Source organism: Gorilla gorilla, chromosome 13 (assembly GCF_029281585.2).
Source record: "Gorilla gorilla gorilla isolate KB3781 chromosome 13, NHGRI_mGorGor1-v2.1_pri, whole genome shotgun sequence".
Classification (NCBI taxonomy): Eukaryota; Metazoa; Chordata; class Mammalia; order Primates; family Hominidae; genus Gorilla; species Gorilla gorilla.
Window position 1 is genome coordinate 69,580,369 of NC_073237.2, and position 72,089 is coordinate 69,652,457.

The following is a 72,089-nucleotide window of genomic DNA, read 5'->3' on the forward strand; positions in this document are numbered from 1 at the left end:
TACATTAGTGTCTAGCACAGTTACCATCACATGATTGCTATTGTGATCATCATTATAATTGCTATCATTTAATAAATTCTTCCCATATCCTGGCCACTAAGCTAAACTCTACACATACCATTTCAAATGTTCTTAGCCACTTTGTGAATTGGGAACTATTGACTATATTTTATATAAAATGAACAATAAAACACAAGAACCAACTAATAGGTAGAAGGTCATATAGGTAATCTGAAACAGAATTAAAAATCAAGCTTCACTGACTCAGAGGTCTGTACTATCCAAGTTATCATAAGTAAAATCCTGTTTTAGACATCAAATAAATGCTTTCTACTGTATTTACTGTTAAATTTTTACTATTCCAAAGACCAGTAGACCAGTAGTTTGCCATCTAAACTTCAGGAAATTGTTAATAATATATAACTCTGTCATTTCTCTTAGTGATTGTGAAAACACTGTTTATGTTTTGTCTCCCAAACAGATCACAAACTCATCTGAAGCAGATGCCATGTGTTACACTGTTATGTATCTCTCAGAGACTCCAGCACTTTGAAAGTATTAGGCCTTGCTTATTGAGATGAATATTTTTTTCTAGGCGTGTCCCAAAGTTCTCAGCATAGCTACAACTCTGATTTTCACAGGATTTTCATTAAAATTAGGTTCTAGAGCATTACTTCCCTAATGTGCAATTCAACTTACTTTTAGTTTTCAAATCAAAATTAGTTTTGTTTTTCCACTGTCTTCATCTTTGAAAATATTGAACTTGGGATTTCCAAAACTATAATTAGCAATTATTTTTACATATCTTTTATATACATAACTTTTACAATGGCTGCCATTATCATGTAGGTTCTTAGGAAGTGTTTCTGATCCTTGTAAATAAAAATGAAAGAAGAAATCTTTACTGCTTGCTGACCCATGTGACTAACCTTGAAATCAGAGGCAGATTCATTTAAAACAAACTTGCAAACTGTTAAGCAAAGTACTGAATCTCTGTGACTTGACCAAAAGTAATTCAGACTTGACTATTCCAGGCTCCCTTCTATCTCTGTAGCAACCCATGCATCATAGACTCCAGTTGCAATGGATGGTCAAGGAATCTGCTGTGCCTTTAGAGTCTCTCCATTTTATATTGCCAAATTTATCTTCCTTTAATACTTCACTTCACATAAGACACTAAGATAAACAAGGATGCAACTCACTTATATTTCAAAATAGTACCTAGTGGTTAAAAGTACTTGTTCTGAAAGCAACTCTATTTTTCTAGTTCTAACATGTCTCCAACTAGTTATCTCACCTTGAGCTTGGCACATAATCACTCCGTCTTACTTTTGCATCTGTGACACAAGGAAAATACCACCCACCTCAACATAGATCTTATGAAGATTAAAATAAGATTATGAAAGTAAAATGCTCAGCACAATGTCTAACCGAAAATAAATGCTCAGCAAGTAGGAGCTACTATAATTATTATCCAGATCAAATATTTTCTCCTCTATGAAGCTTTCTTATTCTTCCCCAGCTGGAATTACTTATTTTCTTCCTTGCTTTCTACACCACACTTTAGTCACCACCATGCTGGCACTTGTCTCACCGCATTATAATTATTTATGTGCCTGTGTTCCATAACCAGAATATGGGACTTAAGCTTCTTTATACCTCCAGCATAATTGTTTCATGTGTGCTTTTAGGTAATGGAATAAAATGGATGAATGAGTGAATGCGACTATAGTACTAAATGCTCTTAGATAAAGATGTAATTATTCTTAAGTGATAAAATTGTTCGAACATGAGTAGTTCAGATAATGAGAGACTGTCATAGAATTACTTGATAAAATCTAGTCAATAAAATGGCTTGGCAATATAACCTTTATGATTTCTTTAAACAATCATTCATTTCTTTCTGAAGATGAGAAGAGGAGATTCCTTCTCCCATCTTTATATTTCAACAATGATTAGAAAACAAATTGATCTCTGGGATCAGTGCCCAATACCATTAAAGTGGTATACATCTTACAATTGTTAATTAATTTGTGGCATACATATACCAGTCTCCACAGCCAGCTTCATCTGCATACAGCAGCATAATCACTTTTTTCCTTATAGTAAAGACATATTATGAGTCATAAAAGTCTTCTCCAGGGGGTGTGGTTATCATCTGGTAATCACACCCTTGGGAGGTTAAAAACACTTATCTTTGGATCATGACTTGCAATGCCCCAGGGGTGTGATTATCTCAGGCAACTCACACTTTCTAACATGCCTAATTGCTTAATTATCATAGCTGCAAGTTCACACCACCATACAGGAACTCATGTTGTGTCAGCATTTCCACTATAAATTCCTTTTTCAAGAGTCTATAACTCAGCCATAAAAAAAAAAAAAAACCTGTGGTCCATTGAAGCACTGCAGTAAGAGTCTTATTCCAGGAAACATTTCTGTAATAGGTTAATTGTATCTTAAAAATTGGGTCCTGATTCTCATAGTTAGTTCACCAAAGAAATAAATGATAATTAAATGTCTCTAAATTATATATTTTTCTGTATGGCTGGGTAAATAATGTAAATCCTAAAGATGTAAATATTATTTTTTAAATATAACAAGAATGGCTCATACAATTTCCAGTTTTTTGGAAATACACTTACACATATTTATAAAATATTATATGAGTAGAATGAGCTAAACCATAGTTAGAGAACATTGTCATATGCAATCATGTACTACATAATATTTCAGTCAATGGACAGCATGTGGCAGTAGTCACATAAGATTATAACAGAGCTGAAAAATTCCTGTTGTCTAATGACATCATGGCTGTCATAACTGTCATGGCGGTCATGGCCATCTGAACATTGTAGTACAATGTACTCCTCATGTGTTTGTGGTGATGCTGATGTAAACAAGCATCTGCACTGCCAGTTGTATAAAAGTGTAGCACATACAATTATGTACATACAATTAAGCACACACAATTATGTACAACACATAATATTTTATAATGACAATAAACAATTTTGTTACCGGTTTATGTATTCACTGTACTATACTTTTCACCATTATTTTAGAGTGTACTCTTTCTACTTATATATAAAAAAAAGTTAATTGTAAAACAGCCTCTAGCAGGTCCTTCAGGACATATTCCAGAAGAAGGCATTGTTATCATAGGAGATGACGGTTCCATGTGTGTTATTGCCCCTGAAGACCTTCCAGTGGGTCAAGATATGGAGGTGAAAGACAGTGATATTGATGATCCTGACCCTGCGTAGGCCAAGGTAATGTGTGTGTTTGTGTCTTAGTTTTTAACAAAAACAGTTTAAAAAGTTTTAAAAAATTAAATTTTAAAATTAGAAAAAAGCTTATAAAATAAGTATATAAAGAAAAAATATTTTTGTACAGTTATACAATGTGTGTTTTAAGCAGAGTTACTATAAAAGAGTCAAAGAATTAAAAATTTTGAAAGTTTATAGCATAAAAAATTGTAGTAAGCTAAGATTAATTTATTATTGAAGAAAGGAAAATTTATAAATTTAGTGTAGCCTAAGTGTACAGTGCTTATAAAGTCTACAGTAGTGCACAGTAATGGCCTAGACCTTCATGTTCATTCACTACTCACTGATCTAACCTAGAGCAACTTCCATTCCTTCAAGCTTCACTTCATTTTCAGTGCCTTATATAGGTGTACCATTTTTATTTTTTATACAGTATTTTTTTACTATCCATTTTCTATGTTTAGATATGTTTAGATACACAAATATTTACCATTGTGTTACAATTGCCTGCAGTATTCAAAACAGTAACATGCTGTATAGGTTTATAGCCTAGGAGCAATAGACTATACCATATAGCCTACGTTTGTAGTAGGCTAGACCATCTAGGTTTTGTAAATACACTCTATGATATTGGCACAATGACAAAATTGCTTAATGATGCATTTCTCAGAACATAATCCCATTGTTAAATGATGCATGACTGTATATGTAAGTTCCAAACCTCAGCCAAGTATTTTCTTAGCTCATATACTGTTAATTATCTAGAGGATTGAGTAAAGAGCACAAAACTAGATAATGGGAAACAAAATGTAGCCCAAATACTGTATAGTTGTATATGACCAGGTGCCTCAGACTGATGAATGTCTCAAAGCCTGGAAGAGGCGGACTCAGGTAGGTCAATTCACAAGAGCCCCAAGATTATAAACTACTCAACTAATGCACTAATATAAGAGGTATGTTTACCCTCATAGCTGTAATTCATCCATAGTAACACCATCCCAACAACAGCATTTTTGAGATGCTAATAAAATGTTTTGCTGTAAGTATGGAATCAGATCAAATAAAATGAGAATGTTGAGTGGTATTTCATACAGATTGTACTGAGAGCTAAATCCTCTTGTTTTTTGCACTGGGGGATACCCCTCTTCTGTTACCGAGCAGTCACTAGAATTTCCAGAATTTGACCTTCAATTTTGTTATGCTACAGCCAATGTGACTCAATGTATGCATTTGAAAAACATATGACTTGGATTGAAATCTCCCAAGAAATTAAAAGAAAATAAGTTATTACTAATTCCTTAATTCCTCACTCATCCTTTCAGTTTATTTTTTTAAGTTTCTTAGTCATCTTTTTCTTTCAAGAGGTTCTGCAATTTCTTCATTAAATGCCACAGAGTTGATGAACACCTGACCCTCCAACAGAGACCATCTTTGCCAGACTATTACTTTTTATATCAGTCCTGTCTTAATCTACATTTTTTTCTTCAAAAAAAAACCCTGTGTAATGTTTTATAGAACTTAGAACAAAATACAAATATCACATTTTCTTATAAACAAAACTAAAATATCTCTGGATAGTAAAAGTATGTGTCCACTTTTCCTCACACAAAATGAAAATGGTTCTCCTCATATGTAATCAGATCATCTCACATTGTTGCATCCGAGATCAATAAATGCAAGTGAATTTCATGATTTTTCTTAAAAAGTTAAAATGTTGAATCCTGTCTTACTTTTCTTAACATGTAAGCATATGCTCCAAATGTTTTGTTTTGTATCGTTTTTGTGATAATAAAGCACTAAGTAATCCATCGGGGAAACAGAAGAAAAAGAAAATCAAAATAGAAACTCAAAACTTTTTTCTTTTTTATTATTTGAAATATAAATTTTGCTGTAACTCCTACTTGGAAAAGTGTCTAATCACTTTACAGGTATATATGTTGGCAGCACCCACTACACAGTTATTAGTGATAAGGTATCAGCAGATGAAAACACAAAATGAAAACATTTTGTGACTGTGGAGATCAAAGATGGTTTCTTACAAGACGAAAGAATAACAGTTGCTAAATGTTAATCAGTATAGAAGCCAATGTGTATATGTGTTTATGTTAATGTTTTATTTTATGTTGTGTTGTAAAACAAAAAGAAAAAAATAGATTCACCGGTATTTGAAGATGATTTGGAAATATACAAATGAAAAAAAATGAGGTATTGAGAGGAAAAATATGTGGCAAAATATTACACAACTATTCTGAAGCAAAAAAGTTATGACTTTATCTTGTTCAGTATTATTTATGCACAAAAATATATCAAGAGTGTTGATGGTAGACATTTTTTAGGTCAAGTAAGAAGGAAAAATAGGTTATTTACTACTACTCTGTGAGGCTTTTAATAGGGGGAGAGACTTCCTAATAATATGTGGTTAAACATAAAATATAAAGTAGCCAGGATTTTTTAAATACAAAGAATTCATTTTTTAACGTTTTGGGAGGTCTGGAGGTCTTGCAAAAATAAGTATCTATATATGGATACACACAAAATTTAGCGTGTAATTTCAGAGGGCTCATAGATTCTTTAGCACTCATCCAGAGGCATAAGTTAAAAACCTCAACTACACAGAGAAAGCGTACAATATATGGTTGTTACTGATGACTAATGTAGGCAAAATCTGTCCCCCCTGCTCCCCCACAAAGTGGTTCGGGAAGATAGTACTTACTTGAGTTTTGATAAATGTATACAGCTATTAAACTGCCACCACAAACATGATCTTGGACATCTTCATCACTCCAAAAAGTTTCTTCATTCCCCTTTGCAAGCAATTTCCACCCCACCACCAGCCCTAGATAACCCAAGACCTACCTTCTGTTCTTGTTAATTAGATTTGGCTTTGTCTAGAGTTTCATATAAATGAATTCATACAGTTTGTACTCTTCTCTGTCAGCTTCTTTTGCTCAACATAATGTTTTTGAGATTCATCCATGTTGTTGTATATAACAGCAGTTTGCTCTTTTTGTTGATAGTAGTCCAATGTATGGATATACTATTGATGGATAATTGTGTTACATTCAGTTTTGGGCTATAACGAACAAACCTGCTATGAACATTTGTGTGTAAGTTTTTGTGTAAACAGATGTCCTCATTTTCTTGGGTAAAGATCCAGGATTACAATTGTTAGGTCATATGATAAAAGTAGATTTAACTTTAGGAGAAACTGCCAAAATGTTTTCCATAGTGGCTGTGCCATTTTACATTCCCACCAGCAATGTATGATAATTCCAGTTACTCCACATCCATGCCAATACTTGCTATTGCCGGTCTGTAAAATTCTAATGGCCAAAATTAAAAACGAAAGGGGACATATACTGCATCTCATTGTAGTTTAACTTTGTATTTCCTTGATGGCTAATGATGTTGAATGTCTATTTATGTGCTTATTGGCCATTTGAATATTTATTTTTCATGAAGAGTCTGTTCAAATATTTTATTCATTTTAAAATTGGATTGTGTGTCTTATTTTTGAGATTTTAGAGTTCTTTATTCTGGGAAAGGATCCTTGGGAGATATCTATATCTATATCTATCTATATCTATCTGTATCTATCTATATAAAATTTTATTCCAATTTGAGACTTGCCTTTTCATATTGCCAATGATAAATTTTGAAGAGCAGTTTTTCATTTTATTTTATCAATTCATAAATTAGTCTAAATATTACTATTTTTCTTTATTTTACATGCATTTTGTGTGCTTCCAATAAATTTTAGCTAACTCAAGGTCAGACAGATTTCCCCCTTTGAGAGAGATAGAGAGAGAGAGAAGAAGAGAGAGAGGTAAGTTAAGGGTTGAAGTTCGTTCTTCGTCTTATAGATATCCAAATGTTCCAGATCAATTTGTTGAAAAGGCAGTCATTTCCCCATTGAGTTGACTTTACTCCTTTAGCAGAAGTCAATTGACAGAATATTCATGGATCTATACTGGCAGACCCTTGATTGTCTGCCATTAATCTGTTTGCTTAAACTTACGTAAATATTATACATTTTAGTATACTCTTATCTTGATAGTAACTTTTAAAGTCTGGTAGTACATTCCTGAACTATGTACTTTTTCAAAATTATTTGAATTTCTGTATGAACTTTAGAATTAACTCATTACTTTATAAAAAATGCTTTTTTAGAGTTTCCATTGGAATTTTATTGAATCCATAGATAAATGTGGAATTTTGTTGAATTCATGGAACTGAATGAAATTGTATTGAATCCATAGATAAATGTGAATAAAATTGACATCTGACCGACAATAGTCCTCCAATTCATGGAGAGCATATATTTCACCATGTACTCAGGTCTTGAAGTTTCTACCAGGATTGTTTTATAGCTTGCAGTGTATAGGTCTTTCAAATGTTTTATTAAATCTATTCCTCAGTATTGCCTATTTTTTAAATGCTATTGTAAATAGTATTAAAGGTCCATGTCCATTTTTAATTGTTTGATACTAGTGTATAGAAATAACATTTGATTTTTGTATACTGATTTATTATCCTGTAACTTTGCTTTGCTAAACTCAGGTACTAGGTCTAGTAACTTTTGGTTTATACTTTTTTGTGCTTTTTACATACAGAATCAAGTCATCTATGAATAAGTATATTTCATTTGTTTCTGTCTGCTTTTTATTTTTCTTGCTTTAGTGTAGTAGCTAGGAAGTTGCATAAAATATTTAAAGGAAGTAGTGAAAGGGGACATCTTTAATGTTTCCTTGACTTTTCAGGTAGGATATTTGTATTTTACCATTAAGTATGATATTAACTGTAGAACATATTTCATAGATGTCCTTTATTAGCTTGAGACTATTCCCTTTTTTCATAGTCTGTTCAGATTTTTCTGTCAAGAGTGCTGAATTTTTCAAATGCTTTTTCTGCATCTATTGAAAAAATACGTGTCTCTCCTTATTTCATTTACTATGATTAATTATGCTGATTATTTTTGAATATTAAACCAAATTTGTATTCTTAGAATAAACTTCATTTGTTCATGGCATGCTACTCTTTTCATACACTGATAGTATTGATGGATTCAATTTGCTAATATTTTGGTAAGATTCTTTTCTGTGTTCAGGAAGCATAGTCTGTAGCTTATAATTTGGCTTTGTTAATTTTTTGCTGTTTAGGTGTTTTTGGAATTTTTGGAATTTTTGCCTGGTTTTAGTATCAGGGTAATGTTGGTTTCATAAAACAGTTGGTATATGTGCTTCCCTCCTCTAATTTTTAAAAGTATTTTTGTAAGAGAGTTATTATCTTTTTTGAATTTATAGAATTTATTGTGAAGTCATTTTTCTTTGTGGGAAAGTGTTTCATTAGGAATATATTTAACTGAAGTAGAAATATGCACATTCTACTTCTTCATAAATCAGTTTTTGTAATTTTTGTCTTTCAATGAATTTTCTCATTTCCTCTAAATTGCTGTGTTTACTGGCAATATACAAATATATTATAATGTCCCCGTCTCTTTGTCCCTGCTCCCCCTGTGCCTTTTTCCATGAGTGAAAGCTTCTTGAGGCCTCACCGGAAGCCATTTATTTATATAAATTCTTATTATTTTACTATATGTAACAGGGCTCAGCAAACTTTTTCTATTAAAAGCCAATTAGTATATACCTTAGGCATTGGAGGACATATGGTCTCTTACAGCTTCTTAAATCTGCTACTGTAGCATGGAAGAAGTCTTAATGAAACTGTATGGTTGATAGGACAAGATTTTGCCCACGGGCCATAGTTTGTGATTCCTTCATCTGTAGGATCTGTCATGTGGTATATGCTCTATTCACTAATGTTGGTAATTTCTGTCTTCTCTCCCTCTTTTGTTTTTTTGATTACTCTAGTTAGAGGTTTATGAATTTTATTGAATTAAAGAAGCAGGCTCTAAATTTTATTGTTTAATTTTCATTAATTTATGTAAATTTGTTATGTATTTGTAAATATCCATTTTATTGCATTAATTTCTGCTGTTTCTTGTTTTCTACATTCTAATTATTTTTAGTTGAATTTTCTCTTCTTTATCTAGTTTCTCAAGATTGGTACTTAGACAAATTATCTTAAATATTTAATCTTTTCTAATACAACCATTTAAAACTGTAAATTTCATTCTAAGTACTGCCTTATGCAGTACTTATGCAGATTTGATGAGTTCATATTTCCCTGAATTTTCTTGATGTTTGTGGACATATGTTGATGGTTGGGCAATAAAAAATTATATATTTATTGCAATCTTTGTAACAGTCTTTATTCAGAGGGCCTTCCAGGAATTCAAAGGAGACTGACTGTTGGGCGCCTGTAGTAACTGCAGCCATTCCAGCACAAGAGGACATCCTAAGGCCGAGTTCATCGTGACTCTGGCAGACTCTGAAGTTCCTGACCTGAATGGGCCTGAGGGAGATGAGGGAGGGTTTTCTGGGTTCCAAGGCAAAGTCTCTCATTCACTTTCCTCCCCTTTCCCCAAGGGAAAGAAGTCTGTTATTACAGTGTGCTGCCTAGAGTTTGAGGAGGGGTGATGCAGTCAATGCAAGACTGTTTTTTCTGTCCTCTTTGATATGTCTTTTACCATTATGCTAAAACAAGGTCCTGTTTATTTAGTTCTTGTGAAGGTATTTTCTTCAGTGGTTGTTTCAAATTGATGTTTCTGTGGGGAGATGATCATTAGAGGTTTTTATTCTGCCATCTTCCAGTGGGAGAAGATCATTTGTTTAACAATTTGAGGAAATGCCAAACTGTTTTCCATAGCAGCTGCATCATTTTGCATAATTTCCAACAACATAGGATGTTTCTCATTGTTCCACATTCTTGCCGAAACTTATTTCTTTTATTGTTTTTTAATTATAGCCATCCTAGTGGATATAAAGTGGTATCTTCTTATGATTTATGTTTGCATTTTCCTGATAAAGATGCTGAGCATCTTTGTATTAGCTATGACCATTTGCATCTCCCTTGGAGATATGTCTATTGAAGTCTTTGACTATTTTTTAAGTGGGAAGTTTGTCTTTTAGTTGTCGAGTTGTAAGAATTCTTCATACATTCTAGATACTAAACTCTTATCAAATAGATGCCTTGCAAATATTTTCTCCCATTCTGTAGTTTGTCTTTTTCACTTTCTTGATAGTGTTCTTTTCTGCACAAAAGTTTTAAATTTTGATGAAGTTCAATTTAACTATTTATTTTGTTGCATGTGTTTTTTATGACATTTCAAATAATCCACTGCCAATGCCAAGGCCATAAAATTTTACCTCTATATTTTCTTCTAAATTTTATAGTTTTAACTCTTTGATTTAGGCCTTTGATCCATTTTGAGTTCATTTCTGTATATGGTATGAGGTACGGATCCAACTTCATTCTTTTGTATGTGGATATTCAGTTGTGACAGTACCAGTTTTATGGAGAAACGATTTTTCTCCATTAAATGATTTTGGCACCTGATATGGTTTGGATATTTGTCCCCTTCAAATCTTTTTTTTTTTTTTTTTTGAGACAGAGTCTCACACTGTCTCCCAGGCTGGAGTGCAGTAGCACAATCTTGGCTCACTGCCACCTCTGCCACCCAGATTCAAACGATTCTCCTGCCTCAGCCTCCTGAGTAGCTGGGATTACAGGCACCCACCACCACACCTGGCTAATTTTTTTGTATTTTTAGTAGAGACAGGGTTTCACTATGTTGGCCAGGCTGCTCTCAAACTCCTGACCTTGTGATCCGCCCGCCTCTGCCTCCCAAAGTGCTGGGATTACAGACGTAAGCCACTGTGTCTGGCCTTCAAATCTTATATTGAAACTTGATCCCCACTGTTGGAGGTATAGCCTGGTGGGAGGTTGGGTGTTGGGAATGGATCCCTCATGAATGGCTTAGTGTCCCTCCCATGGTAATGAGTGACTTCTCACTCCATAGTTCACATGAGAGTTTATTTTTTAAAAGATCCTGATACCTCCTCCTCTCTCTTTCTTGTTCCCGTCTCTCTGCAGAGCATGCCTGCTCCCCCTGTGCCTTCTGCTATGAGTAAAATCTTCTTGAGACCTCACCGGAAGCCAAGCAGATGTTTGTGCCATGGTTGGACAGCCTGCAGAACCATGAGCAAATAAGACTTCTTTCTTCATGTTACTATATTAGTCTATTTGCACATTGCTGTAAAGATACTACCTGAGATTGGGTAATTTATAAAGGAAAGAGGTTTAATTGACTCACAGTTCTACATGGCTCAGGAGGTCTCAGGAAACTTACAATCATGGCAGAAGTTGAAGGAAAACAAGGCACATTTTCTCATGGCGGCAGGAGATAGATAGAGAACCCAGAGGAAACTGCCACTTTAAAACCATCAGATCCTATGAGAACTCCTTCACTATCATGAGAACAGCATTAGGGAAACCATCCCCATAATCTGATTACCTCCCACCAGGTCCCTACCTCGATAGGTGGAGATTACAATTCCAGATGAGATTTGGGTGAAGACACAGAGCCAAACCATATCATTCTGTCTCTGGCCTCTCCCAGAGCTCATGTCCTTTTCACATTTCAAAACCAATCATGCCTTCCCAACAGTCCCCCAGACTTAACGCATTTCAGCATTAACTCAAAAGTCCAAGTCCAAAGACTCATGTAAGACAAGGGAAGTCCCTTCTGCCTATGAGCCTGAAAAATCAAAAGCAAGTTAGTTACTTCCTAGATACAATGGGGTTACAGGCATTGAGTAAATGTTCCAATTCCAAATTGAAGAAATTGGCCAAAACAAAGGGGCCACAGGCCTAACGCAAGTCTGAAACCTGGCCAGGTAGTGATTGAATCTTAAAGCTTCAAAATCTCCACTCCACGTCTCACATCCAGGGCACGTTCATGCAAGGAATGGGTTCCCACAGCCTTGGGCAGCTCCATTTTGGTGGCTCTGTGGGGTACAGCCCCTATGGCTTCTTTCACAGGCTGGCATTAAGTGCCTGTGGCTTTTCTAGTCACATGGTGCAAGCTGTTGGTAGACCTATCTTTGTGGGGTCTGGAGGATGGTGGCCCTCATCTCACAGCTCCATTAGGCAGTGCCCCAGTGGGGACTCTGTGTGGAGGCTCCAACCCCACATTTCCGTTCTGCACTGCCCTGGCAGATGTTCTCCATGAGGGCTCCCACCCATACATCCTGTGAAATCTAGGCAGAGGTTCTCAAAGCTCAACTCTTGTCTTCTGCACACCTCCAGGCCCAACACCATATGGAAGCTGCCAAGACTTGGGGATTTCACCCTCTGAAGCAATGGCCCCTAGCTGCACCTTGGCCCCTTTTAGCCACTGTTGGAGCTGGAACACCTGAAATGCAGGGAACCAAGTCCTAAGGCTGCACAGAGCAGCCGGGCCCTGGGCCCAGCCCACAGAATCATTTTTCCCTTCCGGGCCCCCGAGCCTGTGATGGGAGGGGCTGCCATCAAGATCTCTGACATGCCCTGAAGACATTTTCCCATTGTCTTGTCCATTAAAATTAGGCTACTTATTACTTCTGCAGATTTCTGCAGCCAGCTTGAATTCCTCCCCAGAAAATGGGTTTCTCTTTTCTACTGCATGGTCAGGCTGCAAAATTTCTAAGCCTTCATGCTCTGCTTCTCTTTCAAACATAAATTCCAATTTCAAAACATTTCTTTGTGAACACATATAACTGAATGCTTTCAGAATAAGCCAGGTGACATCTTGAATTTTTTGCTGCTTAAGAAATTTCCTCCGCCATTTCTCAAGTTCATCTCTCTCGAGTTCAAAGTTCCACAGATCTCTAGGGCAGGGGCAAAATGCCACAAGTCTCTTTGCTAAAGCACAGTTAAGAGTGACCTTTACTCCAGTTCCCAATAAGTTCCTCATCTCCATCTGAGACCACCTCAGCCTGTACTTCATTGTCCACATCACTATTAGCATTTTGGTCAAAACCATTCAACAAGTCTCTAGGAATTTCCAAACTTTCCCGCATCTTCCTGTCTTCTTCTGAGCCCTCAAAACTGTTACAACCACTGCCTGTTACCCAGTTCCAAAGTTGCTTTCACATTTTCAGGTTATTTTATAGCTGTACCCCACTCTGCTGGTACTAATTCTCTGTATTAGTCCATTTTCACACTGCTATAAAGATACTACTTGAGACTGGGTAATTTATAAAGGAAAAAAGTTTAATTGATTCATAGTTCCACATGGCTGAGGAGGCCTCAGGAAACTTACAATCATGGTGGAAGGCAAAGGGGAAGCAAGGCATATCTTATGGTAGGAGAAGAAACAGAGAAGATGGGGAAAATTGTCACTTTTAAACAATGAGCTCTCTGAAGAACTCCTTCACTATCCGAAGAGCCAGGGGGAATGCTTCCCCATGATCCAATTGCCTCCCACCCAGACCCTCCCTCAACACATGGGGATTATAGTTATCCAGTCTCAGGTATTTCTTTGTAGCAAGACCAAATAGACTAACCCAGTGTCCTTAATGATAATCAATTGGTCATAGATATCTAGATTCATTTCTGTAGTTTCGATTATATTCCATTCCTTTATGTAACTATACTTATTCTAGTACTATACTATTTTGATATCATACTGTAGCTTGGTAAAACCTTGAAATAGGAAAGTGAGTACTCTAAACTTTTCTTCAAGTTTGCTTTGACTATATGTGGCCCTTTAAAATTCCATGTGAAATCAAGGATAGGCTTTTCTATTTCTATAAAAAAAAAGATTGTTTCAATTTTGATAAATATTGTGTTGAATTGCTTTGAGTAATAGTCTATTAAATTATTTTTTTAACCTTTGTGGGTACACAGTGGTGTATACATTCATGGAGTACCTGAAATATTTTGGTATAGATATGCATATCATGGAAAATTGGGTATACATTTCCTCAAGCATTTATCCTTTGTGTTACAAACAATTCAGTTATATATTTTTAGTTATCTTTAAATATGCTATTAAATTATTATTGACTATAGTCACCCTGTTAGGCTATCAAATACTGGTTCTTATTCATTCTTTCCGTGTTTTGTTTTTGTCTTTTTCCCATTAACCACCCCTACTGCCATCCCATGTTTCCACTAACCTTCCCAGCCTCTGGTAACCATCTTTCTACTCTCTATCTCTCTATCTTCATGAGTTCAATTGTTTTGATTTTTGGACCCCATGAATAAGTGAGAATATGTGAAGTTCGTCTTTTTGTGCCTCGCTTATTTCACTTAACATAAGGACTTCCAGTTCCATCCAGGTTGTTGCAAATGACAGAATCTCATTTTTTTTTCTTTATGCCTGAAGAGTACAACACTGTTTATATGTACCACATTTTCTTTATCCATTCATCTGCTGATGGACACTTAGTTTCCTTCTAAACCTTGGCTATTGGGAATGGTGCTGCAGCAAACATGGCAATGCCAATGTCTCTTTGATGTACTGACTTTCTTTCTTTTGGGTATATACCCAGCAGTGGGATTGCTGGATCCTATGATAGCTCTAATTTTAGCTTTTTGAGGAACCTCCAAACTTTTCTCTATAGTGGTCCTACTAATTTACATTCCCACCAACAGTGTACAAGGGCTCCCTTTTCTCCACATCCTCATCAGCATTTGTTATTTTTATCTTTTTTATAATAAACATTTTAACTGGGGTGAGATGATATCTCATTGTAGTTTTGATTTGCATTTCTCTGATGATCAATGATGTTGAGCACCTTTTCATATTCCTGTTTGCCATTTGTATGTCTTGTTTTGAGAAATGTCTGTTCAAATCTTCTCCCTATTTTTAAATTGAATTATTAGATTTTTTTCCTCTAGAGTTGTTTGAGCTCCTTATATATTATAGTTATTAATCCATTGTCAGATGGGTAGTTTGCAAATATTTTTTTCTTATTCTATGGGTTGTCTCTTCACTTTGCTGATTGTTTTATTTGCTGTGCAGATGTTTTTTACTTGATGTTATCCCACTTGTCCATGTTTGCTTTGCTTGCCTGTGCTTACTGTGTATTACTCAAGAAATATTTCCCCAGATCAATGTCCTGGAGAGTTTCCCTAATGTTTTCTTGTAGTTGTTTCATAGTTTGAGGTCTTAGATTTAAGTCTTTAATCCACTTTGGTTTGATTTTTGCATGTGACAAGAGATAGTGGTCTAGTTTTGTATTTCTGCATATGGATATTCAGTTTTCTCATCACCATTTATTGAAGAGACTGTCTTTTCTCCAATGTGTGTTCTTGGCACCTTTGTCAAAAATGACTTCACTGTAGATGTGTGGATTTAATTCTTGGTTCTCTATTATGTTTCACTGGCTTATGAATCTGTTTTTATACCCGTACCATGCTCTTTTGGTTGCTATAGCTCTGTAGTATAATTTGAAGTCAGGTAATGTGATTCCTCCAGTTTTGTTCTGTTTGCTTAAGATAGCTATGGCTATTCTGGGTCTTTTGTGGCTCTATGTAAATTTTACAATTATTTTTTCTTTTTCTGTGAAAAATATCATTGGTATTTTGATAGGGATTGCATTGAATGTGCTCTGGGTAGTATGGGCATTTCAACAATATTGATTCTTCCAATCCATGAGTGTGGGATATCTTTCCCTCTTTTATTCCTCTTCCATTTCTTTCATCAGCATTTTATAGTTTTTATTGTAAAGATCTTTCACTTTTTTGGTTTATTTTTGTGTTTTAAATTTCATTTGTGGCTATGATAAATTTTTATGAAAGTTTTTACATTTCATTTTCAGATTGTTCACTTTTGGCATATAGAAATGCTACTAATTTTTGTATATTGATTTTGCATCCTGCAACTTTATTGAATTTTTTTTTAGTCCTAATAGCTTTTTTGGTGAATTCTTTAGGTTTTTCTAAATATGAGATCCTATCATTTACAAACAAGGATAAATTTGACTTTTTCCTTTCCAGTTTGGATATCATTTCTTTCTTTCTCTTGTCTGATTGCTCTAGCTAGGACTTCCAGTACTATGTTGAATAACAGTGCTGAAAGTGGGCTTCCTTGTTGTGTTCCAGATCTTAGAGAATGGTATTTTGTTTTTTTCCCATTCAGTATGATACTAGCTGTGGGCCTTTTATATATGGCTGTTATATGTTGAGGTATGTTTGTTCTGTACCCCATTTTTTTTAGGGCTTTAATCATGAAAGGATGTTGAATTTTAACAAATGTTTTTTCAGCATCAACTGAAATGATTATATGGTTTTTGTCCTTCATTCTGTTGATATGATGTAGCAAATTGATTGATTTATATATGGTGAACCATCCTTGCATACCCTGGATAAATTCCACTTGATCATGAGGAATGATCTTTTCAATGTATTGATTCAGTTTTCTAGTATTTTGTTGAAGATTTTTGCATCAATGTTCATTAGAGATATTGGCCTATAGTTTTCTTTTTATGATTTGTCTTTGGTTTTGGTTTCAGGGTAATACTGGCATCATAAAACCAGTTTGAGATTATTTCCTCCTCATCTTTTTTAGAACAGTTTGAGTAGGATTGGTGTTAGTTCTTTAAATATTTGATAGGATTCAGCAGTGAAGGCATTGAATCCTGAGCTTTTCTTTACTAGGAGACTTTTTATTAAAGCTTTGATCTCGTTGCTTGTTATTGGCCTGTTTAAGTTTTGGATTTCTTCATGGTTCAATATTGGTAGGTAGCATGTGTCTAGCAATTTATCTATTTCTTCTATATTTTCCAATTTATGGGCATATAGTTGCTCATCATAGCCACTAATGATCCTTTACATTTCTGCAGTGTCAGTTGTAATATCTTCTGTTTCATCTTTGATTTTATTTGAGTCTTCTCTCTTTTTTCCTTCATTATTCTGGCTGAAGGTTTGTCAATTTGATCTTTTCAAAAAATCAGCTTTTTGTTTCATTGACCTTTTTATTGTTCTCTTCATTTCAAAGTCATTTATTTATGCTCTCATATTTATTATTATTTTTTCTACTAACTTTGGGTTTGGTTTTTCTCTTACTTTTCTGGTCCTTTTGGATGCATCATTAGGTTATTATTTGAAGTTTTTCTTCGTTTTTGATGTGGGCACTTCTAGCTATAAGTTTCTCTCTTGGTATAGCTTTCATTATACCCCATAGGTTTTGGTATGTTGTATTTTCATTGTCATTTATTAATGACATTTATTAATGAATAAGTGTTTCAATTTATCTGTTTTTTTCGTTGACCCAGTAGTCATCCAGAAGCATATTGTTTAACTTCCATGTGTTTGTATACTTTCCCAAATTTCTCATATTATTGATTTCTAGTTTTATTCCATTATGGTAAGTGAAGATGCTTGATGTTATTTCAATATTTTTGAATATTTTAACACTTGTTTTGTGACTTAACATATGGTCTATCTTTGAGAAAGATCCATGTGCTAAGGAGAAGAATGTATATTCTGCAACTGTTGGATGAAATATTCTGTAAATATCTATTAGGCCCATTTGTTCCATACTACAGATTAGGCCCAGTGTTTCCTTGTTGATTTTCTGTCCGGGAGATCTGTCCAATGCTGAAAGTGGGGTAATGAAGTCTCTACCTGTTATTGCTATTATTGCATTGAGGTCTATCTCTCTCTTTAGCTCTAATAATGTTTGCTTTATATATCTGGGTGCTCCAGCATTGGGTGTATATACATATATAATTGTTATAGCCTCTTGCTGAATTGATAACCTTTATTATTATATAACAAACTTCTTTGTCTCTTCTAACAGTTTTTGTCTTGAAATCTATTTTTTCTGATATAAATACAGCTACTCCTACTCTTTTTTGGTTTCCATTGGTATGGCATATCTTTTCTCATCTCTTTATTTTCTGTCTATGTGTATCTTTATAGATGAAGTATATTTCCTGTAGGCTACAGACCATTGGGTCTTGTTTTTTCCATCCATTCAGCCACTCTGTGTCTTCTGATCAGAGAGTTTAGTCGATTTACATTAAATGTTATTATTGATAAGTAGGGACTTACTCCTGTAATTTTGATAGTTGTTTCCTGGTTGTTTTGTGGTCTTCTCGTCCCTCTTTTTTCCCTTCCTGTATTTCTTTTAGTGAAGGTGATTTTCTCTGATAGTATGCTTTAACTTCTTGCTTCTCATTTTTTGTGTATCCTTTGTTTTTTGATTTGAGGTTAGCATGACGTTTTCAAATAATATCTTTTACCCCATTATTTTAAACAGATGACAACTTAACACTGATTTCATAGACAAACACAACAAACATGCAAAAATACAACTAACAATAACTCTACAGTTTAACTTTGTCCGCCTGCTTGTTTAACCATTTTAAATTTCTCATCATGTCTAATTGTACTGTCAATACCCTGAAAAGTGGTGGTCGTTATTATTTTTGATAGGTTCATAGTTTAGTCTTTCTACATATCCTAAGAGTAGTTTACACACCACAATTACAATGTTATACTATTCTGTGTTTTTCTGTGTGCTTACTATTACCAGTGAGGTGATTTTTTTATTGATCATTGACATCCTTTTCTTCCAGACTGAAGAACTCTCTTTATCATTTCTTGTAGGACAAGCCTTGTGTTGATGAAATTCTTCAAGTTTTTGTTCGTCTGGGAAGGTCTTTATTTTTCTTTCATGCTTGAAGTATATTTTTGCCAGATATACTATTGTAAGGAGAAAGATATTTTTTCCCTTTAGCACTTTAAATAGGTCATGCCACTCTCTCCTGGCCTGTAAGGTTTTCACTGAAAAGTCTGCTGCCAGACATATTGGTGCTTCATTGTATGTTATTTGTTTATTTTCTCTTGCTGTTTTTAGGATCCTTTCTTTATCCTTGACCTTTGGGAGTTTGATTATTAAATGCTTTGAGGTAGTTTTCTTCCGGTTAAATTTGCTTGGTGTCCTATAACCTTCCTGTACTTGAATGTTAATATCTTTCTTTAGGTTTGAGAAGTTCTCTGATGTTATTTTTTTCTTTATTAAAATTTCCACCTCTCTCTCCTTCTCTACCTCCTCTTTAAGGTCAATATCTCTTAGATTTGACCTTTTGAGGCTATATGCTAGATCTTGTAAGCATGCTTTACTATTTTTATTCTTTTTTTCCTGTCTCCTCTGTTTACTTTCAAGCTCACTAATTCTTCAAACTCACTAATTCTTCAAGCTCACTAATTCTTTCTTCTGCTTGATCAATTCTGCTATTAAGAGAGTGATGCATTCTTCAGCATGTCAATTGCATTTTTCAACTCCAGAATTTCTGCTTGATTCTTTTTAATTATTTTCATCTCTGTTAAATTTACCTGATAGAGTTCTAAATTCCTTCTCTGTATTATCTTAAATATCTTTGAATTTCACCAACACAGCTATTTTGAATCCTCTGTCTGACAGATTATATATCTCTGTTTCTCCAGAATTGGTCACTGGTGACTTATTTAATTCATTTGGTGAGGTCATGTTTTCCTGGATGGTGTTGATACTTATAGATATTCATCAATGTCTTGGCATGGAAGAGTGGGGTATTTATTGTGGTCTTTACAGTTTGAACTTGTTTGTGCCTATCCTTCCTGGAAAGGCTTTCCAGGTATTCAAAGGGACTTGGGCCCTAAGCCCAATGAGGCTGTGGTTTTTGCAGACTCATAGAGGGACTACTTTAGTGGTCTTGGATAAGTTTAAGAAGAATTCTCTGGATTACCAGAGAGATACTCTTGGTCTTTTCTTTTACTTTTTCCTGAACATAAGGGCCTCTCTCTTTCTGTGCTGAGCCATCTGGAACTGGCGATGTGGTGATGTAAGCATCCTGGGGCCACCATCACTGGGACTGCACTGGGTCAGGCCTGAAGCCAGCATATCACTGGGTGTTGCCCAGTGCCATTCCCTTCAGGGTAACGAGTTTTCCCAGGTCCCAGTCATGTCCAGAAATTCTGTTTGGAAGTGAGGTATTGTGATCAAAATCCTTGGTAATTTACCTGATATTCTCTTATACTGAGGCTAAGCTGGTACTCAAACTACAATACAAAGTTCTTCCCACTCTTCCCCCCAGTTTCTACAGGTAGAGGAGACTTTCTATGTGGCCACCACCACCATCAGTCCCCAGAGGGGTTCTGTCAGGCCACTGCCAATGTTCACTTAAAACCTAAGGGCTCTTCCACTGGTGAATGCTGCCAGGCCTGGGACTCAACTTCAGAACAGTGGGCTCCCTTCTGTCCCAGGGCAGGTCCAGGAATGCTGCCCAAGAGTCTAGTCTTGGACTTGGGGATCCCAAGAGCCTGCTTATTGCTCTACCCCACTGTGGCCAAGTTGATACTTAAGGTGCAAGACAAAATCCCCTTTACTTTTCCCTCTGCTTTTCTCAAACAGAAGAAGTATTTCATCATAGCCACCACAGCTGTGAAGGTGCTGGGTCACACCTGAAGCCAGCATTTCTCAGAGCCCAAGGCATGTGGCATACTCTCTGGGGACCACTGCTGGGCATTCATGGCCCAAGGACTCACAGGTGATGAATCTTGCCAGGACTGGTTACTTCGCTTTAAGGCAGTGGGTTCCCTTTTGGCCCAAGATGTATCTAGAAATGTTTTCCAGAAGGTAGGACCTGGAAAGGGGCCCTCCCAGCTCTGCCTGCTGCCCTATCCTACTGGGACTGAGCTGGTATCCAAGATGCAACAAAAAGTCTTACTCTTCACTCTTCCCTCCCAATTTTTGGTTCTTGTGATGGTGCTTTCCTGTGTAAGGATAATTGTTAATATTTGGTGTTCAATTGAGGAGAGACAAACAGTGTAGGCTTCTATTCCACTATCTTGCTCTGTTTCTTTGGGTAACCTTAAAATCTTGATGATAACAAGTCTTCCAAGCCATGAACATATGATGTCGTTCTATTTATTTAGTCTTCTTCTACTTCTTTCAGCAATTTTTTTTATTTTGTTTTTCAGTAATCAAAATGCAAATCTTGCACATCCTTGTTTAAATGTATGCCTATGCATTTTACTCTTTGGGGTGTTATTGTGAATATAACTCTTTTTTGTAATTTTTGATTCAGATTTTTTATTACTGCTGTGTAGAAAAAAAGTAATTTTTTTATTGGTCTTGCACTCTGCAAATTTGCTGAATTCATTGATATGTTGTAGTAAGTGTGTGTGTGTATGTGTGTTGTGTGTGTGTGTTCTTTGGGTATATATATAATCATATTGTAAATTGATGTATTTTTACTTCTTAGTTTCCAATTTGAATGCTTTTTGTTTTTATACCTAATTTTTCTAGCTAGAATTTGTTATATAAGATTGCATAGAAGTGGTGAAAGCAGATATATTTGACTTGTTTACACCTAAGATCGGGAGATCTTAGGTGTAAAACTTTTGGTCTTTCACCATTAAATTTAATATTACTATGGGCATTTCATAAATACATTTTATCATGTTGAAAAGTTCCCTTCTACTTCTTGTTTTTCTGAGTGTTTGTTTTTTTAAGTGTCCAATTTTGTTATTTTTTATGCTTCTATTGATATGATCATATTTTTAAAACTATTAATAAACTATACATATTGATTGATTTTGTTATCATTTGGTAATGGTATGCTCTTGGATTTGGTTAACTAGCATTTTGTTGAAGGTTTTTATATTTGTATTAATAAGAATTGTTGGTATATAGTTTTTGTTTTTCTTGTGTGTCTTTGTCTGGCTTTGGTATCAAAATAGTGGTTACCTTATAGAAGGAGTTAGAAAGTTTTGCCTTCCCTTCTATGTTTTGTAAGAGTTTGAGAATAATACATGTTCTTTAAAAGTTTGCAGAATTTACCACTGAAGCTATCTGCTCCAGGTATTTTTTCTGTTGGGAGGTTTTTGATTGTTGATTAATCTTTTTAGTTGCTACAGATATTGTTAGAGAATCTACTTTTTTCTTCAGTCAGTTTAGGTAGTTTATGGAGATTTGTTCATATCATCTAAGTCATCTAATTTGTTGGTGTACAATTATCGATAGTATTACTTTACACTACTTTTATTTCTGTAAGATCTGTAGTAGTGTCACCACTTTCATTTCTGACTTTGATAATTTGAGCCTTTGGATCTTCTCCTTTTTTGGTCAGCCTAGATAAAAGTTTGTGAATTTTGTTGATCTTTTAAATAATAAATTTTGTTAATCATCTATTAATTTTATTTGATCTATTTCATTAATATCTACTAATTTTTATTATTTACTTGTTTCTACTAGCTTTAGGTTTAGTTTATTCTTTTCTATTTCTGAAAGCATAGATTTAGTTTATTTATTTTAAATATTTATTTTTTCCAATATAGGTATTTATAGCTGTACATTTTTCTTTGAAGAATACTTTTGTTACATCCTATAAATGTTGGTATAATGATGTGTTTTCTTTTTTATTGATCTCAAAGTATTTTATATATTTTTTGACTTACAGGTTTGTTAAGAGTGTGTTGTTTAATTTTCACATATTCATGAACTTTCCACTTTTTCTTCTTTTATTAGTTTCTAGCTTCTTTGTATTGTGGTTGAATAAATTTGAAAACTATGTTTTATGATTTCAACCTTTTAAGATTTATTGAGACTGGTAACATGACCTGATGTATAATCTATCCTGGAGAATATCCCATGTGTTTTTGAGTGCAGATCTCTTTTCATTTGTATTACTTGGAGACAACTGAATGTCTTGGACTTGTGGATTCATGAGTTTCATCAAATTTGGGAAATTTTCAGCCATTATTCTGAAGCCATTATTCTGTTTACCTCTTTCTTCTCCTTCTAAGACTCCCACAGTGTGTATGTTGGCTCACTTGATGGAGTCACAGAAGTCATTTAGGTTCTGTTCACATTCCTTTATTATTTTTTCTATCTGTTTTTCAGACTGGGTAATTTCAATTGTTGCATTTTTAAGTTTCCTGATTCTTTATTTTTCTGCTCAAATCTACTGTTGTGGCACATTGCATTCTAGATTCCACAGTATATGTAGTGAATCTTCCATGCTCTGTTTCCTCCAAAAAGTATTCCTCCTCACCCTCTACCTTTCCAGGCTTTGGGTCTGTATGCTGCTTGTCTTGCCCACCTTTTCTTTTCCTGCATGGATATAGATAGTGTACCTCTTTAAATGCTTTTAACAGATGTCACTGAGAAAGTTGCTTCTGATAGGAGTGAAAGCAAGGTCAACTTTTGTGCTTGTCCATTAGTGAATAATTCAAAAGGCCAAAACACACAACCACAATTTATTGGGAGCAAAGTTTATATTCTACCCCCCACCGCCTACCCCCAGCACCAGTAAGGCACACCCTGAGTGACGATCACCTTTCCAATGGCCACCATAGCACTGGAGATTGGGGGTTGGTAAGCAGCTAAGCAAAAATGCCACAATGTTTTCTTACCAAAAATTCGCAGCCTTTTTCTTCAGTAAGTACTCATTTGGTTGATATAAGTTTCTGACTAGATTTTAAAGTTTCAAAATAGTTGATTTTGTCAGTTTTTGCCATTTAATTGTTGTTTCCAAGGAGGAAATAATTATTGGAGCATCCTGCTCCAGCATTCTTATGATATCATCCCTCCTGAATTACGAATTTTGGCACTGTATTTTCTTTTCTATTCATTAAAAATATTTTTCTAATTTTTCTTATGATTACTTTTTTTGACTTGTGGCTTATTTAGAATTGTGCTGTTTACATTTAAAATACTTTATCCACATTCTTTATACTACTAATTACTGTTTAATTGTATTTTGGTAAAAAATACTCTATAGTAGTCATTGTTTTAAATTTATTGGGACTTGTTTTATGGCCTTGCTTATGGTTTATCTCAGTGAATATTTCCTATGCATTTGAAAAGAATGTGTATTCTGCTGTTTTGGGGCATTGTGTTCAATGATGCCAAATAGGTCAGGTGGGTTGAATGGGCTTTTATGTCTGTTTACTTCTAGATTTCTTTCTATTTGTTCCATCAATTACTGCAAGATAAGTGTTGAATTCTCCAGGTATAATTGTGGATTTATCTATTTCTCTTTCTCTTTTTGTAGGTAAAATTCTTTAATCAGATGCAGACACCTTTAGAATTATCATGTCTTTTTTATAAATTGATCTTTTTATCGTTATGAATTGTCCTTTCATTCTGGTAATCATTGTTATTCTGAGGTGTACTTTGTTTATTATTAATATAAATTTAATTTGGCTCCTTTATAATTAGTGTTTGCATGGTATGATCTTTTCTATACTTTTACTGTTAATGTAGTCTGTGCCTTTATATTTAAAGCTTGCTTTCACAGACAATATGCTCAAATCTTTTAAATAAGGTGTTCTACAGTTTAGAGTTAATGCACTTATTGAAATGTTTGAGGTTTAGTCTACTATCTTGCTAGTTATTTTCTATATGTTCTATCTCTTCTTTTCTTTTAAATCTTCTTCCTTTGGATTAACTGCATAACTTCTAGGATGCCATTTTATTTCTATTATTGACTATGGCATAAGCAGTGAGACAGTTACAGAGAATTTTCATTTTTTCTTTGTCACTTTTAAGCTTATTTATGACAGTTGTATAATAACCTTTCTTCTAGTGATATTTTAGTAGCATTTTTAAGTCATGGCACACTTCTTGGGTCTCTATTGAATACTCCAGCTCATCAAAGAGAACTCTTCATTCTGGCTGGTTGGAACTCAAATGCCTCCTAGCCCTGTGTAAGCTTTTGGAATCAATCATCTTGGATTTTTAGTAACTCTTTGTTAGGCCCTGTGGTGTTTTGTCTTACACACACACTGCTCAATATTCAGCAAAGAATCAGGGTACCCAATGTATATTTCTGGAGCTGATTTTCTAAATGGCGTCTTTCTTTCTAGAATCCACAACCTTCAGTCACTTCAGCCTCCCTAAATTCTGATCTCTATTTCCTCAAATCAGTGAGATCCTCATCCTCCCCTTTGGGAACTTCCCTCGTACTAGCTTTGTTCAGAATGTTCCTTTGAGTGAAAAGTCAAATCAATCCCAGGGCTTATCTTACTTGTTTGCTTATTTGTCTAATTTCAGGTTCTCAGACCTGTATTTCCTCAAGTATAAAAATGCTTAACATTCTATAGGGCAAAATACTTAGCCAACAACTGTTTGATTTTTAAGAATAACCACCTCATATGAGAAAGGAATAATACGAGTGGCTGCAGGAGAATAGAAAATTCCAGGCAGCAGTTTCACATGACTAGAATAAGGAAACTGCTGAAATAGCTACATAAACTTGGGACTGATAAGACCCTGAAAAACCAACGTGTGGGCTAACTTAGCTAAGACCAATTGGACCCAACATGGCACTGGATTTGACCTAGGTTTCACCCAGGACCTCTTATATGCTCATTAACATACTAAATCACAGCCCACCAGTGCTGTAACAGTTCTACAAGCACCCACATTTGGTGTAAAATGGGTAGCACAACAGTTCTAAGCAATTGCTACTATTTTCCAGGAATCTTCATGAATATTTCACTCCTTGGCTAAAGAAACCCATAAAGGTAGAAGTCCCACAGCTCCGTGTGTGTGACTTTCTCTTAAGTGTGCCCATGCTCCCCTTTCTTGAGTGTACTTTTCACTTTGCAATATATTTCCATACTTTTACTATTTTCCAACTCATCCTTGAATTCCTTCTTGCAACAGTGTCAAGAGCCTAGACACCAGATGTGGCAAGATCCCACTGGCATTTGGGGACATCCCCTAGCCCACTGGTATCATATAGACTGAGAAACAGTTTAATTCATTCTGTAAGATACACACACACATACACACACACTATTTTGGGGGTGTAATGACATTTATTCATTTAATCTTATAGATCCTTCCTTTTTAGTTTATGGTTCATTGCTGATTTCATTAATAGAATTTTGCTCTTCTCCAGACATTCTTGGGTTTCTTTAAAATAATAGGATCACAGCTGAAAATAAAGTACCATCTATGCACTGATCACTGATAAGTTTAGGGAATACCGATATACTTTTTAATATAATATGTAAAGAGGACTAAAATTTTTTTGGAATTATTTAATAGGAATTGTGAAGAGAATTGACATCTACTGAGTGCCTATTAATACTAACAACTTCTAAACTTTTTTTCAGAAATTACTATATATTAGGTACTATGCTAAGCAAGTTACATTTATTATCTCATTTGCTTTCCACAATAATTCAAAAACGAATTTCCTAGATTTAGAGTTGATGAGATCAAGGCTCATAAAATGAGGAGCTGAAGGGTTCAAAAAAGATTGCCTAATCCTTGAACTTATGAGAGTTAGACAGCAAATTATTCACACAGCTAGAAATGGTAAAATCTGGCAAAATATCATGTCTTTCAGTTTATTGCTTTTCTTCATAACTTATTTATCTTACATTGCTAATGTCAGAATATTGATATTGTGAATATATTCTCCCTTGTGTCATAATTTTGATAATTCTTCCAGAAAATGGAATCTACGATGGATTTTGTAACTTTGCTAAGACACTAGCTAAAGTAGAATTAGAATACATGATACATGATTCCTGATTCTCATGGGGCTTTCTCATCCCTTGACGACATAAGTTCATTTTCCAATTTTAGATACTTGGCCAATTCAAATGAAAATATTCCAAATTGCTAATCACCCTCTGAAACAACTGTCCAAGAGAAACAATAATATATCTGGTAACAAATTCAGCCTTGCTTCAAATGCATTTTCATGTAAACAAAACAATTTTTTGTGATGATTACAATAATTGTATTCATTATTTTCAGAACAGCTTTCCATTCACTAAGTATGTGAAAATTAATTGCTTACTTTATCAATACTTCATGTCACTGGTACAGAGTTAACCCTGCTTTATAAACTCACTTGTCAGATATTTTGCAGGTTAGGTCCGATCTATGCTGAATGTACATTGTGCAATCAAACTAATTTACATTTTAAAATGCATTTTCTGCTTATTTTAATTTTCTTCTTAATGCCATATTTCCTATGGCTAATGTACTACAGACAATGTAGAAGCTACTAGTGTCAGTGAATGTTTAACAGAATATCTCTTCTTGGAAAATGGAGCCTCTTTTTAATACAACAAGTAAGGAATTAAATTTGTAGGAAGTTTTCTTTTGACATGTAAAGTTTGAGAGAGATGTTTCTTATCAATTTTAAACATCTTAATTCCTTTTATAATAATTAATTTTTATTTTTATTTCAATATTTTTTGGGGCACTGGTGGTTTTTGGTTACATGGATAAGTTCTTTAGTGGTGATTTCTAAGATTTTGGTGCACCCATCACCCAAGCAATGTACATATTACCCAATATGTGGTCTTTCATCCCTTACGCCCTTCTTCCTTCCCGCTAAGTCCCCAAAGTCCATTATATCACTCTTATGCCTTTGCATCCTCATAGTTTAGCTCCCACTTATAAGTGAGAACATAATGATATTTGGTTTTCCATTCCTGAGTTACTTCACTTAGATTAATGGGCTCCAGCTCCAACCAAGTTGTCATGAAAGACATGATTTCATTCCTTTTAATGGCTGAGTAATATTCCATGGTGTATATATACCTCATTTTCTTTACCTGCTCACTGGTTGATGGGCACTTAGATTTGTTCCATATCTTTGCAATTGCAAATTGCATAGTTAAAAACAGGAGTGTGCATGTGTCTTTTTCATATAATGGCTTCTTTTCCTTTGGGTAGATACCCAGTAGTGGGATTGCTGGATCAGATGGTAGTTCAACTTTTGATTTTTTAAGGAATGTCTATACTGTTTTCCACAGTGGTTGTACTGATTTACATTCCCACCAGCAGATTAGTGGTGTTCCCTTTTCACCACGTTCATGCCGACATGTATTTTTTTTTTTTTTTTTACTTTTTAATTATGGCCATTCTTGCAGCAGTAAGGTGGTATCTCATTGTGGTTTTAATTTACATTTCCCTGATAATTAGTGATGTTGAGCATCTCTTCATCTTTGTTAGCTGTTTGTATATCTTCCTTTGAGAACTGTCTATTCATGCCCTTTGCCCGCTTTTGATGAGATTGTTTGTTTTTCCTTGCTGATTTGTTTGAGTTCCTTGTAGATTCTGGATATCAGTCCTTTCTTGGATGCATAGTTTGTGAATATATTCTCTCATGCTGTGGATTGTCTGTTTAATCTGCTGATTATTATTATTTGCTGGTCAGAAGCTTTGTAGTTTAATTAGGTCCCATGTATTTATTTTTGGTGGTGTTGCATTTGCTTTTGGGATCCTAGTCATGAATTATTTGCCTAAGTCTATGTCTAGAAGAATTTTTCCAAAGCTATCATCTAGAATTTTTACGGTTTCAGTTCTTATATTTAAGTCCTTGATCCATCTTGAGTTGATTTTTTATAAGCTGAGAGATGAGGATCCAGTTCCATTCTTCTACATGTGGCTTGTTAGTTTTCCCAGCACCACTTATTGAATAGGGAGTCCTTTCCCCAATTTATGTTTTTGTATGCTTCATTGAAGATCAGTTGGCTTGAAGTATTTGGCTTTATTTTTGGGGTTCTCTATTCTGTTCCTTTGGTCTACATGCCTATTTTTATACCAATACCATGCTGTTTTGGTGACTATAGCCTTGCAGTATAATTTGAAGTCAGGTAACATGATGCCTCCAAATTTGTTTCTTTTGCTTAGTATTGCTATGGTTATGTGAGCTCTTTTTTGGTTCCGTATGAATTTTAGGATGGTTTTTTTCTAGTCCTATGAAGAATGATGGTGGCATTTTGGTGGGAATTGCATTGAATCTGTAGATTGCTTTTGGCAGTATGGTTATTTTCACAATATTGTTTCTACCCATCCATGACATGGGATGTGTTTCCATTTGTTTGTGTCATCTATGATTTTTTCCAGAAGTGTTTTGTAGTTTTACTTATAGATTTCTTTCACCACTTGGTTAAGTATATTCCTAAAAAATTTATTTTATTTATTTATTTTTGCAGCTGCTGTAAAGGCATCAAATTCTTCATTTGATTTTCAGCTTGGTCATTGTTGTTGTATAGCAGTGCTACTGATTTGTGTACATTGATTTTATATCCTGAGTCTTTACAGAATTCACATATCAGATGTAGGAGCATTTTGGATGAATCCTTAGGGCTTTCTTGGTATACAATCACATCATTGGCTAACAGTGACAGTTTGACTTCCTCTATTTCAATTGGGATGCTATTTATTTCTTTCTCTTGTCTGATTGCTCTGGCCAGAACTTCCAGTACTATGTGGAATTGAAGTGGTAAAAGTGGGCATCCTTGTCTTGTTCCAGTTCTCAGGGGGAATGCTTTTAGCTTTCCACCATTCACTATGATGTTGGCTGTGGGTTTGTCATATATCACTTTTATTAATTTGAGGTAAGACCTTTCTATACCTATTTTGTTGAGGGTTTTATCATAAAGGGATTCTGGATTTTATCAAATGCTTTTTCTGCACCTATTGAGATGGTCATATGGTTTTTGTTTTAAATTCTGTTTATATGATGTATCACATGTATTGACTTGTGTATGTTAAACCATCCCTGCATTCCTGGTATGAAACACACTTGATTATAATGTATTATATTTTTGACATGCTGTTGGATTCCATTAGCTAGCATTTTGTTGTGGATTTTTGCATCTATGTTCATTAGAGATATTGGTCTGCATTTTTCTTTTTTGTTATGTCCTTTCCTGGTTTTGGTATTAGAGTGATACTGGCTTCATAGAGTGATTTAGGGAGGATTCCTTTTTTTTAATCTATGTTTTGGAATAGTTTCAGTCGGATTGGTACCAATTCTTCTTTGAATGTCTGATAGCATTCAGCTGTGAATCCATCTGGTCCTGGACTTTCTTTGTTGTTGGCAATTTTTAAAATTATGGATTCAAATTTCATTGCTTATTATTGGTCTGTTGGTTTCTATTTTTCCTGATTTAATCTAGGAGGGTTGTATACTATCAGAAATTTATCCATACCCTCCAGATTTCCTGGTTTGTGCATGTAAAGATGTTCATAGTAGCCGTGAGTGATGTTTTCTATTTACATGGTATCAGTTGTAATATCTCTGGTTTTATTTCTAATTGTGCTTAATTGGATCTTCTCTCTTCTTTTCTCAGTTAATGTTGCAATGGTCTATCAATTTTATTTATCTTTTCAAAGAACCAGCTTTTAGTTTCAGTTATCTTTTGTAATTTTTTTGTTTTAATTTTATTTAGTTCTGTTTTGTTCTTTGTTATTTATATTCTTCTGCTGGGTTTCAGTTTAGTTTGTTCTTGTTTCTCTAGTTTATTGAGGTGTGACATTAGGTTGTCTATTAGTGCTCTTTCAGACTTTTTGATGTAGCCATCTAATGCTATGAACTTTCCTCTTAGCACTGCTTTTGCTGTATTCCGGAGGTTTTGATAAGTTGTGTCACTATGGTCATTCATTACAATTTTTTTAACTTCTATCTTGATTTCATTGTTAACCCAAAAATCAAGAGCAGATTATTTAATTTCCATGTATTTGTATTATTTTGAGCATTCCTTTTGAAGTTGATTTCTAGCTTTATTTCACTATGGCTTGAGAAGATACTTGATTTAATTTTGATTTTCTTAAATTTATTGAGACTTGTTTTGTCATATGTCCTATTTTGGAGAATGTTTCATGTGCTGATGAGAAGAATGTATATTGCACAGTTGTTGGGAATAATGTTCAGTGTATATATGCTAATTCCATTTATCCTACAGAATAGTTTATATCCATTTTTTTCATTGACTTTCTATCCTGATGACCTCTCTAGTGCTTTCAGTGGAGCATTGAAGTTCCCCACTATCATTGTGTTACTGTCTGTCTCATTCCTTAGGTCTAGTAATAATGTTTTTATAAACCTAGGTACTCCAGTGTTAGGTGTGTATAAATTTAGGATTGTGATATGTTCCTGTAGGATGAATCCTCTTATCATTATATAATGTTTGTCTTTGTCTTTTTTTTTTTGCTGTTGTTGCTTTAAAGCCTGTTTTGTCTGATATAAGATTAGCTACTCCTGCTTGTTTTTAGTTTCCATTTGTGTGAAATATCCTTTTCCACATAAGGACTCACATAAATTTAGGTTAACGTTTTTCACATAAACTTTACCCTAAGTTTACATGAGTCCATATGTGTTAAGTGAGTCTCTTGAAGACAGCAGATATTTGGTTGGTGGTTTTTTTATTCATTCTTCCATTCTGTATCTTTAAGTGGAGTATTTAGGCCATTTACATTCAATGTTAATATTGAGATGTGAGGTACTGTCCTATTCATCATGTCAGTTGTTGCCTAGATACTTTGTTTTTTAAATTGTGTTACTGTTTTAAAGACTGTGAGATTTATGGTTTAAGGAGGTTCTGTTTTGATGTATTTCAAGCTCTTTTGTTTCAAGATTTAGAACTCCTTTTAGCATTTCTCATTCTGCTGGTATGGTAGTGACAAATTCCCTCATGATTCATTTGTCTGAAAGACTTTATCTCTCCATAACTTGTGAAGCTTAGTTTTGCTGGATATAAAATTTTTGACTAAAATTATTTTATTTAAGGATGCTAAAGATAGGACCCCAATCCCTTTGGCTTGTAAGGTTTCTGCTGAGAAATCTGCTGTTAATCTGATAGGATTTCCTTTACAGGTTACCTGATGCTTCTCTCTCACAGCACTTAAGATTCTTTCCTTCGTCTTGACTTTAGATAATAACTTGATGAATATGTGTCTTCGTGATGATCTTTTTGCAATTAATTTCCCAGGTTTTCTTTGAGTTTCTTGTATTTGGATGTATAGCTATCTAGCAAGGCCAGGGAAATTTTCCTTGATTATTCTCTCAAATAAATTTTCCAAACTACTTTTAGACTTCTCTTCTCCCTGTGGAACACCAATTATTCTTATGTTTGGCCATTTTACATAATACATATTTCTTGGAGACTTTGTCCATTATTGAAAATTCTTTTTGGTCTATGTCTGATTAGGTTAATTTAGAAGTCTGGTCTTTGGGCTCTGAAGTTCTGTCTTCTACTTATTCTAGTCTATTGAAACTTTTCACTGCATTTCATATTTCCCTGAATGTGTCTTTCATATCCAGATGTTCTCATACTTTTTTTCCTTTATGATGTCTATTCTCTGGAAAATTTTTATTCATATCCTGAATTTTTTTTAATGGCTTTCACCTTTCTCTGGTATCTCCTTCAGTAGATTAATAATCAACATTCTGAGTTCTTTATCTGGCATTTCAGAGACTTCTTCTTAGTTTGAATCCATACTGGAGAGCTATCTTTTGTGGATGTTACAGAAGGCTGTTTTGTACTAGAATTGCTTTTCTGGTTCCTTCTCATTTGAGTAGACTATTTTTTCAAATTGTTTTAAAATTTATTTTTGATTGGACTGTATTTTTTTCCTCTTAAGAATTTAAATTTAATGTTTATAGTTTATTTTAGCCTAATTTGATTCTTGGTGCCTTTAGGGGTGAACACTCTGTATGAGTTCCTTATATATAAATTTTTTGTATGCTGGCTTTCCCAGATGCTGGCTGTAGTAGTTATGTAATTGATGGGTAGGCTAGTTCACTGTCTCCTATGGGGTTAGATTGGCAGGGATCTCTTGGAGCTTATTTCATTCTCTTGTGGTGTATACTTTATTTATTTTTCTCAGTATTTTATTTACTGAGTTGAGGATTCAGGTTTCAAGCCAACAGGGGAGGTATCCCTGGATAAGCACCATTTATAGCTAAGGCAGGTGGATAGATGGGCAGAGGCCCCAGCCTTGATGAAGGTGGTTGGGGGAGCTCTCAATTAGATATGCTGAGGTTTTATCAGGGTAAAAAGTGGGAGCTATCTCAGCTCCTCTTCCAGGCCAGCAGGAAAGCTATCCACCTCACAGCCTCACACCTGTCACACCCTTCCAGCTATTCAGATCAGACAGATTCATTTCATCTGTAGGAATGTTGATGTTCCAAGTAGGGAGGAATTGTGACTCTGCCTGTCATGCAGGCCTAGATCGGGGGAATGCTTCTCCCGTGGGGCCGCAATCACCCTGAATTGTTCCAAGAGGGCTGTCTATAGGTTCCTCTGCACTGCATTCCCTTGGGAGAAACCCCAACTGTGTCTGCAGTGGTGTATCAGGGGAACAAGGACCCTTCTCCAAGGCCTTTCACAACCACAGAGGCTGCCTGCCTGTTGGGGTAGAGGTGCAGACTTTCCCTATTGCGCCCAGCACCGCAATTGTGTCTCTTCCCAACAGCAGAGAGATCTGGGACTTAAGACCTGCCATTCAGATTTTTTTTTCCCCGCAGAGCGTTCCCTTGATGTGGTGCTCCCCCACTTCCCTAGGAATGGGACTTCCCAAGAAGTCCTGTACTGCAGTGGTTATTATTGCTCATTCTGGGTCTAGCCCCACAGTGGGGCTATGAGGGTCTGGGCTGGTGCTGGGGAATGTCGGCAAAGAATCCAGTGATGTGACCTGTCTTCAAGTCTCCCAGCAGTGGATACCAGCACCTGCTCTGGTGGAAGTGGTAGGGGAGTGAGGTATACTCTGTGAGATTCCTTGGTTGTAGATAGGCTTAGTGTGCTGGGTTTCTCAAGTGTTGGTTATACTAGTAGTGAACTTGTCATGTGGACAGACTCAGGACTTCTGTTTAGCTAGGGTGTGGCAGGCAGTGGTGTTAGCTGAGATGACCAGCCATTTTCTTCTTCTTGGGAACAGTATTATTCTGCCAAGAGGAATTGTAATACTCTGAGTTGGTTGGCCTCCAGCCAGGATGTGGCACTTGCAAGACAGCCCCAGCTGCCATACTAGCAGTGGGATTTGAGCTTGCCCTAAGTTGTCCAGGGAAAGTATTCTGGTTCCTCACATGAATGGGCAGGGCCATAAAGTTCTCAAAAGTTTATGTCTTTTGTGTTAAGCTACCTGTGTGGGTGAAGAAATGCCACCAGGTAGGGGCAGGGTTAGGAGGATCTGAGCTCAGTCTCTCCTTGGGTGGGGCTGGCTCTGGCCACTGTGGGGAACCCAGTAGAGGTAGCCACTGGAGTAATGTTCCAGAGGGGAGTATGACTGTCTCTGTTGTGTAGATGAGTTCCCAAAAGGAATGGGGAGGAGTGGGCAGCAGTAAGCCTCACCCAACTCCCATGCAGTTGGCAAGGCCAGTCTTGTTCCTGCATTTTCCCACTAACAGCACTGTGTTTAGATTCAGGCAGCCTGTGCACAGAACTCAGACCTGTCCCAGGCCATAAGCATCACCACAGAGATAGCAAGCCTGGCTTTCAGGCTATGACCCTCCCAGTCCGCCTGCAAGGCCAGGCACCCAGTTTCTGCCCTCTTGTCTGTGGCACACTTCCCACTCACCCCAGTGTTCTGTCCAAGGGAATTTGTTCCCACTTGAAATTATATCACAGCATTTAATTGGGAGCTCCTTTAACCTTGCGACTCCTCCCTGAGTCTGTTGGCTGACTTGCCCCAAGGACCTCTGTGAGATACAGTTGGGAAGGGCTTCTCATAGTTCATGAGAGAGACTGGGAATGTCTGTGAGGCACATCCCACTGCTGCTTCTACTTCTACATTTCACAGCACTCCCTATGTTCATTCCAGCTCTGGGTAGGGATAAGGCCTTCTCCCGTGGTCTGGATTTTCCTATTTCCCGGTGGGGTTGTGTGTTTGGAGGCCAGCCCTCCCACCTCACGCTCTGGAAAATTACAGTTTTTCACCTACCACACAGAGTAGGCTGTGGCCTGCTGCTTCTTACAAAGGATCTGTGGATTTTTAAGGTTTTCTTAGTAAGTTCCTGTGGTGGTTCTTGAAAAAAAATCACAATGTGATTCTCTACTCACTATTTTGTCCTTCCAAGTAGGAGAGACATGCTAACACTGTCTCCTATGCACCATCTTGAAAAACAAATAAAACAAAACATCTTAACTCTGCAAAGGGCACCTCACAAGAATCCAGGTCTCTGTGGATTATGAATTGTAATCTTTGTCCTCATTTTTTATTGGGATAATCAAGAATCATAAAAGTTAGATGACTACTCCAAAGATGTACAAGAAGTGTTAGTGACTGAGAAGAGGGAAGAATACAGGTTTTCCATATTCTGGTATATTAATTTGTTATTTTTAAAAAATCAGATTATCATTAGTCCCAGTTATCTTGCCCTAGTATTTCTATTTAAGACTAAAGGAAGGGAGGAATAACTCTGGCTATTTCCACATTATTTTAAGCCTATCAGCAAATAGTACATACTACATATTTAATTTTGAGACTGAATTGTTGAACACCAGATGGTTAGTATGATGTTATAATATGTATCTAAATATTATATTTTCAAATACTGAACATTTGACAAACCAAGAAAAGACATCATTTCTGTATGCCATGTATGCTAGATGAAACAACTGGATCCCCATCTATATCAAAATGTCTTTCTAGGGATAAAAATGATCTTAACTAAATATTGTAATCATAATTTCATGTGTCTGTAAAGCATATAAAAGGTTTTTTATACGATGCTTTAAAAATTCAATTTTAAGTTTTCTGTTAGGCATCTTTACAGCCATTTGGTCCTTATAAACATCCCTTTGAATAGGTGGGACAGGTATTACCATCACTCCCACTTGAATGGTGAAAAGAAAAATAGAGGACAATTTAACTTAAATCACTTCCCAAAAGTTGCATTGGAAGTGATAGATTTGGAACTCCTTCCAGGTCTTAACTCACTCAAATTATGTTAACGATCCACCATATTCTTACACTAAGACCCTTGTTATACTATGGCCTGCTCATAAGTCAGCTATTCATGATTAAGCCTCACTACCTGTGGCAGTAAAATAGAGGGAAATAAACTTTCCCTCAAAAACATTGATGCTGAAACTTAGTAACAGTGAGTTTACCAAAATACTGTCACTGTGTAGTATTTGAGCCACCTGAACTCAAGCACATATAATTCTCAAGTAATTGTAATCATTTATATTCAGGCTGCATTAATTAAAAACAAAAATAAAAAAGAATAAATAAGCAAAACAAGTAAATGCATAAATATATAAAAAATAGTGATGCAGTGCACTCAACATTAAGAAAGAATTGGTAAATACTACAATTCATTCACAATCTTGGTGAAGAAAATGGTGGGTTTAAATGGTGTGGAAAATGTCTAGAGAGTTTTGATCTATATGATGTTACTTAAAATAGCATAGCTATTTGGTATAATTTTAGGACAGTTGTGTTTCTAGTATGTTAGCTTCTGACATTTTATAAAGGTTAAAATGCCAATTTTGCTTTTAACTAATAATTTTGAAATTTCACTCACATGTGGTGTCACTCCAAAATACCAAGTAGTTTTTCTAATTATTTTCAACTTAGCTTTAGTTTCTTGGAAGTTAAGAAATACTGTGGAGGCTACAATAATATTTATTTCAAAAATAAATTATTACTCTATCTTCCAAGTGATTTATATACTGGCTCAGATTTTTTCACCACAATATCAATAAAAATGTAGTGGTTTGTGTTTTTGAGAAGCTTTGAAAATATTTTATTCTAAATTGAAGGAGCAATTACTGCTATATTGACGCTCAGTGTCCTTGAATTTACTCTTCTTCCAAATGTAAACTGAATATCTGAATCTGTAACAGTTCTCCTTCTACTTGTTTGCTTTAGAAACACAAAGAACACATGGTGTATCACCTTAAAAATGCCATTAATTGAGTGAAGCTAGTATTTTCCTTCACAAAACTTGGTTTTTTACAAACTTGAACACTTCCCAGACTCTGGCAATCCATTATTTACATGCTTTGCCAGTTCTGTCTAGAATAGCAGAGGTGGCCACCTCAGTGAGAAGCTGTCACTGTGACTATCTTATAGTGATGTGTCTCTCTTATTCTCAGTTTTCCAAACTACATTGCCATGAACTCAGTTGTGTTCCTCCAAAATTCGTATGTTGAAACCCTAAATCCCAATGTAACTGTCTTTGGAAATAGAGCCTTTAAAGAGGTAATTAATCTTAAATAAGGTAATAAGGACACATACGACTCTAATCACACAAGACTAGTGTTGTTTTAGGAAGAGGAAAAGACACTGGAGAACAAACGAACTCTCTTCAATCACACAGGACAGGACCTGTGAGGACACAGTGAGGAGATGACCACTGGCAAACCAGGAAGAGAGACCTCCTGAGAAACCAACCCTGAGGGCACTTTAATCTTGGACTTACAGCCTCCAGAACTATGAGAAAATAAACTTCTGTTTGTTTAAGCCACCCACTCTGTGGTATTTAGTTATGGCACTTTAAGCAGACGAATCCACATGTCTATCCAACTTTTCATACCTTTCGTGACATAGACTAAGCCTTTGTTTTTCTCTTTATGCCATCCTTCTCAGAAGTGCTACTTCTTGCTGCTTGGCAGCGTCTTTAGCATTTTACCTCCCACAGAAAGATGTCATCCAAATTTAAAAAATTAGAAATGACTCTAAGTTCAAGAAACATTGTTAGAAAATAAAGAATACAATAACTATTCATTAAATAATAGATTTATGCAGTCCATATCAAATCTGTCTTTTTTTTTTAAGAAAGAGAAAAAGCCATCCTAAAATGTATATGAAATCTCAAGGAACCCTGAACAGCCAAAACAATATTTAAAAAGGAGAACAAAGTTAGAGGTCTCACATTTCCTTATTTCAAAACTTATAAAGTTGAAGTAATCAAAACAGTGTGTTACTAGAATAAAGAAGAAATATAGTCAGTGAAGTGGAATAGAGAGTTCAGAAATACACCCTTACATATATGGTCGAAATATTTTCAACAAGGATGCCAAGGTTATTCAATGGGGAAAGGGCAGTCTTTTTAACAAACGATGCTGGGAAAACTGAATATCCACATGCAAAAGAATAAAGTTGGATCCATATCTTATACCACATACGAAAATTAACTCAAAATAGATCAAAGATCTAAATATAAGAATTAAAACTATAAAAGTCTTAGAAGAAAACATAGGTGAAAAGCTTTATAACCTTATATTTGGCAATATATTTTTGGATATGATACCAAAAACACTGGCAACAAAAGTTAAAATAGATAAATTGAACCGTATAACTTTTTTAAAAAATTGTGCATCAAAGGACACAATCAACAGAGTAAAAAGGCAGAATGAGAAAAAAAATTTCATATCATATGTATGATAAGGGGTGAATATCTAGAGAGAACTTCTACAATTCAACAACAACAACAACAAACAACCCAGTTTAAAAAAATGGGCAAAACACTTAAATAGACTTTTCTGCAAAGTTACACAAATGGCCAACAGATAGGTAAAGAGATACTCAGCATCATCAATTATTAGAGGAATGAAAATCCAAACCACAGGCAGAAACAGCATCACACCTTTAGGATGGCTACTATAAAAAAGGAAGTAAAAAATATTGACGATGTGGGGAAATTAGAACCTTTGTGTACTATTGGTGGTAATGAAAATTCAGCTGTTATAAAAAAACAGTGTGTTCGTCTAAAAAATAAAAATATAATTACCAAATAATCCAGCAATTTCACTTCTGGGTATATACCTATTATGGGCTGATGTGTCTCCACAAAATTCGTATGTTGAAGTGTTAGCCCTAATACCTCAGAATATGATTGTATTTGGAGATAGGGACTTTAAAGAGGTAATTAAGTTACAATGAGGTCATTAGGTTGAGCCCTAATCCAATATGACTGGTGTCCTTTTAACAAGATGAAATTAGGACAAAGATCTACATAGAGGGAAGACTATGTGAAGACACAGGGAGAAGATAGCTATCTATAAGCCAAGTAAAGAGGCCTCAGAAGACACCAATTCTGCCATTACCTTAATCTTGGACTTCTAGCCTCCAGAATTGTGAGAAAATAAATTTATGTTGGTTAACTCACCCAGTTTGGGGTCTTTGTCATAAAAGCCCTAGAAGACTAATACAATACCCCAAAGGATTGAAAACAGGCTTTGTAATAAATACGTGTACACCAATGTTCACAGCAGCATTATTCATAATAACCTCACAATAAATATCAACAAAGTGTCCATCAACAAATGATTGGATAAACAAAATATGGTATATACATGCAATGGAATATTATTCAGCCTTAAAAAGGAAGGAGATTCTACCACATGCTACAAAAATGGATTAACCTTGAGGACATTATGCTAAGCTAAGTAAACCCATCACAAAAAGACAAATACTATATCATTCCACATATATAAGGTACCTAGAGTAGTCACATTCATAGAGACAGAGAGTAGAATTGTGGTTGCCAGGGACTGAGGGGAGGGAGAAATGGGGAGTTGTTATTTGATGGGTATATAAAACAATATGAATATACTTATCACTACTGAAAAGGTACACTTAAAATTGGTTAAGATGGCAAAATGTGTGTTGTGTGTATTTTTCCACAATTGAAAAAATATGTTTAAAATACAGTTAGAAGGAATACGTTCATTTAAGATTGGTGGAAAAGTCATTGCAATTTTCACCATAAAAGTAATGGCAAAATCCACAATTATTTTTGTACCAACCTACTAGTATTTGATAGTAAAATGGAGAAATTATAGTTAACAATGATTTATTATATATGTCAAAATATAGCTGGAAAAGAAGAATTGCAATGTTCCCAACACAAAGAAAAATGTTTGAGATGATAGATATCCCAGTTGTCCTGACTTGATCATTACACATTGTAAACATGTATAAACGTAACACGTGTACTTTCAAAATATACACAACCATGGTATAACAATAAAAAATAGCAAAAATCAAAATCCAGATAAATGAAAAACAAGTTTATGCAATGTGATGGTCCTGTAGCTGTTAGTGGCTGCATGCTTTTAACATCAATATGAGTATTGATTTGGCCGTACTATTAATTATCAAAATTGGAGTTACCAGTTAGCTAAAGGATATCCAGCTAAATTTGAATTTCAGATAAACAATCAGTAATTGTTAGTATCAGTGTGTGTCAAATGTTATATGGCACATAACTATACTAAGATAAAATTTGTTGTTTATCCAAAATTTATGTTTGACTGAGTATCCTGTGTTTTTATTTGCTAAATGTGGCAAACTTAACACAAAGAAATGTGTATTTTATATTTATAGATTATATTTTTCATGATACTTTACCAGAGGAAAGCTCATGTTATTCGATGTAAAAAAGATATAGTATCTTATATTTGAGTATTTGCAATTATAAATGGAAGGATATCTGGAATGTCAAATTTCCCAGTGCCAGCCACATTTGAATGCCATAGGTGACCCTGGTAAAAAAGTACCTTCCACAAATATCTCTTTCCAGTTTTAACTCTAGTATCTTATTTACTGTCCTTTGGTACTTCAAATATTTCTATATTTAAACCTCTCCTACCTCTTTTTCAAATGTGATTTTTTGGTGGGGGTAATATCTTAAAAGCATTTCTTCGGATGTAAGATAATTGTTTACACACACATACAGACATTCACAAACACACACACGCCTTTATTTCTGGGATAAAATCTATTAAATATTGAGTCAAATTTTTAAAAAGTGTGTTTTAATTGACAACTAATCATTGTCACCTTAAGTTAGTCAATCAAACAAAATAGTCAAATACCAAAAAGGTGACAGTGGAAAGCACATGTAACTTATAATCAGAAAGTCTTTGCTATTTTACTGGCCTGGTGATCATGGACAAGTCATATAGCCTCTTTAATAACACTGGCATCATAATAATAATACCTACTATTCAGGATTATTGTGAAAATTGAAAATGGATGTAAAAATTATATATCAACTTGTTTCATATATAAAAATATGTAGAAAGCTATTAGTTTATGAGGGCTTTCGGAGGTGTAAATGAGAATGGGATTAATTAGAGTCTGAAGTGCTGCCCTTGTGGGGAGGGAAGAAATTGAGTTAGAGTACTCAGGAAGTGAAAAAGAGAAACAGACAAAAAAATAGAAAAGAGGCAGGCACAGTGGCTCATGCCGGTAATCCCAGCACTTTGGGAGGCTGAGGCAGCAGGATTGCTTGAGCCCTGGAGTTTGAGGTTACAGTCAGCTATAATCACACCACCACACTCCAGACCGGGTGACAGAGTGACACTGTTTCAAAAAAAAAAAAAAAAGTTGAAAACTATTAAAGTAACAAGACAAATCACACACTTTCTATGTATTTCTGGGTCTTTCTCACTTCGGATATGAGAAATTAACAGAGAAACAGAATCAGCTGTTTGGAGTAGAGAAATTAGAAAAGAGAAGGCAGCAGTTAGAGTATAGGAGAGATTCCGGATTATTTCCATTATCTCATTATACAGATTAACATTAATATACAGAATATACTCTGGAACAGAGAAGAAGAAAATACCATATATTGAACAACTGAGAGCAAATTATTTCATTAAAATTTTCACATCCACACACTCAATACTTAAGAAGATATGGCAATTGTTATCTCTTTACTTATGAATCCCATCTTCATGCTAACAATTTGCATTAGTACCTCAGGAGATGGGCAATTTTAAATGAAAAGATAATTTTTTTTAAGTTTTAAAATTTTCCAACAATGTGTTTTGGGATGCTATATTATATTGAACACTTCATCAAAATAATGAAGTTAATACAATAACTTATAGTAGATGTATTCAATGAGAAAAGGGTGACATTTTAATAAGCAGTGTATCTACCTGGAAGCAATTAAAAATGGATACCCATCTTACACTATTTATAAAAGTTAATATCAGTTGAGTTAAATAATTGATTATTTTCTTGCAACAATGCCAAAAAGTCTAGGTAGCTGGTGTGTAATACTAGAAACCTCCAGTATTTAAAAACTCAGAGGTAGCTAAATAAAATTTAAACCATTTTTAGAGCAAAAAATGAGCAAAATTAATAAACACATGGTGTATCTGGAAAAAACGACAATGAAAATAGCAGGCAATGAGTTTGTTTTACTAATACACAAAAAGTTCTTATAAACTGACAAGGAAAATGACAAAATATGCAGTATAAAAATGGAAAAAAGCTATACATACTCAATGTACAAAAAGCCAATTTAAATACCTAACACTTAGAAAAGGAAAATTCACTAGTTACTAGGAAAATGGAAATGTATATAACAATGATTTAATCTGAAAAACTATATAATGTTCTAAAACCTAATGCTAGTATGGTTGTGAAGTAAAAGGATACTCTCTTAGATGGCTGGTTGAACTGTAAAGCAATTTAACCTTGTTTAGCCTCTGTTCCAGAGGGCTCAGTGAATTAATCTTTAAAATGAGAATCTGGTGGTATCTTTCCTAGAAAGCAAAATTTTTTTAAAAAAGCAATTCCTTTTTGTAGAAAGCTATTCTATAGAAGCAAATGTGCCAATTTGTAAGAGTCTGTATATAAAGGTACCTATTTCATAATTGTTTAGATTAATAAAAAATAACAAAACAATTCTATATATGTATGATTGCATATGTGCATACATAGTGTGTGTACATATATGCACATCACATACATATATGTATATGTAAAGAGAGAAAGCTTATAAAATATTATTTAAAATATGGAGAAAAATACATATGGACAAAGCTAAGTTGTTAATATTGGGATATTTGAGGGCATGGGGATCGGGACAGGCTACCGTAATCAGGAAGAAGAAAGGCAATAAATCAGTATTTAGAAAATTCCTATGCATGATGTACAAACTAACTAAAAATTGAATTAGTGAAACTACATTATAAATTTTTTTAATGTACTTACATGTAGAGGCAATAAGCTTTTTTAAAAAAAAGCTCATTGAAAATAAATGTAACAATACTGAATAAAATAAATAAAATAAAGTTTTGGAGACTAAGTTGGTCATACCTCTAATATAGTCTTTACATTATTTAAAATACGACAAAAGCCAGGAGACTGTTTCAGGCCAAGTATTAGCTAATTGATAGGAAATGATCTAGAAATCTGTTTATTTAAGCTAGGCTCTTACAAGTCTTAAAGGCAAATTAGAAATATTGAGTAAAATTGCTTTCAAAGTTAAACTGTCTTTATTATTTTTTTTCTTGGTAGTTTTCTTGACTTCACTTAATCTGCTGGAAGCTGATCCTTTTCATGTCCATGTTTAAGGAAGTGTTGAAGGTCACGTCACTCAAAGCCAACATCAGCAGGCATCCTACCAAGATAATCTCTGAAGAGGTCAGAGGTGAGAATGACACAGAGAAGAGGCAAATTTTACCAGTCCAGTTCAAGGAATTTCTCACTCTTTCTTATAAGGGAACTCTTTTCAATAGAAAAGGAAAGGTTGCCAGTAAAAAGACAATGGAATTACTTCTATTTTATGTAGATTTATTTTTTCATGAGAAAAAGGAATAAAACATTTATTTTCTCAGTGTTTTAAGGAAGGATATAATGTTGTGTTGAAGGTAGGCTATTTATTTTGGGTTTACTAGTGCTGTGGACTAAGTTGTATCCACTCTCCAAACTTCACATGCTCAAACCCTAACCCCTAATGTGATCATACTTGGAAATAGGTCCTTAAGGATGTAATAAAGGCTAAATGCATTTATAAGGGTTGGACTCTAATCCAATAGGGCTGGTACCCTTAAAGAAGAGGAAGATATACAAGAGCTTTCTTTAGGCAGTGTGAGGACACAGTAAGAAAGTGATCCATCTGCAATCAAGGAAGAGAGTCCTCCCCAGAAACCAAACCCTACTAGAATTTTTATCTTGAACTTACTGGCCTTCAGAACTGTGAGAAGATAAATCTCTGATGTTTAAGCCACCTAGTCTATGTTATTTTAGTATGGCAGCCTAGAACCTACTAAGACAACTTGTAAAACAATATGTCAATGTGCTTTCTATTTCATTTGTATTGGCCTCTATTCTTTTGATATCTAACAAGGGTTATGAATGCTCATTTGAGTTAGCAGTTCCATCATTACCATTATTTCTAGTTTAATAAGTGTGTTTAATTTCAAATACATTCTGTTCGAAATCTCCTATGATTTTATATTGCAATTTACTTTTTATTTGTATTGAGTATTAGGAAAATAAGAATTTGGCATTTTCTACTGTTTCTACTTAAAAATCACATTCATACCATTTATGTAATGTGGAACTTGAAATGAAATAATGGTGTTTAAATCTTTGTTGATGCAAAATTCATCCTTCATATATGTTTGAAGGTGGATAATTAAAGGTTAATTTCTGGGATTCAGTATTTTAATCTTAGATGAATAAGGAGCTTTTTGAACATCAATTCCAAAATTTTAATTTTACAAACAGAAACTTTGGCTCAAGGAAATTTAAATGACTTAACCTCAGTTATACTTTTGCTAGTGTTGATAAAGGGAAAATTTGTTGGCAGAGAGGTTGTGAAAGAATAATTGAGAATTGAAACAGAAACCACACTTACTGAATCACAGAGATAAATGGTATCAGAAAAAAAATCATTATGTTTATCACAGACTTTTCTAAACTCATGATTTTAGCACCAATGGTTTGTTTAGACCCATGTGGTTTTGATAAGACCACACGCAAACTGATTAACAGTGGTTCCACATGGTCTCATAAATTTTAAAGGTAAGGACCTCTGACAGTTCCAGCAATACACTGCTTTACACAATCTGACCAGTTTCTCCAGAATCATCCAATGACTCCAGCACCCAAAACTCTGTAAGCAAGTTTTCTTCAGTTTTATCCTACCCCTTTTGATGCATCCCATGATCTCCCATGCTGTGTTTTTTTATGATTTGTTTTTTGTTTTTGCTGTAAGAAGCAATAACTTACCTTTGTTGATCACAGACGTGTTCCCGGTAGTCTTTGAATGATGGGAACAGAGACTGTCCAAATCGAGAATTAGAAAATGTATAATTTTTGGATTCTTTTCGAGAAAGACACCCTCCATTAACTCTTAGATCTTATCCTACCAAAGAAACTGGTTTTTTTCAAATCTGATTTCCGGCTTTCCATTTCGGCCTTTATTTGTTTATTTTCATTTTGAAGACTATTAATTATGTCACTTAACGGGGGAACATCTTCAAGGATATTAGTTTCTGAATTCTGCACATATGGCAAAAATTGTAGTACAGTTGTCCCTTAGTATCTGTGGAAGATTAGTCCCAGGACCTCCTGTGGATCTCAAAATCTGCAGATCTTCAAATCCCTGATATAAAATGGCACAGTATTTACATGTAATCTATGGACACCCTCCATATACTTTAGATCATCTCTAGATTATTTATAATACTTAGTACAATGTAAATGCTATGTAAATTGGTGTTGTACTGCATTGTTTAAGGCAGAATGACAAAAATAAAGACTATATATGTCAATATAGAAGCTTTTTTTTTCAATATTTTTAGTCCAGAATTGGTTGAATCCACAGACGCAGAACCCAGATAGAGAGGGCAGACTGTAATCACAAAGCTCTAGAAAAATTATCCTGAATTCTTAATTTAAAATAGTATATATTGTTTTGGGTAGATATACATATTTAAAATAATAAATTATGTGCCAAATATAGTTATGATATATTTATGAACCAAAATATATATAAAATGATGCACCAAATATTACACATTGTACATACACATATTATAATTTGATAGGTCAATTTAAATAATTATTTTTATTTTTCTGTTTTTCATGAGCTTCCATAGATAAGTGAAATTCACAAGCAATATAAATGTATGGTAATACAATCAGGTATTCCTTAACGATGGGGATACATTCTAAGAAATGTGTCGTTAGGTGATTTTATTGTTTTGTGAACATCATGGAATGTACTTATACAAACCTGGATGGTATAGCCTACTGCACACCTAAGCTATGTGGCATAGCCTATTGCTCCCAGGCTACAAACCTGTACAGCATGTTACTGTTCTGAATAGTGTAGACAATAATGCATTAGGACAACTGTGACAGCTATAATGGCTGTGACATCACTAGGCAATAGGTATTTTTCAGCCCCGTTATATTCTTACAGGGTCACTGTTGTAAATGTGGTGCATGACTATATATATTTGTTTTATTTGAATGCATACTATTTCCTAGGCTATTTATGGCACCAATATACCCTAAAATGCTGCATTAGGAGCAATTTGAATTATTTATTAAATGGTCATGCTAAGAGGGAGTGTGGAAGATCTACAAAAGCTACAATGCTACTGTAGCTACTATCAACAACTAACCAGGTTATCCTCAAAAGACTCCAAACATGCATTTTCAAATTTTCCTAGAAACACAAAATTTAGGAAGATTTAAAGTAAAATATAGAATAATACTTACAATAAAATATAGAATAATTCCATATGTGGGAGCATTAGATTTTCGTCAGAATTTAAATGTCAAAAGACAATATTAAAATATACTAGATTGTTCAGTGAAAATATGCAACAGTATAGTAGAAAAACTTTTGTTGTTTGAGTCTGAAAATAGTATTTAAATTTGACTATTTCAGATACTTGCAGTATCATCATGGACAAATTACATAAAATCTATAAGATAACATTTGGTCCTCATGTTAATAGATGTCCTCTCTTCAGGATTATTGTAACGGTCAGTGGGTATTCCAATTTTGTGAGCTATAATGTACTAGGAATCTATGCTTATATTCAATTAAAATTAGAAATTGTAAAATCATAGTGTAAAGTAAGCAATATATTTCAAAACTTAAATATTTCATGATAGAAGTATCTTTTTCATGAAAATAAATATTTTATATCATGTGTTAACTGTCATGTTCAATTAAATATTGGCTGCAAAGATGTAGTCAAAAACACAGCTCTACCACATTGCAGCTACATGACCTTAGTAAAATCACTTATCCTTTCTGAACTTCAGTTTTCTCATTTGCAAGTTTGGGATAAAAAAGAGAAAAGTGGAAAAATTACAATAAAATGAGGCTACTAGATATAAAGACTATATTAAAAAAACTGTGCCTGATCCCTTCCACCCTTTCTTCAATTCCCTGGTATGTCAACATTTCCCCATTCTCTTTCTCAGCCTCCTGTTTCCTCCCCATGAGTAGTCCCCAATCTTTCATGTCATGGCTAGAAAACAAAACAAAACGAAAAGACTATTTCCCAGGTCTCTAGGCAAATTCCCCTCACTTTTCCAAAACAGTTCAGCCTGGACATACTTATGTTTTCATATAAGAGGTTCTGTTCCACCTGATAAAGAATTATCTTCAGCCTTTTCTTCCTATGCTAACAAATTAAAGGTATAAAAACAGAGAACATAAAGAGATGGCTTAACTTTAAAAAAAATTCTTTCCTCGATTTTTAATACATGCCTTCTCACTAAATATTCTTGTTTATTATTTGGAAGATTATAAGGCACTACAACTATATATTTTCACAATAAACTTTTTATCCGTTTTCATTCAAATGAGACTTCCTTGCAACTCAATGTAGTATTGACTTTTAGAAGCCAACCAAGAGCAATAAATCAAGGTTAATGCACGTTATGTTGTCCCTTAACCTGAGAGTCAAACGAATCTTCTGCATCATTGCTGATATAATAAATATCTTTGAATGTGTTTTACTCAGAAATCAGATGCATTATTATCGCACGTAACGAAATGTCTTTTGCTACACCTCAACATTCAGTATGAGCTTACAAATTATAGAAACATTTTTAAGAAGATTTTAACCTAGTATGAATTACTTTCCATTTTCTTTTATAAATGTTGATAGGAAAGACTAACAAAAAATATCTTAATAGCCTGTCAGTTGTAATAGGAACATATACTGAATTAAATACGGATTAAGAAGCATAAGCACTGAGTTGACATAATTAAGACAGAGAATACTCAATTATGCAATGAATTCAGATTATGTAGGCAATATAGGAAATTATGAGAGAGAAATCCCAAAATATTTTTCCCCTTTTGGCAGCAGAATTTTTAAGTTGTAAATTAATGAGATTGGATTTTTTGCTTTCCCCTTCATGTTGTCTTACTTTAAATATCCATAAATCATATCTAATTTTTTTCTAGCCAAAATGAATGAAATGACAAAAGCTTTTAATAATTCATAAAGCGGCAAAAGAAACAACCTAAAATTGTATTCAGCAAACAAAGCAGAAATTCTATGATTTCTTTTTTTAATTTATACCAGCATTTTTATGGTAATTATAAAATAAAACATATGTCTAGTTCACGTGATTTATTTAGCTTTAAGTATTTTACAGAGACTCTGACTTTGTGCAGACAGGTAGAACTAAAGTTCATATTTACATTGGGAAAAATCATATTATGCCAAATGTTTTGATTGGGATGAGTGCTTGAGTTTAAATAATAGTGGCTTATTTACATTCCATCACAAATGAATATTTCTTTGGGATTTATTTATTGCTTGGTCTTAAATGAAGCTCCATAGATGTTGGTATAAGCATTACATTTTAATCTTAACAGGTTATGACATGTTTGGCCACAGACCTACAGGAAGGCAAGCTAGATGTTCTATCAGTTTTAAAGAAAATTGCATGATTTTAGCTGTCACTTTCCTAATCCAGGTTTTTGTGTCAATGACTTCCTAGTTCTAACAGAATTAAATCCTAAATCCTCAGGCTGCATTGAACTTTTTCTGCTTTGAAGACTACTGTGAACTGAATTGTATCACACCCACCCTTTCCCAGAGTCCCTGAGAATTCACATGTTGAAGCCCTTACCCACCATGTGAATGTTTTGGGAGACAGAGCCTTAAAAGAGGTAATTAAGGTTAAATGAGGCTGTAAGGATTGGGCCCTAATCCCTTAAAACTGGTGTTCTCAAAAGAAGAGGAAGAGACATGAAGAAGCTTTCTCTGAACACATGTGCATAGAGAAAGTCTTGCGTGTGCAGAGCAAGAAGGTACTGTCTGCAAGCCGAGGAGAAAGGCCTCATAATTACCAAGACTACTAGCACCTTGAGCTTGGACTTTCAGACTTCTAGCCTCCAGAATTGTGAGCAAATACATTTCTGTTGTTTAAGCCACCCCATCTGTGTGATTTTATTATGGCAGCCTGAACTGACATATGCATGCGCTTAGTCTCACTTTTGAGTCTCATCTCCCTCTCTTGTAATTACATTCATTTTAGTATCTTTCACTTACGACCTTGCTGCTTCTTATTTGTCTCTCATATTTACCTGCTAGAATTCTACCTAGGCTTTAAAGCCTATGTTAGATCCACCTTCAAATAGATTTACTTCCTCTTTCCCATGTATTCTCCTCCCCCAATAACATGTAATCTTTCCTACTTGGAACCCCTTAACACTTTTGATATTTGTTACAATATATCAACTCACATTTTAGCTATTTGTCATTTATCTTATCGACTCTATTAGATTTGTTAAACAATACATTATATTAGTGAATTCTTTCTGCAGGCCTACCATATGCCAACTTATGATTAACTGCTGGGTGTCTTTGTTGCTATGGTTAGGTGGAAGTTAGAAAAAAATGTTATTATTATTACCATTAGGTAGAAATTAGAGAAAGGCAAATCTCAAGTCAATGTGAGGAAGTTCTTTCTTGCAGCCAAAAGTGCCAGAAAGTAATCAATAGTATTTCTCCATCACTGGAGGTTTTCAGACAAGATGTCAGAGATGGCAGTCAGTCTCTTATGAAGAACAATGAGATCTGATTACCTCCATGTTTCTTTTCAGTTATTGTATACACTGCTTTTAAAGAAAATATTCAGTAATACTTTGTTCTATTTACTTGAGTTGGTTGAGTAGCAGGGTAGCTAACTAGTATAATCCACATGCAATTATCAGCAAATTGCAGGATATGTAACTAAACAAAGGTAAACAACACACACTAATTTATATCTCACTACACCGTATGACTTTCTTTATGCTGGATCCTTTATGTGGAACTCACGTGAGCTCACTATTGAATTTGTAGGGATAAGAATCAATTCTCTCATTTAGAAAGAAGAAGCTATGTAAAATTTTGCCCCAGATTCTTTACTTAAAATAGTTCCCAGTAGAGAACATTTTCTTTCTAATTTTTCTTCTCACTCCAGCTGCCTAAAAATCCTTTTTTTCCCTTGCTATCATTCTATGAATTATTCTGTGTCTGGCCTTAATATAAAATTTCATGAAACAATGGGATATATAGATATCTTTAGGGATATCTCTGTCTCTATAGATGTACCTACATTTTAATGGAGATTTAGGAATGCAAAGTAAAATATTAGTAGGCTGAAAAGAACTGGCCTGAAGATAACTTTTATGATATTTATATTAAAAAATTAAGCTGATAACTAACATGTTTCGAGTGACCTACTTGACACATCATTTTAAGTTAATTACTAGTTATTATAATCTTTCATAGCATGTGTGAAAAATGATACAATGGATCATAGAGCCATTACTTGGATGAGTTTTGCATCTTTAACAGAAAACATATTTTAATACAATGTTTACTAAATTAAATTCACTTTCTTCCCAATTAATCTAGTTTGAGAATTTTATGATTATTGTAACATTCTAATCATTATGTAAAGATTTCACATTTATTCTCTCTCTTCTGAAGGAAGATTATACATCTATATATGCTTTACTATGTAATTTGTCTGCTTTCCATAAAATAAGTATATCCCTACACCCAACCGACTTTGGGCTTGGCTATGTGACTTTGCCTGGTCAATAAAATATGAGCAAAAGGGATAGTGCACCAGTTCTGCGGAAAAGCTTTACTAACCATTGCATATATCTTCCAGTTTCTATTTTGACTATTACTGTGAAGAATGGCATATACTGAGAGAGGCTGCCCCTTTAGCCTTTGCTCCACAATGAGAAAACATGTGGAGTGGGCCTACACTCTCAATCAGAAAACCCAAGTCTGACACACAGCCTTAAGTGGAATTGTAGCTGACTTGAAGACCATCTACTAAGAGAGACAGAAGTTTACTGTTCTAAGCCTCTGAGATTTGGAATTATTTGACTAACACAGAGAATTTAGATATTCTATTTCCTATAATTAAATGCCTAACAAACATAGTCTACTATTTAAGACCTGGCAGTTGACTGGGATTCAAGAGACTTCTAAATCTAGCTTAAATTAATGAATTTATCTCTGTTTGGAATATTTAAAAATTCAACAAATTATGTTTTTAGGCTACTATCCTTTAAAATGTGACCCTAGAGACTTCCATTTCTAGGTAAATAGAGTAGATGTACTTTACTCTTTCTATTACGTACAACTACAAACCAGGACATTTTATGTAAAACAAGCATCAGAAGACTATGAAAGATATAGAGAAGAAGGCAGAGACTGTCCAGAGACCTGGGAAACAGAAGTAACAGTGATAACTACTCTGGGTTTTTATTTTGTCTCCTATATCTGAGACTTGAAGCTAAAGAAACTGGCAACACAGAAATACCAATGAACATAGACAAAATCCTGCTCTCTCTAGCCAAAGTAAAATGAAAGGGGTAACCAGGCAGAACAAAAAACTTTTAGACAATCACTACTCTAGTCTAGCCAAATATCATAGAAGAAAAATGTCACCCCACCCCTACCACACTAGCCAAGGCCGAGTGAAGAATTTAGACTTCACTGTTGTAAGGTTGTAATGAGGGAATTCAATGTCTCCACTGGGTTTATGTAGGAGAAGGCCAAGTAGGAGTGGGAATTTCATCCCTGCTAGATAGAAACAAGGAGGCTTTCCCCTTTCCCCACTAGAATGGTGTCAAAGGCAACCTAGTGGAGAGTCATAACATTTACTACTGCCCGGTTGTAATGAGGCCACTCTTGCCACCATGTCAGTGGAGACCACATGAGGACCAGGAGCTCCCAATATTCCTGGCAATAAAGGTGAACTTTTCTTACCTTTGGTTGTCAATAGAAGCTAGATTTCTACCACTTTTTGTCAATAACGGGTCAATATTTCTGTTCCCCCTTTTCCCTGCTAGAGCAATAACAGAAAAAGCCGGCTGAAAGATTTAAGGTTTAAATAAGATACAGGGTTTTGTAACACAATGTGAATATGAAAATGCCCTGGTTTTAATATAAAATTGCTCATTTTACCGAGAACTAAAAATATTGTAGAGTAAATGCAAAACTATATCAATTGTTACCAATGTAGAGATAAAAAATAAGTTAGAATTATCTGATAAAAATCTTATATCTGCTATGATAAAATATTTCAGTGAGCAACTAAAAGCATACTTTAAACAAAGAAAAAGAAAGCAACATCAAATAAATAAAATTAAGCAAAAAAAGACATAAAGAAAAACCAGAAATTTTAGAGCAAAAAAAAAAAAAAAGAAGAATGAAAAGCCCAGGGGGTGGGCTCAACAACAGAATAGAGTGGACAATGGAAAGGATGAGTAAACTGAAAAATAGTATAATAGAAATTATTCAATGTGAACATCAGAGAAAAGATACAATGGTAGGGGGAGGAATGCAACCTTAGGAACCTATGGGACTTTAACTTTCATATCACTGGAGTCTCAGAAAAAGAAGAGAAAGAGAGCAAGGCTGAAAATGTATAGGCTAATTGAAAATAAAATGATAGGAAAATGATGTGCCATGCAAACATTTATCAAAGAAAAGTAGTAGTGGCTAAAATACCATCAGATAAAGTAGACTACAGGGCAAAGAAAATTACCAGAGAGGGAGAGAGAGAAGAAAGAGACAGAGAGAGAGAGAGAGATTATTTAATGCTAAGTCAATCCACCCCACCTAGAAGGAATAGCAGTTCTGATTGTATATACACTGAGCAACAGAGCTGCAAAATTGAGACAACTGAAATTAAAAAATAAACAAATCCACATTGCAGTTTCAGACTTCAACACCACTTTCTCATCTATAACTAACAAGAAAATCAGCAATGGTTTAGAAGAACTCAATGACACCATTAATTAACAACATCTAATTGATATTTATACAACATTCCACCCAACGGCACCAAAAAACACATTGTTTTTAAGTACTCAAAAAACATATACCAAGATAAATAATATCTTGGATCATAAAATCAACAGATTTTTAAAATTTGAAATTATGCAGTGTTATCTAACCACAATGAAATTAAACTGATAATCAGTAACAGAAAAATAAAAAAAGTTCAAACTCTTAAAAATTAAAACACATATTTCTAAATAATCCATATATCAAAAAAGAAAATCTTAAGTAAATAAAAGTACATTAAACTGAATAAAAAATATATCAAATTTTGTGGGTCATAGCTAAAGCAACAATGAGAGGGAAATTTGTAACACTAAATACCTACATTAGAAAAGAACAAAAGTCTCATTACAATAATCTAAGTAGCCACTTCAAGAATCTAGAAAAGGAAGAACAAAATAGAACAAAGAAGGAAATAACAAAGATAACAAAGATAAGGGAAGAAATCAATTAAATTGAAAATAGAAAAGCAATAATCAATGGATCTAAGAGCTGGTTCTTTGTGAAGGCCAGTAAAATTGAGAAATCTTTAGCAACACTGACAAAGAAGAAAAGAGAGATGACACAAATTATAATATCAGAAACAAAGTGAGATATTACTATGGGTCCTGCAGAATAATAAGAACATACTACAAAGAACTCTATCGACATAAATATGACAACTTATGCAAAATGGACCAGTTCCTCAAATAACAAACTACTACAACTCACCCAATATGTGTATCAGATAAATTGAATAGCCTAATAGCTATTAAGAAAGTTGAATGTATCACTTAGCAACTCCCAGAAAAGAAATCTCAAGACCCAGATGGTTTAACTTGGAAAAGTTTACCGCACGTTTAAGAAACAGTTAATGCCAGTTCTACACAGTCTCTTCTAGAAAACAGAAGAGGAGGAAACATTCTCCTATTGATTTTATGAAGATAGTCATAACCTGATAGTAAACTAGACAAGGAGAGCACTACCACCACCAAGAACAACAATATCAACAAAAAACAAAACTAAAGATCAATAGCTTTCATGAATATAGACACAAAAGCCCTTAGAAAATATTAACAAATAGACTTAAGCAACACACAAAAAATTATGTCATGACCAAATGTGGTTTATTTCTAGGATGCAAACTTAGTTTAATATTTGAAAATCAATGTTATTCACCATATTCATAGGCTAAAGAAGAAAAATCACATGATCATCCATTCGATCTAGGAAAAAAAATGACAAAATTCAATACCCATTCATGATAAAAGCTCTCAGAAAAGTAGAAATAAAGGAAAACATTTCTCAGTTGATCTAAAAAATAATTCAACTATCATTATACTTAATAATGACAGACAAAACATCTTTCTGCTAAGACTGGGTAGAAAGAAGGATTTGTGCTGTCATCACTCTTATCTGACATAGAGCTAGAAGTTCTAACAAATGCAATAAGGCAAGAAATGAAAATAAAAGGAATAAAAACCAAAAAGAAAGAAATTCAATTGACTCTATGTGCAGATGACATGATTGTCTACATGGAAATCTTAAGGAATCTAACATTGGCCCCACATTGAACCCTTTATTGTTATTTTATTGGTCTTGTTTCCACAGATTTCATGAGAACATGGTATGAGAGTAAATACAAGATGTGACACTTCAGAGTTTTCAATTATCTGCATCTGTTTTGTTTATCTGCATCTGTTTAGCATATTTAACTCTATTTGAGACAGGATATATAGCATTATAATGTTTTGAAGTTATAATCAGAGATTACTTAGACCCCTCCACTGTTGCTGTTTATGATAGGGCCACAGTCAAGCCTCAAGGTGAGTTCTCTGGCCTAAGGGTAGCCAACTAGGAGTGACTGGTAGAGGGAGGGGAGGAGGCAGGGCAGATGGCATCTGAGGGAATTTCACAGATACATGTCAGGGGCCAACTTCTTAGAAATGGAAAAGTCATCTAATGATAAGCATAAGAAAAAGTTGTATGTCTTCTGGAATCTGAGCAACTTTTAGAATCCAACCCTGTTTATGATCAGCTATAAAATTTATCTGTTATGGATTATCTTTCCATAACTTTCTAGATGCTGGTGAGAATAATGAAAGGTTATAAAAATAGAGCTCTAAGAAATGTTGCAATGGAGGGTTAAATTTTGCTGCTTCCTACCCTTTCATTTCAAAGAAATCTGTTATGCCATACCTTCAAACACTGACAACATGACGCAGCTTCTTTCCTTTTGACTAAAGCCATGATGTTCTCTTGAAGTTGTATACCTGAAAAATGAGACTAGTATTCTTTCTTTCACATAAGCATGTTGGGCCACAGACATACTGTGTAAATAAAACAAGTTTTTGCTGTTAACATGCAAAGAGGGTTTTAAACAAAACTGTTCTGCTATATCTGAAATGTCTATTTCCTTTTATTGTACATTTGCATCCTGACAGCAACTTAGATCTTTAGTATGATTTGGATATATTTACAAATAATATTATAAATCTTCAATGAAATTTATATGCCTGTTAACTTAGTGAAAGCCCAAGCTAGAGAACAAAATTATAGTTATATCAATTATCCAAGGCAAATAAAAACATATGTTTGTGTTAGATAATGTTCAAAGTAATAGCTAAATGATTACTTGTTAACTGAAGTCCCCTTGGAGTCTTAAAAAATCCCCTTATTAAAGAGCTATTTTGAATGATACAAACACATTTATACATGGAGAGAGGGAGAGACAGAGAGAGAGAGAGCATTTTAAATGTAAAATGTTAGCATTTAAGAAATCTTAGTGAAATCTTCGGGAAGGGTTTGGAAATTCCCTTGCACTACATTTGCAACTTTTCTTTAAGTTTTAAGATTGAAATGATTTCCAAATTTTTAAGAAGAGCTATTTTGAAAATGAAACTTCATGAAAGGCCTTCCAAATTAAGATTTTTTTTTCAGGGGCAAAGGTGACAGTTTGTATCATCAGTGGTGTGCAGATACATAAGCAGAATAATGCTTATCTTATTAGTGCTTATTAAAATTCAGAAATAGCCTTATGAAGATTAGAATCTTCAGCATTTTAATGGTAGAAGCAGTTCTTCCATATCAGAAAACAATAGAATTACTTAGCCAAGTGGAAACAATTTCATACTTAACATGTAACATAAGATCCATGTAACAAAGTATTGCATTGGCCTTCCATCTTTTCTCCTCCTTCCAAGAATAGAGGATACGTGAGTCACTCTGACATAGCATCAGGTTGCTTTCTTTTCTGTGGTGACTTTCTCATGTGCACATAAGGAACACTATTTTTGAAGGGAGAAAATGGATATCCTGGTAAATAACAACAAGGTTATGAAATGTGTAATATATAACTGACATTGATTTAAAGTAACCAGGTTTCTGTGACATACATTCTGATAATGAGAAGGCTCATTTCCTAAAACAAATAAGGCAAATTTGAAAGTTAAAAAAATGACTAGTTCTGCTGGAATTTTGTCCATCTTAAAATTCAAATATAAGCCAAGTAAGGAAAACTAAGATTTAAGAATTGGGTCTGCTTTGTAGCTTCTAGTTTTTAAGGAAAGTTTATGAACTAGCAAATGAACAGATTTAGATGCTGCTTTCCCAACTGAACATAAAGGCACTAACTTTGTCTTTGGACCATGAAGAGTGATAATTAAAAAAAAAAAGAATGTTATTTATTTTATTTTTTTATTTTAGTTTTTACCACAATTTCTTACTGTATTCTGGATACGAAAACCATTGAACTTTGAGAAGTCTAAAAGTTATTAGAAACAAATGAATTGTTAGAATTAAATAAATGCTTTCCACAGAGCAGTTACTCCATTATGTAAAGTTTAGACATTGAATGGAACAGATAAAAATGCAAACTAAAATCTGAAAGTAAGAATCATTTTCATAGTGTTTCGGTGTCTTATTTATGGATTGAGTTTTGGGGACTTTGGTTAGATTTTTAACAATTTTCCTCTTTTTCTAGAATTTCTCTCACTGGCTACTAAATCTGTCTTTATCTTTATCAGAAGCCATTTCCCTTTTAAACGTGTTAAGTCATTTTTATTTTAGACTTTAACTCTAATATGTAGTTTTGTACCAAGCTTTAAAAATTTCCTAACCTAAAACAAACTGGACCACCACTCCAGCCTTGATTTATTTTCAGAGCTTTAAACAAAAGTTTGCATCTGTTACCCTTAAAGTCTATAATTAGTAGTTGAACCACACGAAGAATCAACATGATGTCATGTCTAGACAACATGTAAATTAATATGAAAGCAACTGATTTACAAACACTATACTAATACAAATTAATCTGAATTAAGTTTAATCCCCAGTTACTAACTGATTAAGTGTGGCTGTTGGTAGCTGCAGAGTGGTGATTTCCATCTGTGATTTTTAAAGACACAACTTAATCATTGAATCTGTGTGTCGACATAGTTAAAACACATACCATATACAGTGATTCTCCATGTCTGTTCTCTGCACAGAAGAGCTAGAGAAGCAAAACTGAAATATACAATTTAAAAACATATAGGAAGCTCTTCTTAAGTGTCATAATTAACTTTTGGCAAAAGGGATGTTTCAGGCATGTTGACTTTGGCTGTGACTGGCACAGCATCCTTCTTAGAAAGTGCATTCATCTGTTCAGAAGAAGAACTTGCTCTTGCTTTGAGGAAACATGAAATCAAAATTGCCAATATATTCTCTCTTTTCAGGCACAATTATTACAATTTATTGTGGACAGGAAAACACATGGATGTTGAATACCAGTTCCTGTGAAAGATACTTGGGTTTCGGGGTAACAACAGTCCCAAGTCTTCAGAACAAATCAACAGGTGCATACTCTCAAACCACAGTAGGTTATTATCCTACCACCTCATATGTGCTGAGAGTGCTAGAATAATGTTGTATTTGTCCCATTTACTAAAAATATATTTTTTTGTAAATATTATGGGTGCCCCCAATATTATGTTTGATTTGTTTTTGCCTTTTTGAGGAATGTTTGTTCAAGTAAAATTAGCTTGTATCCACTTTAAAGTGTTAAAAAACTCACCATTAATATCATCAAGATATTTAAAAAATGTTGGTTTCACTTCTATTAGCCAGTCCCCATAATTGCATTAATAATATTTTTCAGATAACTGGAAACCAAGAACAATCATACCAAATTATGAAAAATGTTTTACTCTTTTGATTTGGTAGGCATGTTCTGTTTGTCAAAAAACTCTATAGTTTATGTTGGAACAAAAATAAGGAGTGTTTTAGGAACATAATATACATAGGTTTGATAATTAAAAAGTAACTATGTGATATCAAAACGAGGGTCATTGTATTTACATGGACTCTTTTATAGACATCCTACTCATTGTCATAATAACTGAGGCTGTCATGACCATGGACTCTGCTTCGCATGAAGCCCTAAACAATTCTGACAGGCTGCAGCTCATTAAGGGACAGTCATTTTGTTGAAATGTCTATCAGCTCGCAGGGATGCACCAAGATGAATAGACCCAAAACAATAGGCCCATTTGTTAGAGCAGTAGCTTCTCTAATACATGATGAGACAATCAAGCCAAGCTGCCTTCAGCACAAAGACATAATTAATCAAATGGACAAATGGTTCAAAAATTGCTCTAGTATATTCTGTAGTGGACAGAGGTTTCCATGGAAACATTGGCGTTTGCATCACAGTTAATGACCATTCTGTACAATGAAGTCTCCCCCTTCGTACACACTTCTTTACTCTCTCCACTACGCCTGTTCTCTCCACTCCTCCAACTATTAAAAAACACAACCTGGAGAAAAACAAACAAAACAGGGAGAACGAGGAAACATAAAGAAGGACCTTGAGAATCTGTATCCCCTATCAGAAAATCTAATAGCTCTATTTCAGCATTTATGAAACTGATTATGAATATTTTCTTGTTTTCAATACTTATATACAAATGGAGAAAAACAGCCTGAAATTGTTACTTTTAATGCTATTAGATAATTACAGCAATTTCATCCAAGTATTTACAGATATAGCTTAACTCATTTTAATGATTTAAAATGTATTTGGAAAAAAATTAAATTGCAACACTTAATGCCTAAAATGTTAAATGAAATTTTAGTAAGTCCTGAGAGAAAAGGAGACTTCAAATTTGACTTAAGTTCCTAGAAAACAGTTTATAAATATTTCTTAAGTTTGATTTTTACCTTGCATTCTGAAGTGTCATTGATCAATATTTAGTCAGGCTAAAGAAAATCTCTACTTTGACCCCTAATAAAACATATTTCCCATAGGTAACTGCATCTATACTTTGAAGGATAGTTTTTTGTTACTATACAATGGTATATGAGGTCTTTATCATCGCCTTCCACCTTCCTCCCAAAGTGTAGCTTATTAAAATATTCTTTCCAATCACAAAAAGAATGCTTTTTTAGAGATGTCCTGATAAATACAATATTCTCTATCTTGATAGTTTATGAACCACAAAAATGACCAAGTTTGATGCCTATTTAGGGGTCTTGTGTAATACTTGAAATAAACGGTTTGATTCTTTAAAAACTACATGGCAGGGTAGTTTAATAAAATATTTATATGTGTTTTTTTCGTCTAACTGTATTTTCCTTTTCTACTTTCTCTACACTTCATGTGTAACTGTATAGGTAGCTGGATTGCTTTGTAGTGTCTCTTAAAGACTTCTTCCCTTCCTGGTATTCATGTCTTTATTTTTTAAAACCTGTGTCAATAAGAGTCTTTTGCGGTTTGGGGGAATGGGCAATGGAGGAAGAGAATTATAAGTTGGAGACCAAAGTAGCAAGGGAGCTAATGGTATTTTCTAAGACTGGAAAGGAACAAAGGGCTGTGAGCCCTGCACAAATAAAGAGTCCAGACCACTGTCCTGGGCAACACACGGAAAATATTTCCAAACACAGAGAAGATCAGCTACGTAGTGCGCTTAGGGAGTTTGGAACTCAGGCTTTCAGTCTGCACAGAGTTCTTTCCTCGGAGTTCATCTTGGGAGCCTGTTTTCAAAGAGCTGTACTAGCATGAACCACAAGGATGTCTCTAGTTACCAAGATGAATGGAAGGCCACAGAACACTACATCATTTTCCTTCACCAAATTTGTAGCCCATATTTGTATACCATCCTAGAGCTAACTGAGACTGAATTTCATTACTTAAATTAAAATTTAAAGCAATGGCCTGGTTCACTCAGTTCCACAAGGGCGAGACAGACTCTAAATGGATCCATCTTTTAATGATATTAGTTATTTATTTGAGGAAGACACAGACTCTTCAGGACTCAATTCCTTTAGTCATAGAAATAATGATAACCATCATGATGCTATTAGAAAATTAGTAAAATAACACATGTCATGAAAGCACTTTGGAAGCTTTAAGAGCCCCAAAGTGAGACCATGAGTAAATAGAGACTCTATTATATTACTGGAGGGAACAAAAAATGATCCCTTCACTGTGAAAGAGAAGGTGGAAAAAGCAACCATAAATATAGCTATATTTTCTCTTTGACCTACCAGTGTTAATTCTGGAAATCTATTGTACAGAAACACTTGCCCATGAATGCAATAACTTATATATAGTATACAAAATTATTCACAGAATACTTTTTATTAAGGATTAGAAGCACTTAAGAGTGCAAATATAGAGGACTGTTTGAATAAACTATGGTATATCTACACAGTAGAATTCTATGCAATTGTGAGAATAAATGATGAAGACCTCAATAGAAAATTTGCTGGGGTATATTTTGAGTGAACCGATCAGTATGCAGGGGAGGCTAGGATAATGAGTATGCTTCTGACATGTAAGGAAGGAGATAAAGCACATATTCACATTTTTGTATTTGCATAAAGAAACACTGAAAGGATAAACATAAAGCTAATAAACATGCAGAATGATGGGAGAATAGATGTGATGGAAATGAAGCTAAGATAAAATTTCAGGGTGTACTTTTCAAAAATAATTTTTTATTATTGTTATTTTTGCAACAGTAGTATACAGAATCCTATGTATCTTTCATCAAGTTTCCACTAGTCTTAACATCTTACGTAACTAAAAAATTAATATGGGCAAATACTATTAATTAAACTGCAGATTTTATTGATACTGCACCAGTTTTTCCAATAATGTTTGTTTTCTGTTTTAGAATTCAATCAAGTATTTCCTTGCACTTACTTGTTATGACTTCTTAGTCTCTCCAGTCTGTGACAGTTACTCATTTTCTCCCTGATACAAGGACTACAACACTTTTGAAGGTGCTTGTCAGGTATGTACTGCAGTTTGGATTTGTCCTATATTTTCTCACAATCAAGCTTAAGGGTATGCATTTTGGGGAAAAATATCCCAAGATGGTGTGCCCTTCTTAGGGCATCTTAGGGCATCATATTAGGGGCACATGATGATGGGTCTTATTTCTAGGGATATTAATCTTAAACACTAAGTTAAGCTACTAACTGCAGGTTGTCCATTGTGAAGTTACTATTTTTCCTTTGTAAATACTAAGTATTTTAATGAATATAATTTGAGAAAAAAACTGTGTAAAACTCTGTTTCCTCTTATCCTTTGTCAACCAATTTTGGCATTCACCAATGGATTTTGACTACAGCAATTATTACCACTGTATTCTAATGGTGATTTTCCTATTCCCTCACTCATTCTAAATTTATTAATTTAAATTATTTTGTTAGGAAAAATCTTTCTGAATGTTTAATTTGTTTATAAAATCACTTGTTTATATCAGTATGGATGAATGGTTATTTTATAAGATTTTATTTTAGTTCTTCTCTAGTAATATCATTTCTTCTTCTTCATCTTTACCTCCTCTTCTTTTTTCTTCTTTCCTTCCCCTTCTCCTTCCCTCTTGCTCTTCCTCTTCCTCCTTGTCTCCTTCTTTTTCCTCTTCTCCTGCTTCTGCTTCTTCTTCCTGTCTTTTTTCCTCCTGCTCCTCCTCCTCTTCTTCTTTCTTCCTCTTCCTTCTGATCAAGTTACTAAAAGTGGTTTTTCTAACATCCATTTAAAAATTAACCAAGCAGGCCAGGCGTGGTGTCTCCTGCCTGTAATCCCAACACTTTGGGAGGCCAAGGCAGGAGGATTGCTTGAGCCCAGGAGTTCAAAGCTAGCTTGAGCAACATAGAGAGACTCTGTCTCTATTTAAAAAAGAAAATTACCGAAGCACATTTTCAAATAATACTATAGTGCTTTATGTGTAGCGCAAGTGTCTTTTAACCTACTACCCAATTCTTTCTCTTGTGGCATTGCTGCTATGTATTTTACATCTAAAGTGTTACTATTACTGTTCCAATCAGTAGGTTTTTTTAGATCAATTAAGAATAAGGAAAATAAAAGAATTTACATTACCTTCATGAACTACTTCTCTGATGCTTTCCTTTTTCTTTATGTAGATTCAGACGAGACTGGGCACGTTCAGGGTGGTATGGCCATAGACTCTTTATGTAGATTCAAGCATCTGATCTACACATGATTTTCCTTCTGCCTAAAGACCTTCTTTTAACACGTCTTGCAGAGCAAGTCCACTGGGTGGGAATTTTTAGTTTTTGTTTGTCTAAGAAAGTTTTATTTCTTCTTTTTGAAGAAATATAATTTAAATGGATATAGAACTCATGGTTGTAGTCTTTTTCTTTGAGCATTTTAATGATTTCATTTCATTCTCTTCTTGTTTGCATTATTTTTCATGAGAAGTCTCTGGTAATTTGTATTCTTGTACCTGAGTATGGAAAGTGTTCTCCAATCCTAGATTCATTAAATGTTTTTTTTCTTTATTTTTGTTTTTTGCAGTTTGAATGTGATGTGTCTCTGTGTGGAGTCTTGGGTGTTTATTCTGCTGATATTGTCTAAGCTTCCTGGTTCTGTGGCTTGATATCTGTTCTTAATTTGAGAACTTCTCAGTCATTATTTCTGCAAATGTTTCTTCTGCTCCATTTTCTTCTTCTTATCTTTTTGATATTCCAATTATATACATGTTGCAACTTTTGATATAACTCCACAGTTCTTGTCTGTTCTGTTACAGTCTATTCTATTCTATTCTATTCTATTCTATTCTATTCTATTCTATTCTATTCTATTCTATTCTATTCTATTCTAATCTCCTCCTCCTTTTTTTCTTCTTTGTATTTCATTTCAAATATTTCTATTTACCTATGCTGAAATTTACAGATTCTCCCCTCAGCCTCAGTATATGGATTAACTCATCAAAGGTGGTCTTTATTTCTGACACTATGTTTTTTCACTTCTAGCATTTCCTTTTGATTCCTATAGTTTCCATCTCTCTACCGACATTTCATCTGGTCTTGCATGTTGTCTACTTTTTCCAGGAGAGCCTTTACCATTGTAATCACAGTTATTTTAAATTTCCTATTAGATAATTCCAATATCTTTTTAATATCTGAGTTGGATTCTGATGCTCGCTTTGTTTCTTCAGACAGTGCTTATTCTTGTCTTTTGACATACCTTGTAAATTTTGTTGAAATCAGATATGTTGTATAGGGTAATATTTACTGAAGTAAATAGGCCTTTAGTATGAGGATTTATGTTAATCCAGCTAGGAGTTGGAGTGCATTTAATGTTTATTTTAGCTACAGACACCAGAGGCTTCCAATTATTGTAGTAAGCTTAGTTTTTTTTCTCCATACTTGGCTTTGTTTCCCTTTGTACTGCTCTTTAGAGAGAGCCTGTGTCTTGTAGCTCTTTAAGTTGTAATCCACTGCTATTATTCCTGAAAGCTTGTTAGAGCTATGATGAGTTGTGGAGGAGAGGGAGTCTGCTGGAATCTTCTGACTAAATCTCAGTGCTTTAATGGTCATATGTCTTGGGAATCTGGTTAATGTAGTGTTTCTGCTTCTCCTCCAGGGATAGAGCTTTTGCCCTTCTTGTTTTCTAGTCCTTCTCCAGCACTAGTGTTTCCAGTATGGTAGTCCCCCTCCTCACCACCTTATCCAAAAGGGGTATATTCCAAGACCCCCATTAGATTCCTGAAACCATAGGTAATACCAAATCCTATGTATACTATGTGCTTTGCTATATATACATATCTATGATAAAATTTAATTCATATATTAATTATGGTAAGATATTAATAACAATAATAAACTAGAACAATTATAACAATACGTCAGCATCATTATTGCATGAGGGGGCCATCATGAAGTAAAATAAGGGTTACTTGGATATAAACACGGCAATACCATGACAGTCCATCTGATAACTGAGATGGCTACTACTAAGTGACTAACGGGCCAGTAACCTACACAGTGTGAGTATACTGGTTAAAGGGATGATCATGTATTGAGCAGGAACTAGTGGAACAGTAAAGATTTCATTACGCTACTCAGAATGACTTGCAGTTTAACTTACGAATTGTTTACTTCTGGAATTTTTTGTTTAATATTTTTGAACTGCAGTTTAGTGCAGTTTTCCGCAGGTAACTGAAAATCAGAAAGCAAAATTGCGGATAAAGGAAAATGACCACATAGTTCCTTGAAGCCCTCTTTCTTGTTGATTGATTATGACTTTTTTCGGCTTAGGTGAGACAGAAAGACAGAAGCAGACTATAGGTGTAGTGGACTTCCTTTCACTAAACTGGGCTGAAGTTTCGGAATTGCCCCCTAGTGATGCCCTTTATCCTGGAAATTAGTCTGTGTTAGAGAGAAGGGTCTGGAAGTCTTCCTGATAGCTACTCATCCCTTCCCCCTATCAGGGCCATGCAGGAGCTTTTTCAGATCCTCCAATATAATGTTGGTGGTGTTCCTTTAGGAAAAGCTTGTGAGAATGTAGGGACGGCATTTGATGGCTGCCTTTAGGAGCTTCTCTCCCTCTGCAGTTCATAGGCAGCACCAGCAATTCTTCATCCTTACTAGCTAAGTGGTGATTGACTGGCTATTTCTGCTCCAGGTAAACAGGTCTCAGGTGCTTCATATCTCTGAATGTGCCTGACTCCAGATTTTGGGAACGCAGTTTGCCCTGAGACCTCAGTTCTCTGACAGACCAAGAGAAGTCCCCAGTTTTCAGTTTGATTAGCTTTTGTCTATGGTAATGACTTTCAACCACATCACATGTTGAAGCTGAAACCTGAGGTCCTCAGACTCATAGATATTAATTTTATTCTTTGGGTTACACTATTTATTTTGATGCTCAAATTGTTTTAGTTTAGGTCATTGTGAGCTCTTCTTAAATCTAGCCCTTGTTTTGTTTTAACATGCCTCCCTTTTTTCTTCAACAGTGAGAAATCTGACTCTCATTATCTACAATTTATTTATATATTTGTTCAAGTCTAGTATACATATAAAGCAGTTTGAGAATATCTGTCTCACATATATATGAAACAAATTTACCAGCTAGACTACAGTGTTTCTGTATGGCTCTTTGTGTCTTTCTCAAGTCTTACCTTATCCAGGCAAAACACTGTTTTCCAGAGTTATTTAGGTTAACTCTTCTCCACTCACTTCAATGTGATTTCCAGTGATTTCTGTAGGCCTATTTTCAAGTGTATGGAGTCTTTCCTTGACTCTGTCTAGCTCACCACCAAGTCCTTTAAAGTCATTCTTCCTCTCTGTCACTGTGTTTTGTATTTTTAGTGTTCTTATATTTTTCCTATAATTTCTATATCTTTATTAAATGTAACTACCTGTCATGCGTGTTGTTTATTTTTTCCTTTAGAGCCTTTAACATATTAATTATAGTAGTTTCAGATCCCTCTCATATAGTCTCAACGCTGTCATAACTGAGTTTAGTTCTGATAATTGCTCAGTTTCTTAATACTGTCTTATTTTTCCTGACTTTTTTTAATGCTTCCTAATGTATTCTTAAAAGGTGAACATCTTGTATAGAACATGAGAGAGTGAAGTAAATAGTTTATATGCCTGGGAATGGGCATGCCTTTCTTCCTGCTAAGACCCTAGTGTGTGGGGATTGAGAAAAATCAATCTGTTAAACCTGGTTTGGGGTTTGTTGTTGCTTTAGTTAACTTTGGTGTCCTACAGCTTCAAAATTCTAGTGACACTTTATGTTTAGGGTAGGGGTTCTCAGAAGGCATTTTATTTATTTACTTTGCTTTTTTTTTTTTTTTTTAAATCCAGATCCTTCACTAGGCTTTTTATTTTCATATTTGCTCCTTCCTTGTCTTTTGGTCTTCCCTCTTTGCTTGGCCTCAGGGAGGATTTGTATTTTGCAAATTACTTATTACCTGATGCTGCTTCTGCTTTTCTTCTTCCTCCTCCTCCCCCTCTCCCTCTCCCTCTCCTTCTTCTCCTTCTCCTTCTTCTTCTTCCTTGAGATGGAGTTTTGCTCTTGTTGCCCAGGCTGGAGTGCAATGGCACGATCTTGGCTCACTGCAACTTCCTCCCAGGTTCAAGCGACTCTTCTGCCTCAGCCTCCCGAGTAGCTGAGATTGCAGGTGCCCACCACCATACATGGCTAATTTTTTGTATTTTTAGTAGAGAGGGACAGGGTTTCAACATGTTGGCCAGGCTGGTCTCGAACTCCTGACCTCAGGTGATCCACCTGCTGGCCCCACTTGATGCTTCTTATTTTGGGAAGAGAGAGAGAAGAGAGAGAGAGGAGAGAGAGAGAAAGAGAGAGAGAAAAAAGAGAGAGAGAAAAAAAGAAAGAGTTGTGTGTGTTTGGTGGGAAGGAGTAGGGTTGTTATGGGTTGCTATTGTTCTAATTAAGTCTGTGTATTAGGCATTATTTTCCTTTTTGCCAATGATGTAGGTTGCACAGCAATTCTGAGTCCAGTACATATTTATGTTAATCCTTTCCAGAGTTGAGATTTTTGTTTCTCCAGTTTTCTTCCCCTGGCTGCAGTGAGTTTTCACCAGTGCTCTAAGAGCCCCAATGTATGCTGACATTCTTCTAACAGGTTAAGATTTCAGCTTGGTTAGGGAAGATAGAGAAGAAATGTCTCAGATGAGATTTGAGATGGCCCCTTCCCCATAATGGCTTCTGTTTTTTCTGCCAGTTTTGCGACACAAAGAAAATTCCTAGGAGTCTACCAAAATTTTCCAATCATCCTCAGTTGGCAGACTCCCCAGGTTTGGGTCCCCAGGGACTTTGCTTTCTCTTGCCAGGGTACACATTCACCATCCATAAATTTGCTATAGCCCTGGCTGAACCCTTCTTGTTTTCCAGCTGTATTTTGCCCTAGTAAAGCCCCTACTTGTGCCATGTGTTTCCCTACAGGCTGTAGATTTTTCTTAGATGTTTAGACCAAATGTCTGTGCTATTGCTTCAGCACTCCAACTTTGAGTTCTAGAAAAGTTGTGAACTTGCCGTTTCGTGTTTACCTTTCCATATCACTGTGAATTTTGAACCATATAAGTGTATTTCCTACTCATAAATTTTAAAAAGAAAGAAATATAGAGCAAAATGGTATCTACTAAAACTTTTGCATGTGAGGAGTGTTCTGTTCAAAGAGGCATAGTAAAAATAGTTCTTGATAGGTTATTAATATATGTACCTTTTTGTTTAACTATATGGGAAAAGCTAATACTAAAATTTCCATGATGAAACTTAAACTCTAAAAACCTTCCTTTTTCTAAAAATAAAAATAATAAATAATTGGAAGAGTGCACATTCAGATTAAAAGGGATGCAGCAATACAATTGTTTCCGAGTGCTAATGGAATTTAATGATGACCTTTGCTTTCAAAATTTGAATTAAGCTGCACTTCTGTACTAAAACTTCATTTTTATTTATGACATAGTTATGCACTAATAGCCTTCCTACCTTTGGTAGTGCTCTTATGTATCTGGCCATATACATTGTTGTCTATTTTTCCATTTTTATTACTTCAAAGATTATTTCATTGGACTTTGTTTTTATTTATAACAACTTTTCTTTCCTTCTAGAAATTTATTCTCCTTATATACATTCCTACACACATGTGGATGCTTTTATTGAAACCAGTTCATAGGTATGTTTGTATAATATTTATACACATAAAATATATTTTTTCTCATGATACATTTTAGCCATTCTAAAATTATCCTTTATCTTTTATATATTCTACATATTTCATATATAAAACTTATGTTTTTGTGTATATGTAATATACGCATATCTTTTAATAAATGTATTATGCATACAACTTCATAGTTGATCCTATAATTTGCAGAGTCTCTGGTCTTACAAATAAAAAATGTAAATAAACAATGCTAGGCATAAAGGAAGTGCTTAGTTTCCCATTTACCCATTGGATTGGTTGAGAGCTAGAATTAGAATGTAAACATTCAATAACAAACTTTTCTGCAGCTTTCTTCTTCACAGGGATGAAGTGACATGTACCTTGAAAAGTATCCTTCTCTCAGATATACCTATGACCTTCTGGCATAGACTAAAGTATTTAATTTGGAAGGAAATATTTTTTGTTAGCATTTGCCACATCCAGAATCCTTTTACGTACTGAAATAAACTTTTGCCATTACTTTTTTTTTTTTTTTAGACGGAGTCTCACTCTGTTGCTAGGCTGGAGTACAGTGGCACCATCTCGGCTCACTGCAACCTCTGCCTCCTGGGTTCAAGCGATTCTCTTGCCTCAGCCTCCCGAGTAGCTGGGACTACAGGTGCCGGCCACCACGCCCAGCTAATTTTTGTATTTTTAGTAAAAACAGAGCTTCACCATGTTGGCCAGGATGATCTCGACCTCTTGACCTCGTGATCCGCCTGCCTTGGCCTCCCAAAGTGCTGGGATTACAGGTGTGAGCCACTGCGCCAGGCCTAATTTTTGCCATTACTTTTAATGAGAAAAACTGCAATAACTTTTGCATCAGCCTAATAAATAAAGGCTCAGGATAGAATAATTACCAGTCCTTGGCTGCCAAGAGCTTAGTCTTCAAGAGAACCAAGCTTACAATAGCAAGACTTTAATCAGACCTGTTGATGATTTACTGAATGCACAAATTGCCTAGAGTACTGCGAGATTCCTTTCAATGGACTGAAGACACTGTATTTTTGGCAGTTAAGAGTTGGTGAAATTTGCATTCTTTTCACTACGAAGGGGAGCCTATCTATTTCTAGATGCCATGGATCACTCTGGTTTCATTCACCCTGGCTCTCAGACATAGACATAGACCAGTCACAGAACTCACTAAATGATGAGTAAACAGCCATCTAGAGCCTTTCAAGATGGGATTTCTCTTCTTCCAAGCTAGGAACTCATACTTAAACTTAGTGTAAAGAGAAAATTTAAAAAAACGAGCATTTAGCTTGATCAAATGCTTATATTTTGTGAGGTATAATACAACAACAACAAAAAAAAACAGAAGGCATATTCACAGAGGGGTAGAAAGAGGACCAAACCAGCTCAAAGGTGTCAAGAAAGAAAAAATACTAATTAGAAAACAATATTTAATATTGCAAATAGAGCAGAAGGGTTGGAATAGAAAAGAATGAAGTATTATAAAGGGCCTCTACATTTTACTGAGTTGGTATATATTCCAAATCTTAAATCAGAGTATAGAGGGTGTTTTTTCCAATTAAATGAAAGGGTTGAAAGTGCAGTTATCTTAGGGTGAATATGGTCAAATGTATTTTTTTTTCACAGTAAAAAAAAATATGAGAAACATTAGAATGGAGAGGCAGTATTGGTTAGAGATACAAACTTTGAATCCATGCTGCCTGAGTTAAACATCCACAAGCTGTGTGATCTTAGGATTAGGTTGTTAAGCTTCTCTGCCGTTCAGTCTTCTCATTTCTTACTTGAGAATCATAAAAATATCAAAGTAGAACTATGTAGGATTTAAAGTAGAAACATACCTATGTAAAAAGAAGAAATCATAAAGTGTAGAAAAATAGGTATAAACCAAAAACTAAGTGGCATCCAACAAAATTTCTAAGATCCTTTAAAAAGATTTAAAAACAGCTATTTTTTAAATGAATCAAAAAGAGGAAATGGACTAGTAGTGGTGCAGAGGATACATGCAGTAGTTTCCTTTGTCCATGGTTTTGGTTTCAGCGGTTTTAGTTACCCATAGTCAACCATGGGCCAAAAAATACTAAATGGAAAATTCCAGAAGTAAACAATTCATAGGTTTTAAATTGCTTGCCATTCAGAGTAGTCTGATGAAATCTCATGCCAGCCACTTTGTCCTGTGAATCATCCTTTTGTCCAACATAGCCACACTGTGATGCTCTCCTGCCCTTTAGTCACGTAGTAGCCAACTCAGTTATCAGATTGCCTGTCATGGTATCTCTGTGCTTGAGTTCAAGTCACTCTTATTTTACTCAATAAGGACCCCAAAGCACAAGAGTAGTTTGGCTATGCCAAAGAAAAGCCATAAAGTGCTTCCTTTAAATGAAAAGGAGAAAGTTCTCAAAAAGAAAAAAAAAAATGCTAAAATCTGCAGGAAGAACTAATCTATCTATGAAATTGTGAAGAAAAAGGAAATTCATGCTAGTTTTGCAGTCCTGCCCCAAATTGCAAAAGTTGCGACTACAGTGTGTAATGAGTGCTTGCTTAAGATAAAAAAAAAAAGTCATTAGATTTGTGGGTGGAAGACATAAACGGAATCATATTCTGATTGAGGGCAATTAGGGTGGTTCTACTAGTGGCTTCAGGCATCTGTGGGAGTCTTAGCATGTATTCCCTGATCATAAGGGAGAACTACTGTGGTTGAGTTCAATAGACTGTAACTGCAGGTGAACTTGTGTACCCACAGTACAATAAAGACATGGTTTCTGCCTTCAAAGAGACAGGAATAAGAGTGAGACCCTGAGAAGGTCTCTCATTTGTTTAAGGTTTTTCAGAGAGTAAGAGGCTGAATTGATTTGGGGACAGAATTCTCTGGTTCCAAAGTTTTTTCCAGAACTCCCACAACCCTCTGAGACTGAACAGGACTCTTCCAGATGGGCCTACTGAACACTCATCTAAGCAATCAGCCAATTAAGGAAAGTCTACAAGGGTTTTGCAAAAGGAAATAATGCATCAGGTGTTTGGAGGGTGTAAAATATGTATATGTATAAAGCAGAAGTAGTGAGATGTTTAAAAGTCTTTTAATAGATACCATAGCAAGAAAAGAAAATGCTTTTTATAAAACTGAATTTTTTATGGTAGAATTTCAACTTATAAATGTAGGGAAAATGATGGAATTAGAAAACTGCCACTTGACAACCATATGAATGATAATTGTTTCAGGAAGAATCATCAATGGATGCTAAAACTAATTGGTGAAAATATAATGAGAAAAAGGATATTTACACAGATCTTCCCTCACAAGATATCATAACTAATTATTGTAGTGGAAATCTTGGTATACGCTGCTTCATTCAAGGGAGTACAATTGATATCAACAGCAATGGGATAAACAGACCCCATGATGTGATGCACTGAGGACACAAAATCCCTTCTGTGATGCTCCTGCCAAACTCCATAAGTGTAATGATGAGGAAACAACAGGCAAACCCTAACCAAGTGACATTCTACAAAATAACATACCAGTACCTTCAAAAATGTCATCAAGGACAAGGAAAAACTGAGGAATAGGAATTGTTCCAGATTAAAAGTGACTAAAGTGACATGACACATAAATGCAACTTGTAATAAAGGTTTGAATCCCTGGACAAGAAAAAAAGTTTTGTTTTTCCGTAGAAGGATGTCAAAGGAAAAATTGACAAAATTCAAAATTCAAATAAAGTCTCTATGTAAGGACAAAAACTGGGAATAATAATAGTATCTATATCAGTACCATTGTAAAGATTATATGATAAAACATATTATCAATAAGTGTTTGTGTTAACAGGTCATATACATGATACCCTCAGGGTAATATGTCCCATGGAATTAAAAATTTGGGTAACAGAATCATATATGATATATTACATAATATCTCTCATGAGTTCTGGGAAGCCCACATAAATATGAGGCAAATTAGATTAGCTTTCATACAAAATAGAATAAAGAATATAAATAGCTTCATATGAGTTTCATTTCAGGTGTTAGTGACAAAAAAGATCTGGTCAGGAGAGGATTTTACTACCAACTGAAATTCCACACACATATACACACAATTTCAGTCTTCAGAAATTTTTGGCACATGATTTGTCTATGAAAGGGGTGATGATGATGATGATGATGA

The 72,089-nt window shown here is 34.6% G+C and overlaps 1 long non-coding RNA gene across 1 annotated transcript; it reads left to right on the forward strand.

Moving 5' to 3' along the window:
- Positions 1 to 3,202: 3,202 nt before the first annotated feature.
- LOC129524598 (uncharacterized) lies at positions 3,203 to 57,823 on the forward strand. The gene is made up of 3 exons (XR_008668453.2): positions 3,203 to 3,272; positions 43,183 to 43,315; positions 57,710 to 57,823. It is a non-coding gene; the product is annotated as an uncharacterized lncRNA (long non-coding RNA).
- Positions 57,824 to 72,089: the final 14,266 nt, after the last annotated feature.